Source organism: Mobula hypostoma, chromosome 7 (genome assembly GCF_963921235.1).
Source record: "Mobula hypostoma chromosome 7, sMobHyp1.1, whole genome shotgun sequence".
Taxonomy (NCBI): Eukaryota; Metazoa; Chordata; class Chondrichthyes; order Myliobatiformes; family Myliobatidae; genus Mobula; species Mobula hypostoma.
This window is the reverse complement of record NC_086103.1, coordinates 57,087,752-57,159,840: the sequence shown is the minus strand read 5'-3', so window position 1 is coordinate 57,159,840 and position 72,089 is coordinate 57,087,752. Positions and strand designations below refer to the sequence as shown.

Genomic DNA, 72,089 nt, shown 5'->3' with positions numbered 1-72,089 from the left:
GAAACCGGGGAATTATAGACCGGTTAGCCTAACGTCGGTGGTGGGGAAACTGCTGGAGTCAGTTATCAAGGATGTGATTACAGCACATTTGGAAAGCGGTGAAATGATTGGACAAAGTCAGCATGGATTTGTGAAAGGAAAATCATGTCTGACGAATCTCGTAGAATTTTTTGAGGATGTAACTAGTAGAGTGGATAGGGGAGAACCAGTGGATGTGGTATATTTGGATTTTCAAAAGGCTTTTGACAAGGTCCCACACAGGAGATTAGTGTGCAAACTTAAAGCACACGGTATTGGGGGTAAGGTATTGGTGTGGGTGGAGAATTGGTTAGCAGACAGGAAGCAAAGAGTGGGGATAAACGGGACCTTTTCAGAATGGCAGGCGGTGACTAGTGGGGTACCGCAAGGCTCAGTGCTGGGACCCCAGTTATTCACAATATATATTAATGACTTGGATGAGGGAATTAAATGCAGCATCTCCAAGTTTGCGGATGACACGAAGCTGGGTGGCAGTGTTAGCTGTGAGGAGGATGCTAAGAGGATGCAGGGTGACTTGGATAGGTTGGGTGAGTGGGCAAATTCATGGCAGATGAAATTTAATGTGGATAAATGTGAAGTTATCCACTTTGGTGGCAAAAATAGGAAAACAGATTATTATCTGAATGGTGGCCGATTAGGAAAAGGGGAGGTGTAACGAGACCTGGGTGTCATTATACACCAGTCATTGAAAGTGGGCATGCAGGTACAGCAGGCGGTGAAAAAGGCGAATGGTATGCTGGCATTTATAGCAAGAGGATTCGAGTACAGGAGCAGGGAGGTACTACTGCAGTTGTACAAGGCCTTGGTGAGACCACACCTGGAGTATTTTGTGCAGTTTTGGTCCCCTAATCTGAGGAAAGACATCCTTGCCATAGAGGGAGTACAAAGAAGGTTCACCAGATTGATTCCTGGGATGGCAGAACTTTCATATGAAGAAAGACTGGATGAACTGGGCTTGTACTCGTTGGAATGTAGAAGATTGAGGGGGGATCTGATTGAAACGTATAAGATCCTAAAGGGATTGGACAGGCTAGATGCAGGAAGATTGTTCCCGATGTTGGGGAAGTCCAGAACGAGGGGCCATAGTTTGAGGATAGAGGGGAAGCCTTTTAGGACCGAGATTAGGAAAAACTTCTTCACACAGAGAGTGGTGAATCTGTGGAATTTTCTGCTGCAGGAAACAGTTGAGGCCAGTTCATTGGCTATATTTAAGAGGGAGTTAGATATGGCCCTTGTGGCTACGGGGGTCAGGGGGTATGGAGGGAAGGCTGGGGCGGGGTTCTGAGTTGGATGATCAGCCATGATCACAATAAATGGCGGTGCAGGCTCGAAGGGCCGAATGGCCTACTCCTGCACCTATTTTCTATGTTTCTATGAATGACCAGCCTTTTCATTATAGTCTATTTCCAATATTAAAATATTGAACATTTCTGATAACTGGATTCCCAGTCCTTTTATTTCTGCAGCTTCAATAACTATTCTAAAAATTTAAGCCTCCAGCTGCATGATCCTTCACTGCGGTGAAATTCATCTCTACAATCTCAAATTTACTTGCTCCCTGCCGAGAAAATTAACTACCTTTTGGGGAAAAAACACAGCTCTGACAAACGTTTCCCACTATGCAATCTGTGCAACATGGAAGTTTGACATATGTGTTGTGAGGATTTACGAGCCTTTGCAAAAGACAAATAAACTGTGGATAGGGTTGTGGAAGTCTTTATTTCAGGTTGTTCTCTATTTTAAATTTATTCAAGGCAAATGCCACTTCAGAGCAAAAGCACGTATGAAGTGAAGCACCTCTTGTTGCTATCCTGATGCAATTGATTGGAGAAATGTCAGAGCCTAAGGCAAAAAAAATGGCAAGGGTGATATTTGGACACCTACAAGAGTTGTCTGTTTGTTTTGTTGCAAGAGGCTGTCGTCTATGTTTGGCTGTCTGGAAAATTTAACTTCTTGACGCGATGATCCACAGAAAACTAATATAATCTCACCCAGCATAAGGTAAGTAAAGATGCCTGGATGCTGCCTTCTGAGTGTATTTTTTATACAATGCAGCTGCCTTTGACTCTGCAAATTGCTGCAATCCCTGTGGCTTCTCCCTCCCTTATTACAGAAGTTAACAGGATGACTCACATCTTCAACCCAGCTTTTCTGTGAGCTTTAGCAGGAGAAGAAAAGAGGATGATTGAAAAGAAATCAACCCAAATAAATTGCAAACATGTCCCGAATCATTGAAGTACTTGTTAGTGAATTGTAGTTGAACTACCATGACATCATACCAGCAGTGAAAAATGACATAATCATTTTATTAATATAGTAGAATGTTACTAGTCAGGAACTAGACAGGGGAGGGATGGAATGGATAGGGAAAGGAAAGATTTAATAGTTGAGATGGAGAAGTGTTTAATTTCACACATTTCTCTTGCCAGCATCCCTCTGAACCAAGCAACATCACTCCCAACACCTTGCTGCCGCAACCTATTTTGAAGGTGAATATTGATGATAATTTGTAAAGGTTCAAATAAGATGCCATCCCATCAAAGACCACATTTTTGCATCTGAAATTCCTTTGAAACATGGGCATTTAGAAGAAGAGATTGAAACTCCATTGAAGCAGCAGCTCCCTCAACGGGATAGAGGCAACCTTGACAACACACTACTATTCTAATGAAATATCTCCAAATCCTCGACCATTATAGCTACCTTCCGTAACTCAATCTACTATTAGTCCAATACCAAAGACAGACCATAAGCCCATGAGACATAGGAGCAGAATTAGGCCATTCAGCCCATTGAGTCTGTTCCACCATTCCACCGTGGCTGATCCCGGATCCCACTCAACTCCATCCACCTGCCTTCTCACCATATCCTTTGATGCCCTGACCAATCAGGAAAATATCAACTTCCACTTTAAATATACACACGGACTTGGCCTCTGCCACATTCTGTGGCAGAGCATTCCACATATTCACTACTCTCTGGCTAAAAATATTCCTCCTTACCTCTGTTCTAAAAGGTTGCCACTCAATGTTGAAGCTGTGTCCTCTAGTTCTGGATACACCCACATAGAAAGCATCATTTCCACATCCTCCTTATCAAGTCCTTTCAACATTCAGTAGGTTTCAATGAGATCTCCTCGCATTCATCTAAATTCCTGTGAGAACAGGCCAAAAGCTGCCAATCACACTTCATAAGTTAACCTCTTCATTCCTGGAATCATCCTCATAAACCCCCTCTGGACTCTGTCCAATGACATCATATACTTTCTGGGATATGGGGCCCAAAACTGCTGACAATACTCCAAGTACAACAGCCTGACAAGTGTCTTATACAGCGGCACGCAAACATTTGAGCAACCCTGGTCAAAATTTCTGTTATCATGAATAGCTAAGCAAGTAAAAGATGAACTGATTTCCAAAAGGCATAAAGTTAAAGAAGACACATTTCTTTAATATTTTATGCAAGAAAACGTTTTGATTTCTATCTTATACATTTTCAAAATAACAAAAAAGGAAAAGGGCCCGAAGCAAAAGTTTGGGCACCCTGCATGGTCAGTACTTAGTAACACTCCCTTTGGCAAGTATCACAGCTTGTAAACACATTTTGCAGCCAGCTAAAAGTCTTTCAATTCTTGTTTGGGGGATCTTTGCTCATTCTTCCTTGCAAAAGGCTTCTAGTTCTGTGAGATTCTTGGGCCATTTTGCATGCACTGCTCTTTTGAGGTCTATCCACAGATTCTCGATTATGTTTCGGTCAGGGGACTGTGAGGGCCATGGCAAAACCTTCAGCTTGCGCCTCTTGAGGTAGTCTATTGTAGATTTTGAGGTGTGTTTAGATTCATTATGCTGTTGTAGAAGCCATCCTCTTTTCATCTTCGGCTGTTTTACAGACGGTGTGATGTTTGCTTCCAGAATTTGCTGGTATTTAATTGAATTCATTCTTCCCTCTACCAGTAGATGTTCTCCATGCCACTGGCTGCAACACAAGCCCAAAGCCTGATCGATCCACTCCTGTGAATAGTTAAGAGAGCAGAAGATGAACTGATCTTCAAAAGTCATAAAGTTAAAGATGAAACATTCCTTTCAACATTTTAAGCAAGATTAGTGTATTATTTTTGTTTTGTACAATTTTATAGTGAAAAAAAGGAAAGGAGCACCATGCAAAAATTTGGGCACCCCAAGAGATTTGAGCTCTCAGATAACTTTTTCCAAGGTCTCAGACTTTAATTAGCTTGTTAGGGCTATTGCTTGTAGACAGTTATCATTAGGAAAGGCCAGGTGATGCAAATTTCAAAGCTTTATAAATACCCTGACTCCTCAAATCTTGTCCCAACAATCAGAACCCATGGGTTCCACTAAGCAGCTGCCTAGCACTCTGAAAATTAAAATAAATGATGCCCACAAAGCAGGAGAAGGCTATAAGAAGATAGCAAAGTGTTTTCAGGTAGCTGTTTCCTCAGTTTGTAATGTAATTAAGAAATGGCAGTTAACAGGAACGGTGGAGGTTCAAGTTGAGGCCTGGAAGACCAAGAAAACTTTCCAAGGAACTGCTCATAGGATTGCTAGAAAGGCAAATCAAAACCCCCGTTTGACTGCAAAAGACCTTCAGGAAGATTTAGCAGACTCTGGAGTAGTGGTGCACTGTTCTACTGTGCAGCGACACTGAACAAATATGATCTTCATGGAAGAGTCATCAGAAGAAAACTTTTCCTGCATCGTCACCACAAAATTCAGCATTAGAAGTTTGCAATGGGACACCTAAACAAGCCTGATGCATTTTGGAAACAAGTCCTGTAGACTGTTGAAGTTAAAATAGAACTTGTTGGCTGCAATGAGCAAAGGTATGTTTGGAGAAAAAATGGTGCAGAATTTCATGAAAAGAACACCTCTCCAACTGTTAAGCACAGGGGTGGATCAATCATGCTTTGGGCTTGTGTTGCAGCCAATGGCACAGGGAACATTTCACTGGTAGAGGGAAGAATGAATTCAATTAAATACCAGCAAATTCTGGAAGCAAAGATCACACCATCTGTAAAAAAAAAACTGAAGATGAAAAGAGGATGGCTTCTACAACAGGATAATGATCCTAAACACACCTTAAAATCCACAATGGACTACCTCAAGAGGTGCAGTCTGAAGGTTTTGCCATGGCCCTCACAATCCCCTGACCTAAATATCATTGAAAATCTGTGGATAGACCTCAAAAGAGCAGTGCATGCAAGACAGCTCAAGAATCTCACAGAACTAGAAGCCTTTTGCAAGAAAGAATGAGCGAGAATCCCCCAAACAAGAATTGAAAGACTCTTAGCTGGCTACAGAAAGCATTTACAAGCTGTGATACTTGCCAAAGGGGGTGTAACGAAGTACTGACCGTGCAGGGTGCCCAAACTTTTGCTTCGGGCCCTTTTCCTTTTTTGTTATTTTGAAACTGTAAAAGATGGAAATAAAAAAGTAAACTTGCTTAAAATATTAAAGAAATGTGTCTTTAACTTTATGCCTTTTGGAAATCAGGTCATCTTTTACTCGCTTAGCTATTCACAGTAACAGAAATTTTGAGCAGGTGTGCCCAAACTTATGAATGCCACTGTAAATCCTAAGCATTATCTCCTTGCTTTTATATTCCATACCCCTTGAAATAAAGGCTAACATTGCATTTTCCTTCTTTACCATAGTCTCAATATGTAAATTGACTTTCTGGGAGTCCTGCACAACATCTCCTAAGTTCCTCTGCTCCTCTGATGCTTGAATTTTCTCTTCATTTAGATAATAGTCTGCACTATTGTTCTTTTAACAAAATGCATCATCACACATTTCCCAAAACTGCATTCCATCTGCCATTTTTTTTGCCCATTCTTCCAATCTGTCTAAGTCCTGCTGTAAAAATATTGCTTCCTCAGCACTACCTACCCCTCTACCTACTGTATCTTCATATCATCCACTAACTTTGCCACAAAGCCATCAATTCCATTCTGCAAATCATTGACAAACAATGTAAGAAGTAACAGTCTCAATACGGACCCCTGAGGAACACCTCTAGTCACTGGCAACCAACCAGATAAGGCCCCCTTTATTCCCACTTGCTACCTCCTGCCTGTCAGCCATCTATCCATGTCAGTATCTTTCCTACAACACCATAGGATTTTATCTTGTTAAGCAGCCTCATGTGTGGCACCTTTTCAAATGCCTTCTGAAAATCCAACTAAATGACATCCACTGCCTCTCCTTTGTCCACCCTGCTAGTTACTTCATCGAAGAACTCAAACAGATTTGTCAGGCAAGATTTCCCTTTACAGAGCCCATGTTGACTTTGATTTATTTTATCATTAGTGTCCAAGTAACCCAGAATCTCATCCTTAATAATAGACTCCAACACTTTCCCAACCACTGAAGGTAGGCTAACTGGCCTAGAATTTCCTTTCTTTTGCCTTCCTCCCTTCTTAAAGAGTGGAGTGACATTTGCAATCTTCCAGTCCTCTGAGACTATGCCAGAATCAAGAGTTTCTTGAAATACCATGACCAATGCATCCGTTATCTCTCCAGCAACATCTCTCAGGGATCTGGGATGTAGATGATTTGGTCCAGGTGACTTATCCACCTTAAGACCTTTCAGTTTGCCTAGTACTTTTTCCTTTGTAATAGCAACTCCTGCTCTCTGACACTCACAGTCCTCTGGCACACCACTAACGTCTTCCAGAGTGAAGACTGATGCGAAGTACTCATTAAGTTCATCTGCCATTTCTTTGTCCCCCATTACTACCTCGCTTGCATAATTTTCCAGTGGTCCAATATCAACTCTCACCTCCCTTCTACTCTTTATATAACTGACATCTGGTTTGCACTCATAATTCCTCTTTTCCCTTCTTACAACTTTTTTGTTGCCTTTTGTTGGATTTTAAAAAGCTTCCCAATCATCCAACTTCCCATTCACTTTTGCTACATTTTATGCCCTTTCATCGGCTTTTATGTAATCCTTAACTTACCTTGTCAGTCACAGTTGCCTAGCCCTGCTATGTGATAACAACTTCTTCTGTGGGACATATCTATTGTGCACCATGTGAACTATTCCCAGAAACTTCAGCCACTTCTGCTGTACCAACATCCCTGCCAGTACTCTCCAACAATCCACCTGTGCAAGCTCCTCTCTCCTGCCTCTGTAATTCCCTTCATTCCACATGTGACTTATGCTTCTGCCTCCCCAATTGCAGCATGAATTCAGTCATATTATGATCACTGCCTCCTAAGGGTTCCTTTATATTAACCTTCCTAATAAAATCTGCGTTATTATGTAACACACAATCTAAGATACCTTTCCCCGGGTAGGTGCCAGCCCAAGCTGCTCTAAAAAGCCTTCTTGCAGACATTCTACAAATTCCCTCACTTGCGATCTGACACCAACCTGATTTTCCCAATCCTCTTGCATACTGAAGCTCCCCCATTACAATTGTGACATTACCTTTATTACATGCCTTTTCCCGCTCCCTTTGCAATCTCAACCCCACATCTTGTCTATTGTTTGGAGGCCTATATATGATTCCCATAATGATGTGCTTGGAATTCTGAAAGCTAGTATTTCCTCCATAATAATAGATTATGAGGATTGTTACAATGGGGCATTGAATTTTATTTAAAAAAAATAAAATTATAGTATCAGAATCGGGGTGGGGGAGTGGTGTTGGAAAATCAACTTACAGTCTGCTTGGTTTATTACATTCACAGAGACAGAGATATAGGATCTCTCTATAATGAAGTAAATAAATAATCCTACTGACATGACATCTTTTTCTGCTGCCACAGTATGTAAGTAGTGAGCTCATAAATCTCTTTGCAAGCATCTTTTTCTAAGGTTGGAGTGATGGCAACCCTCCAATAACTGTTCTCACCATCTGCATCTGGCTATGAATCAGTGGGCGAATACACAACTGCCTAATAATTTGAGAGCACTCTGTTCAATTGTGGTTCCGTACATGGTAAGTCCCCAGTTCTTTTCCTCTTACTTATGCTTTGTATCTTCTACAGCATCAGATGAGAAAATGAACTTTGAGTGAATGAAGAGCAATTTTTCACCCAAAAATGCAGTGACTAGCAAACAAATAAGACATCACAGAACAGTTTTGATACACAAAATGCAGTTTATTCTTTCAGAAGTACTTTTAAAGGCTTTACTTATACTGATCAAAATACTTTTCTCTATGGGTGTTGTTAACTCCAAAAACAATTCATTGGCGTCTATTATTTAATGTAAATGTTAAACTGTGAGGCTAATAAAAGTAACCCCTTAAACTCAAAGGAGCACAGATGCCAGCATTACTCAAACAAAAATTATGAAAATGAAATGAGGGTTTGCACCAGTAGCTCAGTGACCTCATTAAATGTATGGGGATACTGTACAAAGTTAATACCGAGTTAGTTAACTTCAACTTCTGCCTCATTGGAGGCAATGGATTTTGATCGAGAAGGGATTAGACTTGGCTCAAAAGATGACAGATAAATAACATACTTGGACTATGAACAAAAGGGTACTTAGACCATGTGGAACTATTTCTTAGTAGTTTTCACTGAGCTTTGGGGAAAATAAAGAGTGAGTAGAGAGAAAAATAACATTGCGTTTTATATTATTAAGGAAAATTGCAACAGTGATTCATGTTGGCCGAAAACTGCTTCTATTGGAAGAAAGGTAAAAAAAAATTTAGTGAAAATGAGTGTACACTCATCTGAACCAACAAAGAACTGCTCTGGAAATGTAGGTGCAAAGAATTATTCCTACTGATATTGATTCAGCAAGAAGATGACACTGGAAAATGTCAGCTATTTGGAGATTTCAATTATTCCCCCACGCACTCTTGCGCAGACTGTAACAGCAAAATTCACTGTAGTCATCAATTTGTTTGGGATCAACTCACTGCTGGTTTGAATTTATAATTCTAGCTCCATTTCCCAAGAAATTTAGCACTTAACTGCATTATCCTCACCTTATCATCATCATGAATTATTTTCCGGCATCTAGTACAGTTCCCCTATTTTTGCAAAATCGTATGTCTAGACTGAGTTACATTTTCCAGGCTAGTCTAAAACTCCCAGAAACCCTGCAAAAATGTTAGTTCCAAATGAGCAGAATTAGTTATCCACCTCCATCCACACTTTCCATCTGTGCTGGGTTGAGCGTCAAGCTAGCAACTCGGCCTCGTAAAAATAAGAAAGACTGCTAAAAAAAAACGCCGTCATGATGGCATCCCGATGATTCCACTCGGAGTTAAGGGCTTTCTTCTGTTCTTCTTAGATGGTTGCATTGCTCAGGGAAGAAGATAGACTTGGATTTGAGTACACTGGGGAGAATTTTAAAATGCTACATAAAGTGGAAATATGTTGAACAGTAAAGTTGACAGTGGCAGACGCAAAGAGGACTGAAATACTCTGGTGAAATGTGCTGATGCATAAAATTTAATCCTGATAATCTGTCAGGAGATGTAGAGGAGGCTACAGAGCAGCGGAGAAGATTCAGCAGTAACAATATGTTACTAATAAACTGCAAGATAACAAGCCATGAGGGACCACAAAACAAGTGAGAACAGATATTTAACACAACAAGGCAACAAGGTAACTGAAAGCTAGGAGTAGTTGGTTGAGGCTGGCAGGTTCGATGGGTGAACAAAGGACGGTGGATGAGAGCTGGATTTAGGTATACTGCAGACGACGAGTGTTACAATTATGCACCCGACCGCACCAGCTTCCAGGGTATAGACACTCTGACTATCTGGAGTATGGATAGCTGGCAAAGAGCTCCTTTAAAGGCTCAGGCCTGCCTTGCTAATAGGTGGCCATGTTTTGGTGCCGGGATTCTAATACATAAAGAGTCACTTGAAATGAGGTTCAGTGCTCAATTGTCAGCTCTACTTTGATTCTCATCTAGCATCGAGTTTAGAACCGTCTTCGTTTCAGTCTTGTATCGTGTCGCTATTCTAGTCTCCAGCACTTGGGTCCTAACCATTCTTGCCTTGGTCTCTCGTCACTGTGAGGTGGAAGTGAGTGGTAGGTGGCTCCTCTCAGCTGGGTTGAGACTTGGAGGTGCCTGCCTGTGCAGGCTCGGCAGGACCCACCACCTCCTACAGTCGCTAGACGATGGCCCAAGATAAGCTAGATGGATCCAATGGAACCCCATGATGAGTGACGGATCGAAGATGAAACTCGATGGCACCCAAGACCTCTCCTCTGGGCTGTACCCTTTTCAGTTGACCAGGTACCGCACAGCCTGCCCACAACAACGTGAATCCATCAAGTATCAAACCTCGTACGCTGGACCAGCCTCCTGAGTTTTGGAGGTGCAGGCTAGGGTGGGTCCAGGGACAATAGGATTGAGGCACAGAACGTTGGTGTGACCCTAAAGGATGGTAGTAGCTGGAGGCAGTATGTGATTGGGTTGATGCAGTGGGTAATCTTGAAGGAACCAAGGGTGAGAGCTTGTGGTGGTCAGTGCACAGGGGAAAATTTTGGGTGGACAGGCAGACACGGTCTCCAAGCCAGTGTAGACTGGCTGGGCATTAAGGACAGTTAGCCTGGTGGCAATAGGGACAGTTGGCATGCTCTCTTCCAAGTATTCTGGCATTGGTGAACCAAGGCCCCAGCAGAAATGACCTCCATGGGGGACAATGGAAGCTGGTAGCCATTAAGCACTTTAAAGAGTGACATATCTGTGACAGAGGAGGTGTGCAGATTGTAGGAGAGTTCAGCCCAGAGCAGAAACTTCTTCCATGTGGAAGGGTTGTAGATGGCGAAGCAGCACAGAAACTTCCCCACTTGTTGATTGGCTCTTTCTGATTAACCATTGTTCTGCGGAAAATATCCAGAGGACAGACTCACTGAGAAGTGGGAGACAATTTGTGGGCTATAGCCCGAAACAACGTCCTGACAGAAACAGTTGAAGTGAACTAAATGTTGGACAACCAGGTCCACCATCTCAGCAGCTGATGGAAGTGCAATGGAGTGGTCCACCTTGGAGAACTGGTCCACAACTGTTATGGTCACCATGACCCCATTGGAAGGTGTCAAACCCATGATGAAATCCATGGCGATGTGGGACCATGGGTGTTGGGGGGGATTGGTATTGGCCGCAGGATCCCAGAGGGCCACTGGTCGGAGGAACTGGACTGGGCACATTGAGGACAGGCAGCAACGAACTGAGTTACATCTGGAATCATGATGGTCCATCAGAACCAGCATCACAGTAAATCCAGACTCTGTCATGCAACTGGTGTGAGCAGAGAGGGATGAAGCGCCGGTCCACCAGAGTGCCTCAGAGTGCATGGCCACCGGCAAGTACACGCAGTTGTCAGGTGTGTCAGCCGGAACAGGCCCTTGCTGTAGGACCTGGCGGATCTGGTTCTCAGCAACACTCACAATACGCTGGAGGAACTCAGCAGGTCGGGCAGCATCTGTGGAAAAGATCGTCAACGTTTCGGGCTGGAACCCTTCGTCAGGACTGTAGAGGGAAGGGGCAGAGGCCCTATAAAGAAGGTGGGGGGAGGGTGGGAAGGAGAAGGCTGGTAGGTTCCAGGTGAAAAACCAGTAAGGGGAAAGATAAAGGGGCGGGGGAAGGCAGGCAGGGAAGTGATAGACAGGAAAGTTGAAGAAAGAATAACACAATGGGTAGTAGAAGGAGGCGGAACCAAGAGGGAGGAAGTAGGCAGCTGGGGGAGGGGGCAGAGTGCCATAGGGATAGGGGAAGGGAGGGGGGGGGAATTACCGGAAATTGGAGAATTCTATGTTCATACCAAGGGGCTGGAGACTACCTAGACGGTGTATGAGGTGTTGCCCCTCCAACCTGAGATTAGCCTCATCATGGCAGTAGAGGAGGCCATGTATGGACATATCTGAATGGGAGTGGGAAGCAGAGTTGAAGTGGGTGGCTACTGGGAGATCCTGTCTGTTTTGGTGGACGGAGCGGAGGTGCTGAACCAAGTGGTCCCCCAGTCTGCGTCGGGTTTCACCGATGTAGAGGAGGCCGCGCCGGGAGCATCGGATGCAATAGATGACCCCAACAGACTGACAAGTGAAGTGTTGCCTCACTTGGAAGTACTGTTTGGGGCCTGAATGGTGGCAAGAGAGGAGGTGTAGGGACAGGTGTAGCACTTGCGCTTATAGGGATAAGTGCCAGGTGGGAGATCCATGGGGAGGGACGTGTAGACCAGGGAGTTGCGGAGGGACCGATCTCTGCGGAAGGTGGAGAGGGGTGGAGAGGGAAAAATATGCTTAGTGGTGGGGTCCTGTTGAAGGTGGCGGAAGTTGTGGAGGATAATGTGCTAGATCTGGAGGCTAGTGGGGTGGTAGGTGAGGACAAGGGGAACTCTGTCCTTGTTGTGGTGGCGGGAGGATGGGGTGAGAGCCGAAGTGCGGGAAATGGAGGAGATGTGGGTGAGGGATTCATTGATGACAGCAGAAGGGAAACCACGATCCTTAACGAGGGAACACACATCAAAGTTGCTGCCTGGCCTGCTGCGTTCACCGGCAACTTTGATGTGTGTTGCTTGAATTTCCAGCATCTGCAGAATTCCTGTTGTTTGCGTCCTTAACGAAGGAGGACATTTGAGACGTCCTGGAATGGAAAACCTCATCCTCGGAGCAGATGCGGCGGAGACGGAGGAATTGGGAATAGGGAATGGCGTTTTTGCATGTGGCAGGGTGGGAAGAGGTATAGTTGAGGTAGTTATGAGAGTCAGTGGGCTTGTAGAAAATGTCAGTGGACAGTCTGTCTCCAGAGATGGAGACGGAGAGATCGAGAAAGGGGAGAGAAGTGTCTGAGATAGACCAAGTGAATTTGAGGGCTGGGTGGAAGTTAGAAGTAAAGTCGATGAAATTGATGAGCTCAGCATGGGTGCAGGAAACAGCACCAATGTAGTCATCAATGTACCGAAGGAAAAGTTGGGGAGCAGTACCAGAATAGGTTTGGAGTACAGACTGTTCCACATAACCAACGAAGAGGCACAAGATTCCCTACTGATGACCCCTTCTCCTGTCTTCAACCCTCCTCCTCCTCCTGGACATCCCGCCCGGGCCTTCTACCTGCACTCGATCTTTTTATCTCCAACTGTCGCCGAGACATCAACCGTCTCAACTTCACCACTCCTCTCTCCTGTTCCAACCTCACTCCCTCTGAACGCACTGCCCTCCACTCTCTCTGCACTAATCCTAACCTCACCATCAAACCTGCTGACAAAGGTGGTGCTGTAGTAGTCTGGCGGACGGACCTCTACCTCACTGAGGCCAAACAGCAGCTCTCTGTCTTTCCCCTTACTGGTTCTTTACCTGGAACCTACCAGCCTTCTCCTTTCCACCCTCCCCCCACCTTCTTTATAGGGCCTCTGCCCCTTCCTTCTACAGTCCTGACGAAGGGTTCTGGCCCGAAACATCGACCGATCTTTTCCACGGATGCTGCCCGACCTGCTGAGTTCCTCCAGTGTGTTGTGAGTGTTGCTTTGACCCCAGCATCTGCAGATTATTTTGTGGATCTGGTTCTCAGCATCCCAGGTGATCGGAGCGAGGATGGAATGATGGATTGAAGGTTGATATTCATTTCAGCACGGTCGAACTGTCATTACAGGGCATCTGCCTAAGTGTTCACGGGTCTGGGTGGATAGGAGACAGTGAAGTTGAATTACTCAAAGAAGAGAGCTCAGTGACTCTGATGTGGGTTGAGCTGGCGGGTCTGTTTTATGGGTATGAGGTTCTGATAGTCAGTCCAGATCAGGTAAGGCTCAATGTTTCTCATGAGCCAATGGCCCATTAACGGCAAGTAGCTCCTTGTTTCCTACTCCATAACAGAGCTTTGTAGATTTGAACTTACACTTGAAAAAGGTACAAGGGTGTGTCTTCCAGTACTGTCCTCGCTGGGAGAGGATGGCCCTGGCGCCCACTTCAGCTGCGTCCACCTCTACCAAAAAAGGTCCTGAGGGGTTCAACTGGTGGAGACTGGGAGCGGTGGTGAAGCATCTCTTGAGCTCCTTGAAAGTGTAGCCCGCAGCAGCAGACGAGTTTTTCCGAGTGGTAGGTAAGGGAGTTGAGAGGAGTTGTGATTTGGCTGTAGTTCCTGATGAAATGGTGGTAGAAGTTCGAGAAGCCCAAGAAGCGCTGTAGCTGGTTGAGGGAACATGGTTGGGGCCATTCAGTGACAGCACGCAGTTTCTCTGGGTTCGTGGTTATGCCTTGAGGTGAAAGGACACAATCCAGGAAGGAAACAACTGTAGTGTGGAACTGGCACTTTCGTAATTTGCTATACAGTAGCTTTTCGAGGTGAATGGACGTGACAGACTGGTCTTGGGGGTCCTTAGAGAAGGTGAGGATGTTGTCAAGGTAAACAAATACAGTTTGTATGTGCCTGTGTAGCATGTCTTGGAAGAGCTTGTTGCAGAAGGCTTGGAAAATGTTTGAAGCCCAAAAGGTATCATGGTGGCCAATGGTGTTATGAACTCCATCTTCACTTATCTCCCTGAAGGATGTGGATCAAGTTGTACATGCTGCTTAGATCCAGTATGGTGAAAACGTGGGCCCATGGAGTGGTTTGATTGTGCTCTCCATCAAGGAAAGAAGTTAGCATCGATTATGGTGATTTTGTTGAGTCAACGGTAGTCAATTCAGTGACAAAGACCCCCATATTTCTTTTTGACAAAGAAGACTCCTGCACTAGCTGGGGACTGGAATGTTTGGATGAAGCCATGCTGTAGTGCACTGGCGATGGCTTGGGTCTCAGAAGGGACGAGGTTGCTGCATCGAGACAGAGAGTTGGCTGAGAGTGGTCAGCAGATGGTCAATGATTTTCTGCTACTTCAGGATCATGTGTTCCTGTGTCGACAGATGACTTCCTTTAGACGAGCATACTCCGCTGGGTAAATCACTGGTTCACCCGTACTGTCAGGAGATGCAGAGGAGGCTTGACGCAAAAGTAGAGCAGTGGAGATGATTCAGAAGTAACAATATTTTATGAATAAATTGCAAAACAGCAAGCCACGAGGGGCCACATACCAAGAGAGAACAGATATTTAACATGACAAGGCAACTAGGTAACTGAAAGCTAGGAGCAACTGGTTGAGGCTGGCTGGTTCAATGTGTGAACAAAGTACTGTGGATGAGAGCTGGGTTTGAATAGGCTGCAGGTGATAAGTTGAAAATGAATGGCAGTTCAATCCTGTTAGCTGAGTGGAAACTGGGAGGTGACTGCATGTACAGGCCTGACAAAGTCTGAACTAACATATTGTGAGCATTTGGTGCATAATGACAGACAAGGAAGCTCATTAACTCAACAACAGTTTTTATTGTGATAGATGCAAAACAGACCTCTGACCTCTCCGGCCGTCGTACCATAGTCAGCCATCCCCTTACCTGGGCCAGCACAGAATCGCTCACTATGGACTACGCTCGTGGTCCATAGTGGTTTGGTCATTACTGGCTGTCACCCAAAGCGCGGTCAGTGTCGCTTGCCCGTGGTTCAACGGTGTTGCACTGGGCCGCTGCCGGGTGTGCTGTACTGCCGTGGGCCGCTGTGAAACCAGTGGTGGTGGCTGCTGCTCCCACTGGGACCACTTCGTGGAGCTGCCCTGCTGGAGAACCACAGCTTTGGCACCAAGGTAGAATGTTGCCCCAGACATATTCACACTGGCCCCCCAGCAGGACAGCAGGTCCAGGCCAACGAAACAGGACTCTTAGATGTCAACGAGCCACACCTTGTACTCCATTGTGCTTCTCCCCACTGCGATGTGCAACTTCCTCTTCCCTTGCATTGCCGTACAGATGCCAGTGACCGTAACCAACTGGACTGCTGTCATTGTCCACCCTGGTGGGGATGGCTGGTCCTTGTTGGGGAGGAGCCTGGACGGATGATAGTGATGTTGACCCCGTATCCACCAACGCACAGCATCTGATGCCCTCCACCACGCGGTCCACATATAAGCCTTGCTCTTCACCCAAACAGCCCACCCGGAAAGGTGACAACAGAGGGATACTGCTGGAGGATTCGGACGGCACTGCTCGCTTGGCATTTCCCAATGGCTGCTCTGAGCTGTGGTGTGGTGCTGGTGCGGGGCAATCCCAGGCCAAATGACCTGCCTCACCACACCGGTGGCAGAGATCATTTCGTGGCCCGCAGCAGGGCCAGCACAGCAGTAGTCGAACCTGTCTCATGGGCTCCTCCTCCGCCTTGGTGACACAAGCCCAGGCTCACGCCGTGTGGGGTGACACTGGAACACCTTGCGGGGGTAAGATTGATTCTGCCCTCTCCGCCTTGTCCAGCAATGACGGTGATGACAGGCAAACATGCTGTCAGAGGCACTCTGGTGTCAGTGCCTTTACAAAGGCGTGAAGAGAAAGCTCTTCCTGGGCCACGGGAGGGAACTGGGGATAGCCATGCTGAGCGCAGTGGCGAAGGTCAGCTGCCAACACCCCCAGACTTACTCCCATACGGCGTCGTCTGCTGCAGTTCCTCCATCATTGCTTCCACTAATGGCCTCTGCTCAAAACATCACTCGAGTGCCACCACGTGAGCCCTGTAGTCACGCTGCTCCATCGACATTATGTCAAGGGGGGCCCGCAGGGCATCTCCTTCCAATGCCAGGGCAAGGTGCATCACTGTCTCGGTGGAGCTCCACCCATTGTGCCATGCTGCAAGTTTGACTTGCGCCAGGCAGGGCTCCAGGCCGCTGGTACCATCGTATCTGGGGAGCTTCAGGGTAGACCTTGAGGCGCAAATCGTCAAGGCCCTTTGATCTTCCTGTTGCTCTGGCGGCGTCTGCCATGGTACTCCCATGGCTGCGGCGTCTTGAGTTCTCTGGTGCGCGTCGCTATGGAGGAGAGTGATGTGCTCCTCTCTGTCGCCCGGGTTGGGGAGCCTGGGTACGCTTGCTCCATCAAGGCTCACTGGGAAGGCACGATGCTCAGTTCCCAGGTCCTCCCTCCGAGTCTCATCTTCATGATCTCTGCCTCTGGGTGCAGGGGAGGCATACTGTTCAGTCCCTCGTCTTCCTGGGTTTTAAGGCATCTATCCGCCGTCGTAGCTCTTCAATCTCGTTGTCTTTCTCGCATCCCACTCCTGACACCAATGTGGCAAGCATTTGGTCCATAATGACAGACGAGGAAGCTCTTTAACTCAACAACAGTTTTTATTGTGATAGACACAAAACAGACTGGGCACCATGACCCGGAAAGTGAACCCAACCAATCTCACCAACGGGGGAGGTGACATTCACCCACCCTGGTTACAGTCAGGATGACCCACAAATACACAAACAAATAACTGTGTAACCCAAACTAAAATGTAACAATAAACAAACTGGAACTTCCCACCATAATCTCACAAAAGCATTCTAACACAAGAACAATAAACAGTACTGGTCATTAGAAATGCAAGGGCGGGCTGTCAACCACACCCCACCTCAGAATGTCACAATATTCTGGTAGGATTAAAAAAAAACAAGAGGTGATATGAGTGGGTACAATTCTAAAGGGGTTGTAAGAACAGGGAAACTTGTGTATAAATGTGAAAAAATATTTGGAGGTGGCAAGGTTCATTGAAAAATTAGCTTTAAAAATCCGATAGAATTCAGGAATCATAAACCCATGAAGAGATAGAATATTCTAATTAATTTTAGATTGGCCACATGTGGAGTACAGGTCGACCTTCACTAATCCAGCACTATTGGGACTTGAGAAATGCCAGATTAGTGAAAATGCTGAATTACAGAAGGATCACATTAAGCATAATCAGTGTCAGATTATCGAAGGAACCAGATTACAGGTAATCGGATTAGTGAAGGTCGACTTGTATTTTGCCCAATTCTGGAAACCAGGCATTGGGATGATGGGAATGTGCAAGATTTACTTCAAAGATTCAAGAAGCACAAGAACGATAAAGCTTAGATTGTACTCCTTCAAACAGTGAATGGTGAGAGAGACGCGATAATAGATAGAGATCGATAGATAGTTAGATACTTTATTGATCCCAAAGGAAAGTACAGTGTCACAGTAGCATTACAAGTGCACAGATATAAATATTAGACAAGAAGTAGAAAGAATAAAAAATAAGTTACCACTAACAGTCTAACAGGAGGAGGTCATAAGCTATAGGTTGACTCATTATCGGGCCTAATGGCCGAGGGTAAGAATGACTTCATATCGCGCTCTTTGGAGCAGTGCAGTTGTCTTAGTCTGTTACTAAAAGTGCTCCTCTGTTCAGCAAAGGCAGTATGCAGAGGGTGAGAAACGTTGTCCAGAATTGCTAGAATCCTTTGTTCTACCGCAGTATGCCCAGTTTAGCTCGTATAACAGAGTTAGCCTTTCCAATCAGTTTATTGAGCCTGTTGGCATTACCCTTGTTGATGCCATTGCCATTGCCCCGGCAATCCACTGCATAGAAGGTTATACTGGCGACAACAGACTGATCGAATATGGGAAGGAGCTACCTGCTACTCCAAAGGACCTCAGTCTCTTCAGGAAGTAGAGATGACTCTGGCCCTTCTTGTACACAACATCTCTGTTGGTGCTCCACTCAAGTCTGTCATCCAGCTGCACCCCCAGGTACTTCCAATGGTATTGAAAGTAATGAAGGGTTGAGACAGGGGACACAAAGAAACCACTCCATTTTGTGTAAGAATTAAAAACAGGAGGAAATACAGGAGGGCTAAAGGACTAAAGACAATATCCAAAATATATATATATTAGCAGCACTTTTATATAGATCACCTTATAGAGAGCTGTAATCAGATTTGGACCCGGCTTCCAGAAAAGAACTGGAATAGAGCTGGAAAGAAGGCATGAATTAACTATGAGAAGAATTGATTATCTGACTGAAGAGAGCTTTTATAAATCAAAGGCCTAACTAAGGTCCTTCTGTTTGCTACCATTCTATAATTATGGTATAACATATGATCGAATGGTATCTGTTACAGATAATGTAATAAATGTTTATAACATTGGTGTTATATCCTCTTTTAGCAGTGTTTCTAGTCTCAAAGGCAGAATGTCACTACAGTGGAGCAAAAACTGAGGCAGGACATAACAAGTTAAGGTCTTCTCTACCATCCTTTAGGTTAAGTGAAGTACCGATATTCTCTTGTTTCTGCTGCATTTCCCATGTGATTTCAAATACCATTTCTTTAAGACAGAAAATGAAGTAGAAGTGCCTAATGTTTGTTACCATGCAAACAAATCCATTTTTCAGGGCGAGTTTTCAATAGTTTTAGAGTAGATTTGATCACTAGAATATATGTACACCTGTCTTATTCACCATCCTCCATGGATGCCAATCAGATTCTCATCAATGAAACCCAATGTAGCTGAGAAGAATTTGATACCTGGCTGAACACGATCAGACTTCATCAACTTTCATAAACAATGTGTGTTTCAATATTCTGGAATATTGAAAGACATAAAAATCAAAAAGGGTTAAGGAAATATTTTAAGAAATACAAAAAAATCTGAAACACTGAAACTTTTTGAACAATGAAGCAATAAAGGTAAAGGTACAAAGATAAAGGTAACTTAATAATTTAACCCTTATCGCCATTCATTTTCATTGATCCACCCCTTCACTAGCTTCAACCTGCTGCAGATAGTGTTAAGTCATTGAATTAGTAGCAGGCAACTGCCTGAAAGCTCACACCATTCAAGATCAAGTACACAAAATAATGCAACCCCATACCTGCTGGCACTTATGCAGGGGAATAAAATAACAGTTACACTTGGAACATGCCTCTGTGTCATTTCTTTTTAGACATTGCCTGTCTCTCAGGAAAAAAATATATTTAATGCCAAGTTCATAATCAAAATTGCTATTGTACCATTTGAGAATAATTTATGATATTTGACATTCTGAATGTCCATATGTAGCTGTTCATTTTGATTTGCTAAGCCATCCACTGTGTTTTGAATATCCTCCCCATCAGAATATCCATTAGCAGTTTGGATGCATTTCAGCTGAAAAGGTCACTCTGGTTGAAGCAGTTACATGTTCTCCTGGGACTGTGGGAAAGTTATAATTTATTTTGCCTGCTGAGATTTTCTCAGGTTGCAATCTGGAAGGTCTTTTCTAATGTAAAGTTCACCAATTCGTGATACTTTTTGAAAGAATGAGAGAAACCTGTAAATGTGTTAAGCCCTACTCTTAATACAATTGGACATTGAAAACACTTTATCTTCAGAAGGGATCATTTTAGGAATTAATTTTCGGCTTCTTATTTATTAGCAAAGGCGGAGAATAACTTTGAATTGAAATGCCTTATAAATTATGTTCAAAATTTAATTGATTCCAATGCCTTAACTTCTGAGGAACTATGCAAGATGATTTAACAAAAATCCATTTCCAAACAAGTGATCTATATATGAGACAATGAAGAAGTCTGCAGTGACGAGGACTGACTATGAATCAGAGCAGATCCCCTTGCACATTGCTTAATAAAAAGATCTCTTTCCATAAATCCAATATTATATCTGTGTCATTTCTGTTTTCATAAAATCTACCCCTATTCTATATTCCCCTCATAATGTGAGTATACGACACATTGGTTTGCTGATATTAACTGGCTCTTCATCTATTTCTCTGAAAGGTGCTGAAGGATTTTTAATACTCAGGCATTAATAAAATGTTCACTCACTTTCAAAACAACATCATTAAAAATATGATTGCATTGTGTTTGCATTCAGCATGTCATAAAACATTAAAGGCAATTCTAATCAATGTTTCCCTTTCTGAATGTTTACAACATTTTCAAAAAATTAACAGTTTGGCAAATAATGCTGCAAAGAACTCAGAGTTCTTTTAAGACACAACTGGTTTTCATTGAATTAGCAACTAGTGAAATGTGGACAAGGCTGTTCAAGATCTAAAAGCTTAGCAAATAACTGTATGCACTTCAGCAACAAAACCATTACTCACGTTATTGCTTGTGATGAACCTACGCCCATTAATTTAGCTCTACATTGACATGCTGGTCAGATTGCTAAATATTCCTTAGGAAAAAATATATGAAATCATTAGGAAATCAATTTCTCCTGACTACATAAGATAAAAATTAATTGAAAAAAGATATGTTGATTTTTCTATCTGAGCATTGTTCCTTTCAAACCGGAGTGAATTCTACGGAAAGGACACCTCTCTCTGTAGCTGTGAGGAGCTGTAAGGAGCAAGGTGACTCATTCTGAGAGATTAGTATCTGAGAACCTTATTGATTGAAAAGGGTTTTCGTGAAAGATTTATACTTTGAAGAAATGTTTTGTGCAGTTTATTATTACCTGATTCTTTAACTGACTGATTATTCCATTGGACTGAAAAAAATAGCTTTTCATGGATAGGCATAAGTTAAAATATATCTTATACTTACTGTACATTAACGTAGCGGAATATAAGAACATATACAAGACATACAGCAAGTTTTCATTTCATCTAATTCAAATTCATTATGCTGCAGTGCAAAATAAGCTGAAATATATTCATTTGAAAGCTAGATAGGTTACTTTATCATCAAAATTCCATTTGCCTCCTCTACCCCACATTTAATGCAAGTACTTTCTGTTGATGCCTGTCAAATATAGACATGTGCCACAATTTTTAGACCAATATAATTATACCAAAATACAAGGGAGGCTTAAGACATTATCCTCATTCTTCAATAATCATTCAAATTATATATAGAAATAATGAGAGTAACTATTATTTATCAATAAGGGTTCACCAACCTGCTTTCCCTGTGTCTATTTGGCATTGTTTGACATTGTTATTGTTACTCTCCATCCTCCATAAGTAGAGGTAGAGCTAAATCTTTCTTTCATGGGGAAAGGGGAAGAGCGAGAAGGAAAAATACAGGACCAATTGTCTTTGGTCTGGCAATAGCAAAGTTTATTTGTATTATTTTTAAATATCTATGATAGTTATCTATTTACTTTCATTTTTTATTTGAGAATGCTAACCTTGTTTGAATGAATGAGGCTGCTCTTTTTTATGATAGAATTAAGGGACTGTGTGTAAAGCAACCAGCTACCTCAACAAATTCCTCCTGAATCCAGTGGTAGAATGGGAGTTTGGATATGCCCACCTCTGACTTCTGTTTTTTCTTTGACTTGTGTGCTATAATGCTCAGGCATAGAAGTCACTGACATACTGATCTGCAAACAGGATGCAGCCAACAGCACTATGAGCAATTGCTAGTCACAACTAAGCAACATCCAGCACAATCTAATGGATCAGATGCTGCTTTAATTGAATCCTAAGCAACACACATCAAAGTTGCTGGTGAACGCAGCAGGCCAGGCAGCATCTCTAGGAAGAGGTACAGTTGACATTTCGGGCCGAGACCCTTCGTCAGGACTAACTGAAGGAAGAGCTAGTAAGAGATTTGAAAGTGGGAGGGGGAGGGGGAGATCCAAAATGATAGGAGAAGACAGGAGGGGGAGGGATGGAACCAAGAGCTGGACAGGTGATTGGCAAAAGGGATATGAGAGGATCATGGGACAGGAGGCCCAGGGAGAAGGAAAAGGGGGAGGGAGGAAAAAACCCAGAGGATGGGCAAGGGGTATAGTCAGAGGGACAGAGGGAGAAAAAGCAGAGAGAGAGATAGAATGTGTGTATATAAATAAATAACAGAAGGGGTAAGAGGGGGAAGTGGGGCATTAGCGGAAGTTAGAGCAGTCAATGTTCATGCCATCAGGTTGGAGGCTACCCAGATGGAATATAAGGTGTTATTCCTCCAACCTGAGTGTGGCTTCATCTTTACAGTAGAGGAGGCCGTGGATAGACATATCAGAATGGGAATGGGATGTGGAATTAAAATGTGTGGCAAGTGGGAGATCCTGCTTTCTCTGGCGGACAGATCATTTTGCTGAACACGTATGCTCTGTCTGCCAGAGAAAGCAGAATCTCCCAGTGGCTACGCATTTTAATTCCACATCCCATTCCCATTCTGATATGTCTATCCACGGCCTCCTCTACTGTAAAGATGAAGCCACACTCAGGTTGGAGGAACAACACCTTATATTCCGTCTGGGTAGCCTCCAACCTGATGGCATGAACATTGACTGCTCTAACTTCCGCTAATGCCCCACCTCCCCCTCTTACCCTATCCATCATTTATTTATATACACACATTCTTTCTCTCTCTCTCCTTTTTCTCCCTCTGTCCCTCTGACTATACCCCTTGCCCATCCTCTAGGTTTTTTCTCCCCCTCCCCCTTTTCCTTCTCCCTGGGCCTCCTGTCCCATGATCCTCTCATATCCCTTTTGCCAATCACCCGTCCAGCTCTTGGCTCCACCGCCCCCTCCTGTCTTCTCCTATCATTTTGGATCTCCCCCTCCCCCTCCCACTTTCAAATCTCTTACTAGCTCTTCCTTCAGTTAGTCCTGACGAAGGGTCTCGACCCGAAACATCGACTGTACCTCTTGCTAGAGATGCTGCCTGGCCTGCTGCATTCACCAGCAACTTTGATGTGTATTGCTTGAATTTCCAGCATCTGCAGAATTCCTCGTGTTTATGTTAATTGAAACCTACCCTGCTTTGAATGGCACTTTCAATAGGGATCTGGATGTTTCAAATTGGCGAGTAGTATGTGTAATTCCTTAACTTTAAATGAATCAGGCATGATTAATTTGTATCTCTAGCTAATGATTTTTGAAAGGATTTGTATAGAATATACAAGTATCTCAAGAAGATATAAATGTTGATAAGCATGAAAGCTATTGCTTCTTATATATGTGCTTTGACAAAGAGAAATGGAAAAGTAAGGCATAATATTAGTTTTAAAGACTGGGAATACCAAATCAGTTTTCAGATCTTTCCTTCCGATCTTGAGGCATCACTTTGGGATCTTGGGGACGTGGTTATTCGGGCCATGCCTCGTAGCTCCAGCAAACTGGGTTCAGTCCTGACCTCCACTGCTGTCTGTGTGGGGAGGCATATTCCCTCCCTAACTGAACGGGTTACCTGCTTGTGCTTTTGTGTGTTCCCACATCCCAGAAAGGTGCAGGTTGGCCATTGAAATAGGCCACTATAAAATTGTCGCTGATATATAAGTGAATGATAAAATCTGGATGGAGCTGTAGGAAGAATAAAATATGTCAGTGTAGGATTAGCATTAATAGGTTCTTACTTGTCACCTATTGCACGCTCCTTTACACTAACACTCAGTGGGTCAAAGGGCATGTTTTTATATTGTATGATTTGCCTTCTCCCTTAGAATATGTTACTGTGCTACACTTAAGTACAAATAAAAATTAATTAATGCTCTGCGATCACAAATATTAAAATAATGTTACCTGGCAGCTTTAGGAAAATACTCCCTAGGGACTTAAATCAATCACTTTCAATTTTTCCAATCAAATGGACCTGGATGTAATGGTATCAATAGGTTTTATATAATGTACATACATTAATTATTAAAATTTATTTCATTAGCAGTAGGAAATTCTGACATGTTATTTATGGCATTTATAAAAAGTTGATAAATATTTCCGTCTAGATTTTGTTGACTTAAAAGCCATTGTTGTTATTGAATTTTCTAACCTGTGAAGTTACAGGACGATTCTTCATGGAATGACTTAAAACTTCAAACTGGTTTTCAAAAGACAACCAAGAAATAGAACAACTTGATTTAAAATCAGTCAACCAAAGGTTCTAAAATGAACACATTTGCACTGGATCATTAATTGAATGTCCATTTGCAGAGTATTATTTAGCATATTCAGGTTATATTATAGTCTGTGAGGTTTGCAGCATTTGTTTCTGGTCCAATAATAATGTACATCTTAACCACTGAAGAGTGATTTTTGACTTAAACTGCAATTTTTTGATTCATAGTTTATTAGTTTAAATAGTAAACTATCCTTCATTGCATAGAAATTCTTTAATAGAAAAGCAATGTCTTTTTTTCATTATTATGTGATAGGTGATTAGTTAATCGGAAGTGGATTGCAATGGCACAACTCATCCGAGCAAAACTTACTAGATTGAAAATTAGACCTGCCAGTGTCAGTTCTAGAAAATACTTGCACACGTCATGTACATGTTCTGTGGAACATTCATAGCCACTTGCTGCAAAGCGATGGTGAGGTTGGGTAATTTGAAGAGTGACTCATGTCTTTCATACAATCTTGCAGTCTGTTTCACAATATTCTGGAGACCAACCACTGATTCCGAATCCATGATTTTCCTGATCTGTAGTGTCTTTGCAGAATGTGTAATGATAAAGACACCAAAGTGTGAAAACCCATGGTGAGCAGTTCCAGGTGGACATCAGGAAGGATCAATGAGTGAAGCATTAATAGATCATTGTTTATCAGTTGCTCACAGCACCTTCCCAGGATCACAATTAGGTTATACTTGGATTGCGTCAGTACCCATCAGGAGAAGGACTCTCTTTTCTGACCTGGTTAAACTCTGAATGAAGGAATATTAACCCCCTGTCTTCTAGGCCAGTCACCTGTGTCTTGTCATGCCAACCTAGAAGACAAAGAGGATAAATTATTCTGAAGTGTAACGAGCCACTATATGTCTTGTTTGGTTTATCTGCATCTGTGAAAAACACAAAGGCGAATTTCCAAATTCTAATTTGTCATTTTCACGGTGAAATCATGAAATTTCTTCCAACATCTGTTCTAGTTGAGTCACTTGTAAAGATTAGCTCAGTGGCAGCCTTAGGCTAGATCTTTAGTGTATTCTATGTAACCTCATGTAATCATCTCCCCACCCTACTGCCACAACAAAATATCCTCCTGCACTCATCTTTACAAGGATCCAGTGGTCACAGCATGAGAAATGGAGGCATACTCCCTCTGCTCTCCTGCTCTTCTCAACCTCCCTGTCTGTCAGCATATGAACTGTGGTGTAACCTACTCCAGAGTGTCCTTTAAATGCTGGATAATTCAACACCAAACAATGCTGCAGACTGCTGGTGTTGCCCTATTGTCATGACCTGTTGCTTAACAGTTGATTATAAGCTTTTAAAATGAAATCCCCACTTGTTCACGCACTGAATTATAAACCTCCGACTCTCAAGGCAGCTCCAGGTATTCTTAACAACTGCCTGCAGACTTGAAGACAGGACAACTGGCAAATAATATTTTTTTGTGAAATTTGTAGTTAAAATAACATGAATGTCATTAAAGCCTCTCAGACACCTGTCCTCACCCCAATGATGGAGTTACACATGCCAGTTTGGGAACAACTAATCTTATGTATATGGTAATATTGGCCTTCAATAATCTTCCTACACTTTTACACAAGCACTATAATCTAATGCTGCTGCAGTAAAATGAATCATTGCTCAAAAGGTGTAGTTCTTACACTTACAGACCTGGGCCATCATACAGAAGAAGCAGTCTGTTATCCACCTATTCATAAATTACCCATAGGGCAGCACAGTAGCATCGTGGCTAGTACAATGCTTTACAGTTCAGGTGACCCGGGTTCAATTCCCAATGCTGCCTGTAAGGAGTTGGTACATTTACCCCATGACCACGTGTGGTTTCCTCCCACAGTCCAAAGACATACGGGTTGGTAGGTTAATTGGTCATTATTAAATTGTCCTGTGATTAGGGTAGGATTAAATTGGAGGATTGCAGGTGGTGAGGCTCAAAGTTCCAAGCTGAATCTCAATAAATAAATAAATTTAACAAAAAAAACCCTTAACATGCCATGACAGAACTGAGGGCTCTGTGAATGTTCAAGATGTGAGAAGAGACTAAGTCATGTATTTGCTAACATATAATCACATCTTTCCTTCTCTAACCCCCTAGTGTTTTTGTCAGGGATATTCACAGTACGTACACAAATAGGTTCCATTTGTCTGAGTTCTATAATCAGAAAGCATTGAGATTGAACCAGACGTCAGCCGAACACTTCAGCTCTCCAAACAAAGGAAAAGGTACTGATTGGAATTCAAGTGAGTTTCTGTAGCAATTGTTGGTATTCAATTGTGATTTCATGTCAATATGCTGTAAGTTCATACTGTGAAAAAGCAGCAGCAGTTTTTGCATTTCTATAAAGCCCTGGTTAGATTACACTTAGAATATTGTGTTCAACTCTGATTGCCTCATTATAGGAATGACGCAGAAGCTTTATAGAGGGCTGAGGAGATTTACCAGGAAGCTGCCTAGATTGGACAGCATGTTTAATGAGTGAAGTTTGAGTGAGCTAAGGCTTTTCTCTTTGGAGAAGGAGGATGAGAGAAATGTAGAGAAGTATAAGAGGCGTTAATAGTGGACAGCCTACACATTTTTTTCCCAGGGCAGAAATAGCCAATAAGAGTGGGCATAATTTTAAAGTAATTGGAGAAAAGTATGGGGGGCGGGATGTCAGAGGTAGATTTTTACATAGAAAGAGGTAGGTGTGTGGAATGCACAGAGGTGATGGTAGAGGTAGGTACATTAGAGACATTTAAGAGATTCTTAGATAGACTCAAGATGCATGAAAATATGGAGGGCTATGCGTGAAGAAAGCATGAGATTGATCTTGGAGTGGTTAAAAAATTGGTCCAACATTGTGGGCTGAAGGGCCTGTACAGTGCTGTACAGTTCTTTGCTCTAGATTCTAAGTCCTATGTTCATTTTCCCATCTAAAATGTAACCCCCATTATAACTATGTAGATCTTTTGAAAGAATCTTCCTCCTGGAAGAGAAACTCCATTATAAATGTAATATTTACATTTGTAGTCCATAAAGATTTGAAGTTCACTAGTGTTCTCTATAGCTGCCAAAACCCAAAGAAAGTAGTTTGCTGAATAAGTTTGCCTTGATTGTGGAGATTGGGAATAAACATTTTCAGATCATCATTAGTCAAGATCTCAGCAATGGCTACTCTAGTCATAACAAGCATCATGCCCTCTTTGAAGATAACTATGGATGTTACCAACTGTAAGTGTTCGTTCCTGCAATATATGTCATATTGTTATGCAAAAAGGAGGGAAATTTATTTATTTATTGAAATACAACATGGAATAGGTCCTTCCAGCACTTCGAGCTACGCCACCCGGCAACTCCTGATTTAACCCTAGCCTAATCATTGGGACAATTTACAATGACCGATTAACATACTAACCAGTACGTCTTTGGACTGCGGGTAGAAAGCAAAGCACCCCGAGGAAGCCCACGCAGTCGCAGAAAGAATGTACATACGCCTTATGGACAACAGCGGGAATTGAACCTGGGTTGGTGGTAACGTAAAGCGTTCTGCTAACCACTATGCTACCATGCTGCTAAATGCATCATTAAATATCTGATAATGTATTTAGAATGTCTTGTTGAATAGTTAATCTTACAAATTGTAAGATGTAGGCATGAGGCTTGAGCATTAGACATGTAAGGATCTGGTGGAACGTAAGACTGTTATATTCTAGTCCTGTTTGTTCAACAATGATGAAAGATAAATGAAGGAGGTGTCATGCATTTGACGCTGTCTAAGGTAGTGGTTCTTTTCATGGGATTCTGGCATTTGAAGATGTGTTCACTGGCTTTGGCAATGCATATGAGTTAATTGAATGTTTTAATATCTTTAAACTTTAAATCACTGCCTTTTCTCTCTGCTTTAGAACCATAAGACTGGAGGGCTGGCTGTTCCACTGGAGAGATGGGTAATGGTCAGTCTTGACACTATATCCACCAAGGTCTCTATGCATTACTTAAATCCATATAGCCTACTTCTCTCTTGCTATGCTATTCTTGAATATCTCCAAATCAGAATAAATTCCAAAATGATTACCAAAATGATGGTGCTTTTCCCCTTTAAAAGGGAGCAGGTTGGCCTGAATTAGCACCAGCTAGATTTAACCAGTCCTAGCTATTCATAAAATTGGGCTGCCTCTCGAGATAATAAGCCCGTGAATAGCACGATTAGCTCAGGCAGCACCTAGCAAATTGTGCAAATGAATAGGAAGCACAACGTTGGCTTGCTGTCTGCATCAGAAACTATGAGTGTAAGTTGATCTCTAAATTTTGCATGAGTATCTCTGGGCTATTCAGCTTAACCTTTGTATAATCTCCATCAGAATGTGGCCTTAATTGTGACTGGAAAGAGTGGTAACAGTATTTAATTGACATACTGAGAATTGGTATAATGATTGCTAGTTTATTTTCTCTTCATTTTTTCCATGGTTGATGTAAGTCTTAAAAAAAGTGGAACAAGGTATAATATTAACAGATTTTTAAAATAATGTTAGAATTAGGGCTGATTTAAAAAAAATATATTTTCTGGAGTCCTGGCAAGGACACCACTTATAACTCATCCTTAGTTGTGGGTGTGAAGCTTGAGCAGTGAGAGAGTAAAAATGTGGTGGAATATATAACTGCTATGCTCTAGTACTGGTCAAGGGGAGTTGGTAAAGGAGTATTTTCCTTATTGTTGTTAGGATAGGAGTTCTAGAATTTTGTGTCATCAATAACAGAGGAGTATTTCCAAAGGAGGATTGTGTATGATATGGAGCAGACGGACATGCTGAAGGCACCCTCTAATGATTGTCATTTAGAACACTCCTGTACAGAAGCCACGACCATGCATTCTGTAGGAGTGTCGACAAAAATCGATACGAGTGTAATTACTTCCAACATACACTTTATCCCGACCGCAAACAAATGGTGACATTATATATAAGAAAAAGCCCCACCCCCAATACATAATAACATACAACACATAACATACATGGTGAACTTAACCCTTAACAGTCTGGGTAAATTCTGCCTAATGAAATTAGGGCGTCCCTACAATTCCATCGAACTTTGTAACCATGCTTTACTGGTAATAGATAGAGTGAGTGCCCAAGATAGTGAACAGAATGCTAATCCACCTGGATAATACAATATGTTTTGTGTGTTATACACTCACAGTTATCCTGGCAAATGGAGTGTGCTCCATTGGTGCCTGACTTTGCCTTGAAGATGAAACGGCCTAAGGAACTTTGGATCTGAGTCAGTCATTGTAACAAACCAAATTTCTGACCTGCCTTATAGCCATTTTATTTTTGTGGTTGGTACAGTTATATTTCTGGTCAACGACAAAAACATTTCAATAATGTTCCATTGATGTGACCATTAACATTTGCATCTTGGCTTGATTTGTTTTAGTTTGTCTAAATATTCCTGATGTGCCTCAGAAACACATCCGTTAGGTAATGCTAATGAAAAATTTCTTGGGATGTTTAACTACATTAAACAAATGTTATCAATCCAAGTTGCTTGTTTAGAGAAAGCTGAATGAAGGAGGGGCAATTCAAAACTAAACAAAGATGTTTGCAAAAGTGCTCTCCGAGCATTGGGACTGCCAACAGGATTGCTATGAACTTGTGTAATGTTCATTCCCTGATTTGGATGGTAGTGGATGAACCACCTGCATAATCACAAGATTTCCTTCATGTTAAGCATGGTGAGCTTCAACTAATCATTGATCTGGTATTGATAGACTATTGCTTGTTGTGAGTTTACCCACTATAAGGTGAACACAATATTGAGAGAACTGTCTTCTGTATTAATTTGGTTGATTTACTCTGCATTGATCTCATTGATTGGACAGATAGTCAATAACGAAATGCAATATTTGGTTTTATGATTAAATCTTGGGATAAAAATTTCTTGGCAAGAAACAACATTAGGAATAAACACTCAGCAGATCAGACAACATATGAGGATAGAGTGATAGCTGGACTGCATGTTAATGATTCTTCTTTACATTGATTCTGTCTGGCCTGCTGAATGTCTGTAACATTACCTGTTTTTATTAAAGATTGCCAGATCTGCAGTTTTAGAAAAATTCCATATTTTTGAAACATAAATCTTGTCAGAATTGGAAGTAGTCTGACAATGCTTGGGTGAAATTTAAAAAAAAATAAAATCACTTTTAAGGATTACCTATGCTTCAAGAATTCGAATTCCCATGGCATTGGAATGGCAGGGTTTTATGAGATATTTGGATGGCAGATGAAAAAGGAATCTCCTGGAACTAAAAGAAAGTTGGGAAAGTTTGTAATATAGCTAACTTAAGTGTCATACAAATTAGAAAGTGATCTTGGGAAAATAGGCCAGTACTGCAGGTGGCTTAAAGGTCACTTAGAAAGAATGTAGTGCTACTTAGATTATGGGAGTGTTTAGATTGCAGAACATAGCTACCTCGAACAAAGGGAAACAAAAATGGAGGTTGTGAAATACGAGTAATTGGAGGAAAACTGACTGTTAGGCGGACCCAGTTGCAACAGAAGAACAAGACCATCAATCAGAGACACAGTTGCAGGGAGAATGAGGGCAATTCTTGTCTGGCAAGGGAAGCAAATCCCATTTGTCAGGCAGTTGGAGGCAACCCTTACAGAGTTAAAACAATGATCCACTACGAAGTGGGTTATTGATGAAGCAGTGGAATTCACATGTAGCTATTGTGATCTGAACACTATAAATTGCTGCAAGTGTTTCGGGCCACTAGATTATCTTTGTGGTCTCACTTGAATTGCTCCCCAGTGTGCACTGTAACAGGACCTGAATAAATCAACTTATTTGAGAAACCCGCCTCTGCGGGGAAAAGGAAATTTCCTTTGTGTGCTATCCTAATCAGAGGCATAATTAAGAGGGAGACTGTGCCCACATAAATGCCAGATTCAGGATGCAAGCTTGACATAAACTAGACAACCTGGTGACCCGTTGGGGAACCCTTTGACGGAAAGGTAGAATAGTCTGATGTGATGTGCTTTGGAAATTAAAGAAGAAAAAAATCAGTTTATTAAAGAAGAAAGACACGTAGCAAGACAAATATAGCTCCTCCTCGTTTAATGAAGGACACTTTTGATGACAACATTTCTGGCTGATCCGCCACCCTTCAAAAATATTCTAACGTTTTCATTTCTTTTTCCCTGGCTTAAAGCCACAAACAGCTGACCATGCTGGAATACCGATTTCTCCAAATAAACCAACACATTCTCCAAAGTTTGGCCTTGCACCTTATGTATAGTCATAGTAAAGCATGACTGTATTGGGAACTGGCTCCACTGAAGAGGAACATCTTCCCCTTCCGATAAATTGAGGGTAATTCTTGGGGTTATGACAATGTCATTTCTGAATGCACCAATGTTTATCTTTGCTACGATGAGATCGTTGTGCAGTTCTTCCACCATCATTCGCATTCCATTGCAAAGCCTTGGTGGATCCAAGTTCCTCTTTGAAATGATGGGAGATCCCCTCTTCAATTCCAGTTTATGTGGTAGCAATCTAGAGAGTTCGACCGAATCAAGGAATTCTATTGGAAAATGAGTGGGGTTAGCTCATTCAGTTACGGCATTGAAGGAACAGTATTCTTTCATGATTCCAGGGAAGCGTCTAATGCATGTGAAGTTCATTTTTCACATCATGTCATTGAGAGGAACCAAGATAGAATTCCTTGAGAACAGTTCTGCAGGATTGTCGAATGTCGGGTAGATGATATCAATGCATTCTTCTATTGTTTTTGCTAGCAGAATCATATCTTCAGGTAATTCAATTTCATCATTTTCATTTTTCTCAATCTTGTCTTCCCCAACATCCAATAAGAACTCAGAATATCATCCTTCTCCCTCACTCAATTGCATGTTTCTCTTCAATTAAAACTTGATGAAGCTTCTCTACAAGTAGGATTTTTTTAATGCATGAATTCTCCACATCAGCATCATTTCCACATTTCACAACTGCTAGAAGCTGATAGAAATCACCATAGCAAATGGTTAAAATACCCCCGAAGGCCTCATTCTTGCCGCATACATCATGAAGAGCCCGGTCCATGGCTTTGAAGCTCTCCCTCCTAATCATAGGGCACTCATCCCAGACAATAAGCCTCACATTTTGGAGTACATTTGCAGTATTGGTGTTTTTATTGATGTTACAAAGGGCATCTTCATTGACTTTGAGGGGTATTTGGAATATTGAATGTGCTGTCCTACCACCAGGCATCAATATTGCTGCAATACCTGATGATGCTGCTACAATACCTGATAATGCTACAGCAGTAGCAACACCTCCATCTCCCCTAACTTTAGCAAGAATCAAGTTGATGATAAATGCCTTGCCCGTTCCTCCTGGTGCATCAATGAAAATCATTGAAGAGAAATTCCTTTCCATGCAGTCGTACACATATTCATATACTTCTCTTTGCTCATTTTTCAATAGGGTACTCTTTGCCGCATATTATCAAGTTGATCTTTCCTTTTCTCCTCTGTCTCTTCCTCTCTCCTCCTTCTCTGCCAGTTTTGGTCATTCTGGAGACACGCACCCTTTCATCCTTCATCTCTTCACCTTGTTGCAAGGATGTGGCTGGGGGTGAACCCAAGTGCAGGACACAGATGCTGAGGCAGAGTCGTAGGCGTTAGCACTACCGTGAACAGGGAGCCGTATCCAGGAGATGATGCGAAGCTTAGAACTAACAGTTCTCAGGAATAGGAGACAAGGTTTACTCTCACAAGAGTCAACCAACAAACTGGCAGCTTATTGCTGTGGTCACAGGGCTTTTATCCTGCCGTTTGATGGGAAGCAGGTGCGTGTAGTTAGTGGAACCTGGGAATGATTGGAATCTAAATGAGGTGATTGAGGCCCAATCCTTGAGGCAAATGGTAAGGTGGGGGATTGCCAGAAAGGACCATGACAGTAGCCCACCTCCCCCCCCCCGCAATGGGAGCCTCCAGGCGATCCTCCAGGCCTGTCTGGATGGTCCCGATGAAAATCCTGGATGAGGGAAGGGCCTAGGATGAAGGAACGGGGGACCCAGGAACGCTCTTCTGGACCGTACCCTTCCCAGTCCACCAGGTATTGGAGACCCCTGCCCCGATGGTGCACATTTAGTAGTCGTCGGACGGTGTATGCTGGATGGTTGATGATACGGGCAGGTGGGGGAGTCTCGGCTGGGGGACACAACGGGCTGATGGAAACTGGCTTTAACTGAGACACATGAAAGGTTGGGTGGATGCACATGGATCTAGGCAGCTTTAGGCGGACCACTGTGAGATTGATTACCCTTTCAACCTTGAATGGTCCCAGGAAGCGAGGGGCGAGTTTTCTATGTTCGTTCTTGAGCGGGATGTCCTTGGAGGCCAGCCACACCATCTGCCCAGGGTGGTAATTCGGCACCAGAATGTGGTGTCAGTCGGCTGTCTTCTTATTTCGATTTGTTGATTTGAGTAGGGCGGTGTGTGTCTCCTCCCAAATCTTAAGGCACCGATTAATATGGTCCTGAACCAACAGTACTGTGATCTCTTCTTGCGCAGGGAACAGAGGGGGTTGGTACCCAAGAGAGCACTGGAACGGAGACCTCCCAATGGCTGAGCTCACCAGAGAGTTGTGGGCATACTCAACCCACGGGAGGTGGTCGCTCCAGGTCGATGGGTTGTTTGCTGTTACGCAATGAAGCGTCGCCTCCAGGGGGGTGGTTAGCAGTTCGCGAGGTAGTCCAGCCTGGGTGGCTATCTCTTTGTCCAGCAGATTGCCCTCAGCACCAGAATCCACCAAGGCGGATAGGGTCAGGGACTGTTGCTGGTAATGCACGGTTGCTGGGATCTGCATCCGAGCCTGGGTTGCTGAAGGGAGTATCATTCAGCTCACCAGAGCTCCCTTTCTCGCTGTTGAGCACCGCCCCCCCCACTGCGCTTTTGGCTGCTGAGGGCAGGTATCCCGGAAATGTCCTGGCTGGCCACAATAGTAGCAATCCCCAGCTCTCCTCCTCCGAATTAGTTTGGCCGGGGAGAGACGGTTCCATCCCAGCTGCATTGGTTCCTCCCTTAAGGGAGTGGGGACAGCCGGAGCAGGAGCCACCCTGGGAGTGGCTGGGGAAGGAGACCTGGCTGAGACTAGTAAGGTGGGCTGTGGGCTTTATCCTTTATCTTGTCCGAGAGGCCCTGTTGGAACACCTCCCGGAGGGCCTCGTCATTCCACCCGGAGTCTACGGCTAAGGTCTGGAACTCAATGGCATACTTGGCCAGACTTCGCAAAGCTTGACGAAGAGTAAGCAACCACTTCGCAGCGTCCTTACCCGGAATGGATTGCTCAAATAATTTGCTCATTTCTGCGAGGAATAGGAGGAATAGGAGGAACAAATCTCTGGTCGGTTGTCCCATATCGCGTTTGCCCAAGCCAAGGCATCCCCTCGTAGCAGCCCAATGATGTATGCAATCTTTGACTTATCGGAAGTGTACGTACGTGGCTGCAGTTCAAAGACTAGGGAGCATTGTGATAGGAAAGCCCGGCACCTAGCTAGGTCCCCAGCATAGGGTTTGGGCTTAGGTACATACCGCTCTCGAGGGGATAGTGTTGCTGATTCTAAGGGGCAAAGCCATCCCAAGCAGTGTGGTTTAGGTAGCCGGGGTTCTTGGAGGGGATGGAGGAAAAGAAGCAGAGAGTCAGTCCACTTGTGCACTGACCTTCTGCACAGTCGTGGATAGTGTCCAAAGGGTTTCCGTGATCTCCTGAAGTAGTCGGTCGTGGGCACCCAATAGGTAGCCCTGGCTGGCCAGGGCCTGTTGCACAGGGTCCGTGTCCACTGGGTTCATGCTTGGCCAGTTCTCATGAAAGGTGGAATCGGCTCTGTGAGCATCGTGAGGCACTGCTGAGGCCGGCCGTGTGCATGTGTCGTGGTGTCGCATCGCGGTTTCCATGGAAGGTGGAATCCGCTCAGGTCGTGGAAAGCGGGGCCTGTAGATTGATGAGTGAGCAATTTTATACGAATATGTAACCCTGAACTTTCATGCATTCTGTAAGTTAGCACATGTAAAGTCGATTTAGTCAAAAAAAGTGCCGCTGTAATGCATCTTGTGCTAATTGGAGGTCAAAAACAGACAAACAGACAAACAGAGCATGAGAATTTTAGTAGTATATAGATAATCCTTCGACATCAACCGCAGCACAAATAAAATGCTGGAGGCACTTACCATTTCAGGCAGCATCTCTGGAGTCCAGCCCTGATAAGGGTCTTGGCCCAAAACATAGTCTGTGTATTTTCTTCCATAGAGGCTATCTGAGCTGCCGAGTTTCTCCAGCATTTTGTGTGTTTTGCTCAAGCACCTGCAGAATCTCCTGAGCCTTCTTCACAACAGTATTGGCAATATGATCAATACAAGCTGATGGAATAGTGAGGTGTGAGAGATGGCTTGGAGAATAGCATACAAACTCTCATTGGCCCAGTGAGCAGGATCACATCTCAAAGTTGGTTGCAGTTCCATCCAGCATCCTTGTCTACTGGCTATTACAGACCTTAGTCAGTCTGGATTGGCACAACATTTCCTCCATGATCTCCATCAGCACAGCTGCACCACAAGGCTGCGTGTTTAGTCCCCTGCTCTATTTGCATTACTCTAATGACTGTGGCTCAGCACAGCTCCAAATCCATATTCAAGCTCGCTGATGACACCGCTGTTATAGGCTGAATCAAAATCAAAAGTGGTGATGAATCAGCATATAGGAGGGAAATTGAAAATCTGGCTGAGAGTTTGCCTAACAACAACCTCTGACGCAACGTCAGCAAGACCAAGGAGCTGATTATAGACTACAGGAGAAGGAAACCCGAGGTCCATGAGCCAGTCCTTGTTATGGTTATTATTCTATAGATTTATTGATATACCCACAAGAAAATGAATCTTAGAGTTGTATATGGAGACATTTATGTGCTTTGATAAGAAAATTTACTTTGAACGTTTTATTACTGGCCATTTGCAGTCACTTCTCTGCTTTCCCTAAGGCAATTTCAGCTGTTATCTTTTGCCATGATGCACTTATCATACTGTTGAAATCTATTCTCATCAATGTAATAAATATATCCACATCAATGAAATTATTCAATCATGCAAAAAGTTGTTCATACATTCCTATTTTTTTAAAACTCCTAATGCTTAATCATTGGTTTTGGCTGAATGCATGCAGCGCCACATTTTAGATGTTTCGCAATTCAATTCAAAGAAAAGTGGAATTAATAAGATCATCCAAATTCCACAATGTTTAAGATTTTATTTCTGTGAACTTCATACAGTGCACATGTTAAGATTCTCAGTCCATAATTTTCCATCAGAGTGTGTAGCTCTTTTTAACTTTGAGTCATTCATGCCTTAACAGTGTCTGTATGACCTGTGCTAAGTCCTAGTTGCTTGCTGAGAAGTTGCCTTGGTTGGGTCCTATTTGAGGGAGATACATACTTGCTCTCTTTTGGACCCCATCATAAACTGAACCCGTCTCACAAATTCCCAAGCCAAACACACCCAAGCTTTGAGCCTCTGCAACAATTAAATTCCCATCACGACTTCACAATACTCGCCCTCCACCACAACCATTAGCTTCCCCAGCCCGATCCTCCATCACCATCCTTATGCCAGGTGTCCCAAAACTATTAAACCTGATTATCAATCCTCTAGCTATCAGTCCCTCCAAAATCAATTGCACATTCTGCAAATGATTTATAACAGATGATGAATATTAAAAATTGTAAAGGCCTTATCTATTTTACTATACGTTAATATTTTGTATGAGGCCTTCCTTTTGCTTTGAAAATTTAATGTGCTGTCCGTTGAAAATTTAATGTGCTGTTGTTGAAGTCCATCATAGAAAGGAGAAAAAATAAATCCCTCAAAAGATAAGAGATTCCTCTTTAACTTTTCAAATTACGTGGCTGCACAGATTAGATGCTGCAAATGTCTGCAACCCACGCTCAAAGACTTTGTGCAGCCTCACCGCAGAGAACATTTCAGAAGCTTCGTTAAGGATGTGCTTGATGTAAAAAATTTAGATGAAAAATTAAGCAGAATTAACGGAAAAAATCTATTATTAATAAGTCTCCTTCCCCAGTCCTATTATAACAGTTGAAAATTGTTCTCTATTAGGACTTCATAATTATGTAAATAAAAGGCACAATGAGGTATTGATGTGGGATATGTTTTGGAATGTTTGTGTGTTTCCACAGCTGTTTTTTAATAAATGTACAATTTACCAACTACCTCTGAGGCATCCTGTAGTATTAAACATTATGGAAAGATAATGAGAATCATTCATAAATTTTCAGGATATTAGTTTTATAGACATGCCATGAAACAATTTTTCAGAAATACTTCTTCAGTCAAGTCAAGTCAAGTCAAGTCACTTTATTGTCATTTCAACCATAACTGCTGGTACAGAACATAGTAAAAATGAGACAATGTTTTCCAGGACCATGGTGCTACATGAAACAATACAAAAACTACACTGAACTACGTAAAACAACACAAAAACTACACTAGACTACAGACCTATCCAGGACTGCATAAAGTGCACAAAACAGTGCAGGCACTACGATAAATGATAATAAGTAATAAACAAGACAGTAGGCACAGTAGAGGGCAGTAGGTTGGTGTCAAGCCAGGCTCTGGGTATTGAGGAGTCTGATGGCTTGGGGGAAGAAACTGTTACATAGTCTGGTCGTGAGAGCCCGAATGCTTCGGTGCCGTTTTTCAGATGGCAGGAGGGAGAAGAGTTTATATGAGGGGTGGGTGGGGTCCTTCATAATGCTGTTTGCTTTACGGATGCAGCATATGGTATAAATGTCTGTAATGTCGGGAAGAGAGACCCCGATGATCTTCTCAGCTGACCTCACTATCCGCTATAGGCCATTGCAATTTACGTGGACACTGTCAACAAAGTGCAAATCTCAGAAACTGCTTTCAGTAAATGTATTTTCGGGCCCAAAGGCATCCTGTGGGATACTAGTGATCAATAGTTAGGTCCCTCCCATTCTCTTTCCCCAGGACAGCACCATCCAAGTTTTGTTGTTGGTGAAGCAGGATGCCAAAGTTTGACCCAACATAAAGATTGGGATGGTATCTGCTTATTCTGAATATTCATGAGTCACAAAATGAACTGGATAGAACAGGGCAGCAAGAACCGTAGTGGTTACCACAATGCTTTACAGTACTGGTGACATGGGTTCAATTCCCACCACTCCCTGTAAGGAGTTTCTATGTTGTCCCTGTGACCGCGTGGCTTTCCTCCCACATTCCAAAGACGTACCGATTGATTGGTCATTGTAACTAGGCTAGGATTAAACTGGGAGATTGCTGGGCAGTGTGGCTGGAAGAGCTTACTCAGCCCTATTATGTCAATAATTAAATAAACAAATGAAGTGGGCTCTTGATCACTGGAAAAGCACAAAGAAATCTCAACTAACCCAACTCTCTCCCCAGAGGAAATAATTTAAAGATGTTAATGAGGCAAACACTGAAGATTCTGATGCAAAGTTTAGCAGAAGGCTGACCTAAGCTTTGGATTGACCAGGTATAAAACTATACACTCAGTGTGTTTTTTATAGAAACATAGAAACATAGAAAATAGGTGCAGGAGTAGGCCATTCGGCCCTTTGAACCTGCACCGCTATTTATTATGATCATGGCTGATCATCCAACTCAGAACCCCGCCCCAGCCTTCCCTCCATACCCCCTGATCCCCGTAGGCACAAGGGCCATATCTAATTCCCTCTTAAATATAGCCAATGAACTGGCCTCAACTGTTTCCTGTGGCAGAGAATTCCACAGATTCAGCACTCTCTGTGTGAAGAAGTTTTTCCTAATCTCGGTCCTAAAGGGCTTCCCCTTTATCCTCAAACTGTGACCCCTTGTTCTGGACTTCCCCAACATTGGGAACAATCTTCCTGCACCTAGCCTGTCCAATCCCTTTAGGATTTTATACGTTTCAATAAGATCCCCCCTCAATCTTCTAAATTCCAACGAGTACAAGCCCAGTTCATCCAGTCTTTCTTCATATGAAAGTCCTGCCATCCCAGGAATCAATCTGGTGAACCTTCTTTGTACTCCCTCTATGGCAAAGATGTCTTTCCTCAGATTAGGGGACCAAAACTGCACACAATACTCCAGGTGTGGTCTCACCAAGGCCTTGTACAACTGCAGTAGTACCTCCCTGCTCCTGTACTCGAATCCTCTCACTATAAATGCCAGCATACCATTCGCCTTTTTCACCGCCTGCTGCACCTGCATGCCCACTTTCAATGACTGGTGTATAATGACACCCAGGTCTCGTTGCACCTCCTCTTTTCCTAATCGGCCACCATTCAGATAATAATCTGTTTTCCCATTTTTGCCACCAAGGTGGATAACTTCACATTTATCCACATTAAATTGCATCTGCCATGAATTTGCCCACTCACCCAACCTATCCAAGTCACCCTGCATCCTCTTAGCATCCTCCTCACAGCTAACACTGCCGCCCAGCTTTGTGTCATCCGCAAACTTGGAGATGCTGCATTTAATTCCCTCATCCAAGTCATTAATATATATTGTAAATAACTGGGGTCCCAGCACTGAGCCTTGCGGTACCCCACTAGTCACCGCCTGCCATTCTGAAAAGGTCCCGTTTATTCCCACTCTTTGCTTCCTGTCTGCTAACCAATTCTCCACCCACACCAATACCTTACCCCCAATACCGTGTGCTTTAAGTTAGCACACTAATCTCCTGTGTGGGACCTTGTCAAAAGCCTTTTGAAAATCCAAATATACCACATCCACTGGTTCTCCCCTATCCACTCTACTAGTTACATCCTCAAAAACACAGATTTCAGATCAAAAACATGTATTATGTACTGTCTGTTCTCTAGGCCATCAGACTACTGAATTCCCTGCCACCACACAGGTATCATCAAGTATGAAGTGACGGTATCATTATACTGCTTACATTTTTATTTGTGTCATAAACACACCTGATTATTTTATTAATGCATTTGTGGTAATATTACTTAGTGTTGTGTGTGTGTGAGTTATATGTACTGTGTTGTGCACCTTGGTCCGGAGAAATGTCGTTTGGTGGGAAATGTGTGTAAGGTTGAATGACAATAAATTGAACTTGAACCTAATGTTCATACTCTTCTGCAGCCAAAACTCATCCATTGCAAGTTTCAACATGATGGGTATTCAGAGGTGCTCTTCTGCACACCACTATTCTAATGTGTGGTTATTTGAGTTACTGTTCCCTTCCCGTCAGCCTCAACCAGTCTGACCATTTTTCTCACTCTCGCTCTCTCATTAACAAGGCTTTTTTGCCCACTGAACCTGTGGTCACGAGATTTTCTTTTGTTTTTTCACCATTCCCTGTAGACAGTAGAGTCTGTTTTGTGTGAAAATCCCAGGAGTTCAGCAGTTTCAGAGGTACTCAACCTACCCCATCTGGCACTGATAATCATTCCTCAGTCAGCCACTTCAATCACACTCCTTCCCCATTCTGATGTTTGGACTGAGCAAAAACTGAACCTCTTGACCATGCCCATGCACTTTTATGCTTTGAGTTGTTGCCACATGATTGGCTGATTAGGTCTTTTCGTTAATGAGCAGGTGTACAGGTGTACCTAATAAAGTGCCTACTAGGTGTATATTGAAAACATACTATCTGACTTATAAATGGACATGGAGTATAAAGAATAAAATAGTAATGGAATAGAACAGGGGCTCTATCTATTGTCAAGCATTAAATACAAGCCAATCAGGTTACCGTTGAACATCTGAGACAGTATAAACACATAACTGCTCAACCAGTTGGTTCTATGTCATCATTTTTCAGAGCTCTCTGATGAGTCCCTTTCCTAGTCTCTTCATCAGTATTGCTGTGTTTTACCCCCTTTTAATTTAATTTTCATTTCAGAGTTACTGGGAAATATTTTTCTTTCATGTATCAGATTTCAGATCAAAAACATGTATTAAAAAAAGTCTCCCATCTCCTAGTGTTGCCATAATAAACTCAATCCACAAGGTTCCCATCTATTTTCTGCATTCAAGCAGCTCAGGGAAACTGTACTGCTCAATAGAAGGAGAAACAAGAAATTTAGTGGATACACAGGAGAACAAAAAGCACCAAAATGGCCCATAGAGGCCACAATCCACAGAGAAACAGGCACTATCCCATCAGAGAATCATTATCTTGCATTTTTTTTAAATTTTATTCAAGGGAAACACTGAGTGCATGCTTCCTCCAACAACTGGCGTTGCCAAACTCTGAAATCCCACAACGTATTGAATGAATGATTCTAAGTCGATGTTTGTTTACGATTATAAAAAAGTAGCTTACTCCATTTATCTTGCTTGCATGTACTGTGATGGCCTGAACATTGGTTTCCCCATTGGGTATTTTTTTCCTTCCTTTTTCTTTTCTCCTCCCCATTTCCTCCTCTTCGATTCTCACTCTGACCTCTTACCTCTTCACTTCACCTGCCTTCCTGTCACTTACCCCTGGGTTCCCTCCTCCTTCCTTTTCTCCTATGATCCACTCTCCTCTCATATCAGATTCCTTCTTCTCTAGCCCTTTACCTGTCCCACCCAACTGGCTTCACCTATCACCTTCCAGATTATCCTCTATTCCCTCCCCTCTCCTTTTTATGCTAGCACCATCCCCCTTCTTTTCCAATTCTGAAAAAGGGTCTCAGCCAACACACGACTCTTAATTAATTTCCATAAATGTTGCCTGACCTGCTGAGTTCCTCCAGTATTTTCTGTGTGTTGCTCTGGAATTCCATCACCTGCAGAATCTCTTGTGTTTATGTTCGTTGATAAAAATTAAGGGAAATAATAATCATATTATTATTATAATCATATGATAATAATAGTCATTATTATCCCTGCTTGTCAGCCAATTACAATGAAGGAAAATACTGCATGAAACAGAAAGCTCATTGCAATAATATGAAAAGTTTAAGTGGTACATTAAGCGGTTGATATTGCTAATTGGCTTTGGACAAGAGAAGATTAGATAGATACTTTATAGATCCCAAAGGAAGTTACAGTATCACAGTAGCATTACAAGTACACAGATATACAAATATTAGAGGAGAAGTAAGAAAGAATTAAAAAAATATTTTACCTCAAACAGTCTAATAGGAGAGGGTCATCACTTCCCTAGCTATACGTTGACTCACTATAGAGCCTAATAGCCCAGAGTAAGAATAACCTCATATAGTGTTCTTTGGAGCAGTGCAGTTGTCTTAGTCTATTAATAAAAGTGCTTCTCTGTTTAGTCAAGATGGCATGCAGAGGGTGACAAACACTCTTAGGAATTTCTGTAGGGTCTGTTGTTCTGCCACAGCTTCCAGTGTGTCCAGTTTGACTCCTATAACAGAGCAGAGTCAGATAATGGGGTTGTAAGATATACAAGTATTTTATAATGCACCACACGCAATAGTCCATTAGTTATATCCTGGAGATTCTAGAGTGCTTTGTTCTTGTTTAGGAACTGTATTTATACAAATATTGTTGGTGTGGAAGTTAAGAAAACCAGTAAACTCCAGTATCATTTACTGTGGCTTGTAATGGCTTGATAGCCTTGTATCAGCCACCATGCTATACTGTGTTATGTAAAACCCTCTGTCTTGTAGGTTATAGAGTCACAGAACACTGCAGCACAGAAAGTTGTGCTTATCATTGATCCTCCTCTCCTTTTCTTGCCCCACTATAGCAAAGCTTAAATTAAGTCCACTGAAAAACCTCTCTGACCAGTACTTTGTACACTTTTGAGATATTACTTTCTTGTGAGGATTAAGGGGCAAGAAGCTTTAACAAGGTAGTTGGGAAAAAAAAGTTATTTTCCCTACCTGGTGACTTGATTATCGAGCATAACATCAAATCATAAAGGAAGAGCTGAAGAAATTATGCCAATTAGACCATGACGTTTGCTCCACTATTTGATCATGGCTGATTTATGATTCCCTCTCAACCCCATTGTCCTGCCTTCTCCCTGTATCCTTTGACAACCTTTCAACCTCCGCTTCAACTATACCCAATGACTTGGCTGCCATAGCTATTTGTGGTAATGAATTCCACAGATTCACACCCTTCGGCTAAAGAAATTCTGACTCATCTTTGTTCTAAAGTAACAACATTTTACTTTGAGTCCGAGACTCTCCCACTGTTGGAAACATCTCCCACATGTCCATTCCATGCAGCCTTTTGATTTTCAGTAGTTTTCAATGAGATCCCTGCTCCTCCTACTAAACTCTGCCAAGTACAGGCCCAATCTTGTGTTCACCATTCCTCATCTCAACTTTGTTGTTGCCACAATTTAAATTCATAACCTTTCCTAAACTTTGTCTATTTTTTTTATTCTGGAGAATCCAATAACCTCTCCTTCCCTTTTCCTTTTACTTCATGTATATTTTTCCTATAGATTAAGCCTACTCCCTGCTATTTAGCTGGAGATTTTAGAATGGAGCTGATAGATGAAGGAAACTCATTAACTTAGCTTGCAGGCATTCAAATCTGGCACTGCAGTGATCATATCCCGTTGTTTTCAGAGTTAGGTTTCCCAGAATCAAAGGACATGAAAGATGACCCTAAATGAGAAGGCATTGGGAATGTCCAAAACCCCATGAGTTCCAACACAGAAACAACATTTGAGTACAACGCTCTTTCACCCAGAATTTCCTTTAAACTTTTGAAGTGAGCGAAGAAAACCATGAAGAACCTGTTAAAATGTTCCATTTGTTCATTTAAAAAAAATTGTTTAACAATGAAAACTTGAACATCATGCAGTTGATTTTCCAGGCAGTCTCTCTCATTATTTAATTTTGCATCAGTGCTTTCAGCAGTCTTTGAATATCTTAAGAGGTTATTAAATGTATTTATTGTTCTTTGAGTTTGTATTTGTGGCCTCCTGAGCTGCCATTTTCTTTTCCTGTTTTTCTATTTATCATCCCATTCTTACTTTGATCTTTTGCATTGTTACACTTCATCATCCATGAACAGTGCCTTGTAAAAGTGTTCAGACCCCAACTCTTTGTTCACATAAATGAGCATTATTACCAGGGATTTTAATCCATTTGACTGAGAATTTGTGAATCACATGCTCTTTTTTTCACAGTAAAGCTAAAAAAACAAGGAAAATTGTGAAGTATGAAATACTGATATATCAGTAGTTCAAAAGTATTCATTGCCCTTTGCTCAGTACTGAGTTGAACCTCCACTTGCAGCTATTCTTTCTGGAAAAGCAATGTGATGGAGTGAGATTTGCCCATTTTTCTTGCAAAATTGCTCAAGCTGTGCCAGGTTAGTTGGTGAGCAACCTTGAGGTCATGCCAGAGATGTTCGATTGGGTTAAGGTCAGAACTCTGACTGGGACACTCAGTGACATCCATTTTCTTCATTTGACATCACTCCATGGTAGCTCTGGCAGTGTGCTTTGGGTCATTGTGCTGCTGAAAGTCAAACTTCCTCCCTAGTTTAAGCTTTGTGGCAGAAGCTAGCAAGTTTTTATGGAGGATCTCTCTGTATTTAGCTGTATTTGTCTTCCCATCAATCCTGACCAGATTCCCAGTCCCTACTACTGAACAGGATTCCCATAGCATGATGCTATCTCCACTATCTCCACACCATCCAGTGGGGATGGTGTTACCTAGCTGATGTGCAGTATTAGATTTATACCATACGTACTGCTTTAGTGTTGAGGCTAAGAAGTTCCACTTTATTCTCATCTGACCACAAGACCACCTTCTACATGGTTACAGTATATGCAAAGTGATGCTTTGCAAAGTCTTTACGGGGTTCTTCCTTGCCACTCTTCCATGAATACCCTTTTTGTGCAAGGCCTTAGAGATTGTGGACCCATGAACTTCATCTCCAGTTGCAGCTACTGACTTCTGTAGCTCATTCAGACTGAGTGTTGACATCACAGTCGCCTCCCTTGTGTTGGTCTTCTTTGGTGACTAAGTTTAGAGGGGCAGCCTGGCCTAGGCAGTGTGGCTGTGATTTGTGACAGAGAATTAAAAATATGAAATCACAGCCACATTGCCTAGATCAGGCTGCCTTTCATCACTGGAGAAGAATGACACTTGTGAGAGAGGTATATTCAGTGCCTTTGAGATAGTCTTATACCTTTTTGCAGATTTGTGTTTCTCTATCATCATTTCCCTGACTTTCCTTGAATGTTCTTTTATCTTCATTTTGGCTTAGTCTGTTGAAAATTTACTGTACTGTTGGACCTTACAGAAAGAGAAGTACTTATTCTTATGAATTCGTTGAGAACAAGTGATTCTCCAGTTTTCTACATCAACAAATTGGGTGAGTTAGTAAGGTAATATACAGTATTGCACCTGGGGAAAGTTAGCGTGGTAATTAAAATGGGGAATAATACTTCTTCAGCCTCAGTTTTGGTTTTTAATTCTTAGTAAATTGTTCAGAGATTTTGGAATTTTTGATTTGACAAATCCTTTTTCAATATATTCCAAATTTAGAAAATGGGACAGTAAAAGGTGAAAATAGCTGTGGAGGCTAAGTACTTTTTCAAGACACTAAATACACAGGGCAGGACTCTCCAGATCTCCAATAGAGACATGAGAGTCTGAAGATATTGGAATTTGAAGCAAGAAACAATCAGCTGGAGAACCTCACTGAATTCCTGTGTCCCCATTCTCCTTTTCTTCTTTATGCTGTCCATTTGCCCTCACACTCTCTGTCCTGATGCAGGGTTTCATCACAAAAAATTGACAGCTGTTTTGTGCTCACAGTGCTGTTCGACTAGCTGAGTTCCTCCACCAGATTGTTCATTGCAGCAAGTTCCCCGGTCTTGGGTAACCTGCTCTTTCTTACACTTAGCATTTTGTTGTTTTTTCAGTTCAGTCAATACAACACTCCCCTGACTATAAATACCTCATACAACCAAAAAAAAACTTAATGTCATCTTAATTGCCCCAATATTTTACCTATTGCCTTCTCTGACCTTCTGAGCTACCTAGACTATCTTGTTTCATTTTCTTAATAAAGTTCAAAGTAAATTTATTATCAAAGTGTAAATGCCACCATATGCAAACCTGAAATTCATCTTCTTGCAGGCATTCATAGTAAATGCAAGAAACACAATAGAATCAATGAAAGACCATTCCCAATGGGAAAGACAAACAATGAATATGCAAAAGACAAACTGTGCAAATACAAAAATAAATAGAAAGTAGAAATAACAATAATAAATAGACAATAAATCTCAGGAACAGGAGGCAGTCCTTGAAAGTGAATCTATAGGTTGTGAGGACAGTTCAGTGATGAGGTGAGTGAAGTTTTCTCCTCTGATTCAAGAGCCTGATAGTTGAGGAGTAATAACTGTTCTTGGACTTGGTGGTACAAATACTCAAGCTCCTATACTTCCTTCCTGATGTCAGCAGTGAGATAAGAGCATGACCTGGATGGTGGGGGTCCTTGAAAATGGATGCTGCTTTCTTGCAACAACAGTCCATGTAGATGTACTCAATGGAGGATCAGGCTTTACCCATGATGGACAGGGCTGCATCCAGTACTTTTTGTAGGACTTTCCATTTAAGGTTTTTGGTGTTTCCATGCCAGATTGTGATTCAGCCTTTCAATATACTCTCCACCACACAATTATGGAAGTTTGTCAAAGGTATAGATGACATGCCAAATCTTCGCAAACTCCTAAAGTAGAGGCACTACCTTTCTTTCTTCGTAATGGCATCTGCGTGCTGGACCCGGGTCGTATCATCTGAAATGAAGGTGAATGGACCAGAACCTGAAACATTAACTGTTTCCCTTTCCACAGAACTTGCCTAATCTGCTGGATGTTTCCAGCATTTACTGCTTTTCGTTATGTGATTACTTCTTTATACCCCAAAGGCAGTCATTATTTACAGATGTAGCTTTATCCAGGTTGGCAAACAAAACAAAATCTATGGAAAATTGTGGCAACATACAAATAGTTACTCAGTGAATTTGTTCGTATCTCCAATGTAACATGAATGGAAGAAAATGAATAATTTCTGTAGGAGTATAAAAATGCACTTAATGTTTCAAATATAACGAGAAAAGCAAATTAAGCAATTTGTTTTTCAAGCTATTAAAATACAAGTTTTTGATATATGCCAGATATATTCCTTAGACAATTACCTTTTGCCAAAGTAATACCATGAGGCCAAAGGGGAATATATATTTTATTTCAATAGAAAATTAAAAAGCAGTCTATTGCATTTGCTTGAAGAACTTACTGAGTTATTACGCAGTTATTGTTTTAGTATGAGAAAGTGAAAAAGTTGTCATCAAGCCATGAAAGGAAAATGACATATAGTGTAAAACTCTCACTGAAGTGTTTTCTCATTTACATAGATGCAGTATATAAGAGAAATTGCTGAAATATTTTCTTCAAGTTGAAAATTCTCAGCCAATCATCTCAGGCACACTTGACTGTTATCCAGCTAGAATCTTATTTAAAAATTATTCACTATATTACATGTACTATAAATAAAATACACATTTATATAATTTGACAAAGAATCATGAACAATTACCATAAATCATGTAGGCTATTTATTCTATCCAACTGGTGGAAATGTTTTTTCTCCATATTTTCCACAATAGCCTCTCTCAGGAACTTCTGGAGCATCTTTTAATGTACATCTTTTTCAAGTTCAGTGTCTAAGAAAACAAAATAGTAAAGCGAAAAGATCAAACGGAGATCTTAGCCACAGTCCTGGCTCAAAATCTACTTTAACTCCCGGACTTCATTAATGTTTGAAGGACAAGCTAGCTTCTCCATCAGCTGCAAAATTGGGCAGCCAGCCCATCTGACAATCTGATTTTGAAAAGCTCTGACCATACCACCCTGAGGCAGATGCTGTGGGACTTAGAGATGCTATCAAAATAAACGCTGATATTTCAACTTTGTTTCATAATTCCCCAAATTAATGAATAATCTACTAACTCTTACATCTCAAATCAATGTTCCTCACATGTAACAATTAAACCTTTTGTGTTAGACAGAGAATCAGATTATCGTGACAGAGTTTTGTGCCTAAAAATTAGTTTTCACACCCTACAATGTCATTGTTCTTCACTCCAATTCTCCAAAGGGCCATATATTAAAAAAGTAAAAATAGGATAAGATTCAACATAAAATATCATTAAGATGACTTGTACTCCAATAATGTGTAAGTTTTGATAGAATCAAATTTTGCATCGTGAGGTAAACAAGGAAGTGAATCAGCCCAATCTCTACGGGACATACGTCTCAGAATGATGTATTTTATCTGGAGTGAGTGTTACTTATATGGTAATAAAGGGTCATTTTATCAAGTTATTTAAATATTGTAATCAGGATTGGTTCACTATAAAAGATGAAATGCAGGTGAACCTACATAATTAGAGTATGAGGCAATTTTGACTTATCTGGGCTCCCCTAGCTGATTATTGATAAAGCATGTGGGCATATAGGGTGGAAAAAGTCTTGCTTTGGGAAATATAATCTTACACACCCCTTATTAATTTTTTTTGTCTTTTAGAGAATCACTTAAATCTTGTACTAAGAGTGCCGGTCTCCTCAACTCAGCTTGGGATGAGCAGAGACATCCCCTGGGTTGATTCCAACTTCCTCCCGCTCATGGTTTGTATACAATCACTGCACAAGTTTAATTTTATAACATTTGGCATGAGTGAAAGATTAGATCCTCAAAAATAGATCACACCACTTATCCATGCCTGAGAATTCCATACATGGCTTAAGAGATGGAGATTTCTGGACTTTATTTTCTGGGTACCTCCATGCATGACGCACAGTTTCATAGAGGATTCTAAAATAAAAATCAGGGCCATTTTAATCTTTGTTCTAAGTTATTGTTTTATTTTTCTTGTTATACACTTCCATATTGTACATGTACAAAAATCCATATTGTATTTTTTTGGTAGAAGTTATTTCAATTTTCATCACAGGCTTACAATGCTATGCTTCTTGTGATACTTCCAGCTCTGTATCCTCTCAAAAGTTCCAGTCAAATTTTGCTTCAAGTCAAAGAAAAGAATCTATGGAATTCCCTCTAATAACATATTGTAACATACTACTTTAAGTGTTACACTATATAATTAAATTAGGGGACAATGAGGTGAGAAAATACATGAGCATTAGATACTCAGGCCTTAACGTAGACTTGGGCCCAATAACATTCTTTACGACAGTGATAAAGACATATCATTGAGTCATTTCTTGAGGCAACCCGTTCTATGACAGCAATTGTACATTTCTGGCAGCTACCCAACAGTCAAGGTGAAATTTCATCCTATGAAAAAAGTCCACCTTAATCTAATGATCCCCTCCTAAGGACTGATAATAGAAAAATATCAAATGTTCAACAATAACACAATAAATGATCTTCACGGGCTATAATTCTCACCTATTCTTTGTTTTGTTTTCTGCCGGATCCATTCAGCTCCTGTCAAAAACACAACCTTGATCTGGACACGCCTGCAAACACTGACTGGCTGAGAAGCTGAATTCAACTTCAAGACAGCATTGAACTGAGTATGAATCAAAGACCTCTCTCAAACAGGTCAATGAGGGTTGATGGTTGCAGTCAGGCATGCTACCAGTGAATACAGTGGGCTCTGCTATTTGCTTTTCACAATGTTTCTTGTAACATTCTCCTGTTCCTTCTGGAAAGCAGCTATTTTATATAACAATAAAAACCTAAATGGAAAGAGAAACTAATATTGAAAACATGGGATTAGCCTGAATAGGTTATTTTTTGTCAACGTGGCCAAGAAGGATTAAATAGCTTGCTTTTTCTCTGTAGCAAATGTCAGCAATTTAGTAATTCCATGAAATCAATTTATAAGTTGCATTTGAAATGTTTTTAATGTACAGTTTAAAACCAAGTTACAAGTTCACAAATAAAATAAGATTCAGGTAATGAAACCTACATCAATCTGTTTCCCTTTTTTAAAAAAAATGCTAATCAGCATTTCCTGCGGGGTATGCCACCAGTACTCACATCGCAGTGGGATAGCACGGCAGGAAGCTCACCCACATGGAGCTCATTGCTTTTATCACCTGCACAGTGTGAAGTGTACTGTACTTTCCTGAACAGCAAGTCAAAGAATCCAACCGGTGTCATGAAAACAAAATAATCTTCTTCCTGTTTTCAACGTTCTAGTGGGATGGGCAGTCTTAGCAAGGTATTTAGCAAAGCTGCCTAATACTTATAGAGAAGATGGTGGTGAAATACTGCCATCCATGTGGTAGAGCTAGTTCTGCAGTGTTTTGTGGAAAGGACATTCAGAAGTTAATTCCAACATCAGTAAAGCAATGATAATATATATCTCGGTTAGAATGGTGTGTGACTTGGAGAGGCGCCTGCAAGTGGTGGTACTTTTCTGTCCTTTAGCTTCTATGAGGATCAGTGCCTGAGAGATCCTTATACAGAAGAGTCATAGAATAATGCAACACAGGAACAGGCCCTTCAGTCCTAAATAACTGTGCTGTGCAATATGCCAAAATAAACTAACCCCTCCTGATTGCAGAGGATCCAAATCCCTGGGAACACATTCTAGGTACCTACCAGTCAGTGATTTAAAAAAAAAATTCCCTTCAAACTGACCTTCCTCATCTTAAAACTATAACCTCTAGTAGTTGATATTTCTACCCTGGGAAAAAATAATTCTGACTGTTTATTCCTCTCAGAATTTTATAAACTTCTATCAGGTCTTCCCCTCAGCTCTTGACGCTCTAGAGAAAACAATCTAAATTTGTCCAAAATAACTAATACTCTCTAATCCAGGAAGCAAAGGTGGGAAAACATTTCTGATAACCCACAAAGGTTCCACATCCTTCTATAACAGGGTGACCAGGCCGCAAACAATAATCCAAATGCAGACTAATCAAAAACATGAGAAAAGCTCCTAATGAAGGGTCTCATACACTGGAACTAGACACTAGACACTAGTCTTGGCCCATAACAACCGTTTACTCTTTTCCATAGATGCTGCCTGGCCTGCTGAGTTCCTCCAGCATTTTCTGGGTATAGCTGCAGACCAATCAAAGTTTTATACAACTGCAACATGATTTCCTATTAGAAACAGGCCCTTCGGCCTATCTAATCCATGCCAAACTTTTCTGCCTAGTTCCATCGGCCTGCACCTGGACGATATCCCTCCATACTCCTTCTATCCGTGTACTTATCAAAATTTCTCTTAAACGTTGAACCAAACCTGGAAACAACGCTTCCACTGGCAGCGTATTCCACACTCTCAGCACCCTCTGAGTGAAGAAATTTTCCCTCATATTCTCCTTAAACATTTAGGATAATAGATGGCATGCCCCGACGAGACCTGCTTTGTTGTAGATGGTGTCAAGGTGTTTGAATATTGTTGAAGGTCCACTTATTCAGGCTGTAGATATCAAGATGTGAATTGCTTGCCTGAGGACACCCAGCCTCTGAGCAGCTCTTGTAACCACGGTTTTTATATGGTTGGTCCATTTTACATTATTGAACATAATCTCCTCAGTGGTCAAGTTGGGAGAATGAGTGATTGCAATACCATGAATATTGAAGGAAGATAACTAGATACTCTCCTGTTGAAGACAATTCTCACTCAATTATCCATGCTTGGGTGTTGAGTAAATCTTGCTGTTTGCAGGAGGAGACCACTTTGTTTAATGAGTTATGAATAGTAATAGGCATTCATCAACAAATATGCCCACTTGTGACATAGTGGAGTGAAAGTCATGAAGCAACTGAGGTTAGGTAGATCAAACACATGGATCTGAGGCAGCTGTGAGTGATCTATTCGTGTTGGGACTTTGCAGCAGTGAATATTTTGAGTTATCTGTAAAGGAAGATTGATAAACAGGTATCACAGTTTGGAACAGTTGGACATTTAAGCATATTTTTTCAGTATAATTGCCAAAAATGATTAAACTGTCCTAATTCAAAGTGAACGGCTGTTTAACTGTAACCCTCAGGTTCTGTTGGCTATGTAAGTCTAGGGAAGACAATCTCTGGCCCTGCCAAATAGGGGAGATTGAGATGCAAGTCCACCCCTAAACCCCCTGTTTGTGTGGATTCTCTGTGATGTGTTACCCTGTTACAAATCAGTACCACAAAATAACAGACGGTGCACCGCATACAAGTAAATGATTTAGCTTTATGATTTTTAATCTGACTACAGGGTTAGTGAAGAAAAAGCAAAAATAGAAAAGGGCCCATTTTAATGAAACAGTCTAATGTGCACAAGTTGGTTTTGGAGCTCATGGCTTCCCCTTCATCGATCCTCCTTCGATCTCCTCGGCCTTGGTCGGGTCATGGCTCCACTCAGGCATCTTCTCTCTTCATTTCCCGCCGAACAGAAGACCCAGATCACCCTGTTGTCAGGCACACAACACAAAAACACCCTCCTGTCCTTGGACGGCTCACATTCCAAAGCACCTGTTATCTCTAACCATAACCCAAACACTGCTTCTACAGAAAGACCATTCCATTAGCACTGAAACCTTTCCCAGGGTGTTACATAACATAAATTGCACAATATATCATTTATCACTATGTAAGATGTAAATAAAGAGAGAACTGTTGGATGTCCTATTACTTTCCTTAAACTACCATGTTTTGAAACCTCTTCAGAATGGTGAGATTTTCTTTGATAAATACTGTTTCAGGCTATGAGTTGTTAATATTTTTTCACAAGAAAAGCTTGAATTTACTCCCACTTAGTGATTTTTAATGATTGCCTTATTTATCACATGTACATCGAAATGTAAGAGTGAAATGCATAGCTTTGCACCAAAGAGCAACACAGACAAAGGATGTGCTGGGGGCAGCCCGCAAGTGTTGCCATGCTTCCAGCACCAACATTGCAAGTCAATTTACTAACGCGTATGCTTTTGGAATATGGGAAGAGACCGGACCACCGAGGGGAGGTTCATGCAATTATGGGGAGAAAGTTTAACGCCTATTTATTATCAAAGTACATACAGTATATGTCACTATATATAGCACTATAAAGTGGGCAATCACAATAAGTACAAGAAACACAATAGAATCAATGAAAGACCACACCCAAGAGGCGGAGGACAGCCAATGGGCAGAAAAACTATGCAAATACAAAAAGAAAATGAAAAAACAAATAACAATAATAATATATAAACAATAAATATCAAGAATCTGTGATGAAGAGTCCTTGAAAGTGAGTTCATTTCAGTGATGGAGCAAGTGAAGTTATCCCATCTGGTTCAAGAGCCTGATGCCCTTTGAGGGGTAATCCCTGTTCCTGAACGTGGTGGTGCAAGCTCTTTACAGACAGTGGCAAGAACAGAACCCCAGTTGTTAGCTGAACCCCATTGTAAAACATTATGCTGGCTACCAAGTTACCACGCCAGCAAGCTATAAAATTCAAGGTAAAGACAAGTAAAGGTGTTAGGGTACTCTTTCCAACAGGCAAATTGTGATGTGAAAATGTCACCGGGCACTAATCTTGACCCTAGACATGTAATAAGCCCATGCCAGGTTAGCAGTTAATGGATCTAGGGCCCAAGCAAGTCTAGAGAAACTTGTCTTTGAATATGCACAAAATCCTGATTCCTAAAAGCAAATCTCAGGTTTATGGTGTTCCTGGTTTCTAAATCTTTGTTTATCATTTTTACGTTTTTGACAGCCCAGCTTGATGAAGGATGATCCAAAAGCCAAATATTTCATGTGCTTGAAATCTGAAAAGTAATGGATAACCCTGGAAACACTCAGGATGTCAAGCAGCGTCAGTGGAGGATGAAAAGTCAACAACCAGAGTTTTTTTCCTCTCTCTGAGCAGGTTTTGTTTGATTTACGGAGTAGTAGAAGAAGAAGAAGAAGAAGAAGAAAGCCCTTAACTACAAGTGGAATCATCGGGACGCTGTCATGACGGCATTTTTTTTAGCAGGCTTTCTTATTTTTACAAGGCCGAGTTGCTAGCTCGACACTCAACCCAGCATGGATGGAAAGCGTGCAAGGGAGCCGGCTGGATTCAGACTCGGGAGCCTTCGCTCCGAAGTCCGGCGCTGATGCCAGGATGCCACCAACCGGAGTACTTCAGAGATTTTCTGTTTTTTTATTACAACCAAGACTGGTTCCAGTGTTATAACATGTCAGGAATCCAGCCTGCTTGTTTCAATAGATGAATCTTTGTTTGTCTTTTGTTTTAACAATGGGAAATGTCTATTTAATTTCAAGACAGTCCTATTGGTATGTCATTCTTTTTATACTTAGAGAAAAAACTGGATCATGTAAGAAGATATTAAGTAAGTCATTTGTTTTTTAATTCTCTCTCTCTCTCTGGCTATCCATCCCATAGGATGATGATGGTTCATTTCAGTCAGTTAGTTAGGTGGTACCCCACACCTCAGAAAGGAACTGCGTGTGCGTGAGTGGATTTTAGGTGAGTAGGGGGTTGCACAGGTCCAGACCCACCCTCTCGACATCACCTACTGGATCCAGCGGCATGGTGGGGTTCAAGATGGCTGGGGGAAGTTCTGTTGTAGTGAATGGCCAGACCAAGCTTCGATGAAAGGGATGCCCTTCCCGCGCTTCACAGCACGTGTTTGCTAGATGGCCGTTGACCCTACGAGAGGGTTTATCCGCCCCTTGACAGATCTTGTTTTTTGTCCTGCAGGGTATCTAGCCGCCTTCCTCACCAGGCAAGCCTGGTGGGGGAGCTGGTTTAGTCGCCGACCACCCGACCATGCGACAGGTAGTACTGGGTTACATGGTACCAGTAGCACTCAGACCAGTGACCTGACCTGAATTCTAGTGATTTATTTTGAGTATTAAAAACCTTGGTGATTCAGAACAAATAATACTTTAGCATTGTGGCTCAATCATGGAATGTTATTCTTTTCAAATATAATAAATTAATTCAATAACTTGTAAATTGATCTCTCACCTCCTTTCTTTCTCTTTCTCTGCCCTTACTTTGTCTTTACTTCCCTTCAACCCTTATTCCTTCTTCAGTTATATTGTTTTTTCTTTACCTCAGCTACTCAAATTGGATTACAGTGATGATCATTTCCTACAGAAACTGCATCCAGCTGAGAAACTGCTCAGGCAGTACTGTGCACAATTTATTTGTGCATGGCTGATGTTTTTCTGGCATCCCTCATACACCCAACAATATCACAGATCATACACTGAACATTTCTCCATCGCTGACATAAATTGGAGCTTTAACATGCAACCTATGAGCTTCAATGATTGCTCAAAAAAATCTGGGAGCCTATCATGCAGGAACTGGAAATCACATCTCATTTCTTTTTGAAGTCTCTATTATGAAATCAATGGGGAAACAGCATCAGTATCTTCAGTTTTCAGTGCTTGGGATTATGGAAAATCATTTAAAGTGCTCCCCGCACTATTAGAAACCTTTTAGTTCAAACCATACCTGAGATGCATACTGGGCCCCTGATCAATTAACACTCTCCATTACTATATTGATCCAGGTAAAACATCGAGTTTACCAAAGGCCCAGGAGGTCAAAGTGCATCCCCTATTCTGATCTCCCTTATCAGCATGTTGTCCTTCATTGCAGTAGCTCTATGACTGCATGTAGACAGAACTCAACTCTCGTTCATAGAACATTGAACATGTTATAGCATAGGAAGCGGCTTTTTGATGTGTGTGCCAACCATGACACCAATTTAAACTACACACTTGCCTTTATATTATCTCTAACCATCCATTTCTTGGCTGTTCACTTGCCTGCCTAAATGTCTCTTAATCATTATTATCACCTCCTCTGGCAGAATGTTCCAGGCAACAAACACTGTAAAAACAAAAACTTACTACATAAACAAGAGAAAATCTGCAGATGCTGGAAATCCAAGCAACACACACAAATGCTGGTGGAACTCAGCAGACCAGGCAGCCTCTAGGAAAAGAGTACAGTCGACATTTCGGGCCGAAACCCTGCAGTAGCACCAGAACTTACTACATAACTCTCTTTTAAGCTTTTCCCCATCTTAAATTAAAGCTACGTCCTCTAGCATTTGGCATGTTCATCTTGGGAGAAAAAGACTTTGACTATCCTGATATGAAAATGTTATTCTGCTGTCACCACGACCCTATTAATCATTCTCATGACCTCCCTCAAAAAAAGTCAATCAAATTTGTAAGACATGATTTCTCCTTACAAAAAGCCATGCTGATTATCCCTAATAAGCCTACAATTTTCAAGATGTGAAAATGTTCTGATGAAAAGTTTTGGTTCAAAACATTGACTTATTTCCCTTCATATATGCAGTCTGACTTATTGAGTTCTGTCAGCATTTTATGTGTGTTAGCTATCTACCCTATCTGTACGTCTCATAATTTTATATACTTATATCAAATCACCCCACAGCCTCTAATGTTCCAGAGGGAACAACCCAAGTTTGTCCAAAATCCCCTTATAGCTAATACTCTCTAATCCAGGCAAGATCCTGGTCAACCTCTTCTGAACACTCTCCAGATCTTCCACATCCTTCCACAAATGCACACAATGCTCTAAGTATGGCCTAAACAAATTTTTATACAGCCGGAGCATGACTTCTTGACTTTTATACTGAATGCCCTCTGCAGTATACAGTATTAATGGTCCTGAGAGTCCTGCTACTTAACGTACACTTTCCTCTTCTATATGACCTCCCAAGGTGCAACATCTCACTCTTGTCCCAGCTAACCTCCTGTTATTTCTGCCATATTTCCATCTCGTCTACATCCATCTATGCCCTTTGACAAAATTTTTTAATAGCCACAACTCCACAATGTTTTGCCATAACACAAACTGATCTACTGTCGTTCATCATTCTTGTAACTTCACTCAAAAAATTCAGTCAAATTTGTAAAAGATGACTACTTCCCAAACAAGGCTATGCTGTCTAACTTTTTAATCTCTTATAAGTCTATGCTTTTCCAAATGAGATTTGATCCTTTCCCTAAGAATCTTTCCCAGTAATTTCCCTACTATTGATGACTCATTGTCTTGTGATTTCCTAGTTTGTCCATATTGCCCTTCTTAAACAGAAGAACAGCATACTCTTTGATCCAGTCATCTTGACACCTTGTCTGTGGCTAGATAGGTCTCATTTCCAGTGCTATAGTGTTACAATCATGCAATGGTTAGAGGTATTCATCCAGCTCCTAATGGGGTCTGCCCAGAATCAAATGTAACATGTCATAGTGCCAAGGAGCAAAATGGATGAGAGCTCTCAAGGCAGCAAGTTTAGCTCATCGAGCAGATGAAACCCAATTTCAAGGCACCATTGTTAAATCCTTGCTCAACATAATTAATCACGCGTTTATAAACTGAAATGGTCAAAGTTTACAAAGTAGTTATACAAATTTTGTTGATGGTACTCATTGCAGCCTGTCTGCACTATTAGTTAGGGAATGGTAAAGGTGGAGGATAAGCACACAATCATGTAGGTAGCTTTGCCCTGGAAGGACCTAAGATTGCTGTTGAGAGGGTATTCATCCAGGAAAACAAAGAGTATCCGCGCACTACTGACTTTTCTCGCACAGGTGATGGAGAGGCTTGGGTGAGGCAGAAATTGAATCAATTGCTGCATGATTAAATAAGTTATGATTTGGTCACTGACAAGAATCTATGCAATGATGTGAAGGATAAAATTCTTTCAGCTTGGCAGTAGCTATGTGGTGTGCACATAGTTACTGTCAAAACACTCTTCACGCCCACACAAAGCACAATTCAGCCCATGAATGTTAATAGCTTGTGCTGCAGCAATGGGATTTTGAGGTTATTTTTCTGCAGCTGCTGCCATTTCATTTTTAATTTAAAAACCTTTCTGCAGGCTGTCTTAAGGTGACCTTTGGCATGGAAGTAAATAGACATAATGCAGGCATTCATATTTAGTTATAACAAAGGACGTTTAACAATTTGTAATAGGCTAATCTTTTCTGCAGGCTGTTTTTCTTTTCATACTGCAGCATTGACTGCTTAATGGCTGCAGAAAGCGATAATGAACATTACTGCAGTACCAACTGCCACTGTATACAATAACAACATATATTTTTTTGGTAAGAGTACAGTAATGGAAGCTAATAAATATATTTCAGTCAATGATAAGTAAGTAGTTCAATTCAGCAACTTTAAAAAAAGATTGCTCACATTTCTACAAGTAATTCAACCACTTAGATGAATGTTTTTCACTATTTTTTAAGGGTTCAGGAAGCTGATTTTAATTTCTGACCTAAAGTACACCTGAAGGTACTCAAGATTTCATTCCTAAGTTCAAAGTTTAAACACCTGTCCGCTAACTTGCTATCATCTCACTAGCAGGTGGTTATTCAGCATGTAACTATGCTCAGTTATAAGTTCTTTGCCTATGTTATCAAGATCATGGATGGACTGAATCAAGCAAAGTCTTTTAACTTCAGAACAACCTAGCCAGCATTTCCCTTCCATCCATTGAAGTACAAGTCATAGAAACATAGAAACATAGAAAATAGGTGCAGGAGTAGGCCATTCGGCCCTTCGAGCCTGCACCGCCATTTATTATGATCATGGCTAATCATCCAACTCAGAAGCCCGCCCCAGCCTTTCCTCCAATTTTTGCCTTCCTTTCATGCCAATTCCAAGGGTCTTCATCCTGAATTATTTTGTTTACCTTTCCTTGACCAGTTGAGTTTTCCCAGGCCAGGCAGCATCTATGGAAAAGAGTAAACAGTTGATGTTTCAAGCTGAGACCCTTCATCAGGACTGGGGAAAAAAGAAAGATTAAAAGCTACAGCAAGAATGTTGGGGGGAGGGGTAGGGGAGGAGGCAGTACCAGGTGATTGGTGAAACCAGGAGAGAGGGAGGGGATGAAGCAAAGAGCTGGAAAGTTGGTTGGTAGAAGAGATGAAGGGCTGGAGGACGAGGAATCTGATAGAAGAGGATAGAGGACCATGGATGAAAGGGAAGAAGGAAGAGCACCAGAGGGATGTGATGGGCAGGTAAGAATATAAAGTGAGAGAGGGTAACAGGAATGGGGAATGATGAGGGGGGGGGTGCAATTACCAGGAGTTCAAGAAATCGATTTTAATGCCATCAAGTTGGAGGCTACCCAGACGGAATATAAGGTATTGCTTCTCCAACCTGAGTGTGGCCTCATCGTGGTAGCAGAGGATGCCATGGACTGACATGTTGGAATGGGAATGGGAAGTGGAATTAAAATGGGTACTGGCTACTGGGAGATACTGCTTTTTTTGGTGGATGGAGCATAGGTGCTTGGCGATCTGATCTCCCAATCTAATTCCGGTCTCACTGATGTACAGAAGGCCACACTGGGAGCACCAGATACAGTAGATGACCCCAACATACTCACAGGTGAGTTGTCACTTCACCTGTAAGGACAGTTTTGGGCCCTGACTGGTAGTAAAGAGAAGGTGTAGGAGCAGGTGTGGCACTTGTTCCGCATTCAAGGGTAATAACTAGGAGGGAGATCAGTGGGGAGGGATGAGTGGACAAGGGAGTTGCATAAGGAGTGATCCCTGCAGCAAGTTCAGGGGGAGGAAAAGATCTGCTTGCTGGTAGGATCTGTTGGAAAAGGTGGAAGTTACGGAGAATTATGTGCTGGATGCGAAGGCTAGAGGGATGGTAGGTGAGGACAAGGGGAACCCCATCCCTGGTGTGATGGCATGACGGTGGGTTGAGGGTGGACATGTGCAAAGTGGAAGTGATGTGAGTGAGGGCAGCGTTGATGGTAGAGGAAGAGAAGCCCCCTTTGTTTTAGAAGAAGGACTTTGTCTGCTACATTTTGTACCTTTACAATCTCTTATTAAAAATATTCCATTTATGTTATTGCTTGAAACTCTGCTTCCTTCCACTTATTAGTTGCCACTTAATTATCTTTTCATAATGGCTTCTAATCTATTTTGGTATTCCTGGTCTGACACTGAATGATTGCCATTAAATTTTAAACTATATTGCTTTTCAACCAATGTTCCCAAGTGGGGCTCAGCTATATTGGAGAGGGAGGAAAGAGTCCAATTGATTAATAAAAAATTGAAAACTCAGGAAGCACTCTTCAAGTTGGCAAGCATCTGTGGAAAGAGGAAGAATGTTAATACTTCAGGTCTGAAACCTACCAGAGCTTGTTGTTTTGGTCCATTTTATGGGCAACATCATAGGAAAGAATAAGCAAGAGGTTCTGATCAGAGATTACCAGGGATCAGGATCTGATGTTAATACTGCTGCCTCGTAGAGAAGACCAAAGACTCAGGGTCATGAACGATTCCATTTTGAAGCGTTGAGGAAGATTGAAGCATCACAGAGAATGCAGAGAAGGTTATCAGTCATTCTCCACAGATGTAGTGGGGTGGCCGGTGGCTGGGTCACTGGCATTCAGACCCAGCATGGCGGTCACTCTTTACGGAAGGACTGAGTTTGTGCGACCACTCTCCTCGATGTGGACGGGATGATGTTTTCAAAATTCTTAGATTTATGTGACCATTGGATTATAGTTTATATAGATCTCCTTCACTTTTCGGTATTTTCTTTCTTGTTTCCGATTGGCGGGTAAGGATATGTTACTTTTTATGTGAGGGAGGCATTGGGGATTTGGGGTCTGATGTTCTTCTTGGTGTTTTTCTGTGTGGCCAATCTGTTAGTTTGTGTGTGAGATGTGAGAAAGGGGATTGGGATTTGATGCTATTGTCATTATTCTTTTCTGTAAGGGAGGGAGTGTGGCAGGTTTGATATTATTGTCACTGTTTTTTGGTGAAGGAGGAGGTTGAGGGTTTGGGGTTTGGCATTCCCAGCTACCATTTTCTATGTGGCTGATCTGTTAGTTTTTGTGCAAGGGAGGGGGTGGGGGTTTGAGGTTTGTGAGTTTTGTTTCTTTTTCTTTTTCCTGTGTTGGGGGTGTTTGATGTCTGTTCTTTCATCAAATTCCATGTTTTTTCAATATTTCGTGGCTATCTGGAGAAGACGAATATCAGAGTTGTATTGTACATCCGCACTTTGACAATATAATGAGCCACTGAGGCTTTGAACTTTTAATATTACAGAGGTGTAGTTTTGAAGGAACAATAGAACTGGGATAGAAATAAACTATTTCATTGGAAAACATTTCACTGACATAGACATTTACCAGGATCATACCCGAAAATAAGTGATAAAGAAAGAGGGAAGTGAATCTTAGTGGAAAACTTAGAATACATTATTTTAAAACAGATGTTGAGAACGAGAGTTAGAATAATCAGAAATCTTGCGCTTCAGACTAAGGGGAATCTAGAATGCCTTATGTAATTGAAAGTGAGAAATTCTGACAGTTGATCATGTCGCTACGCATTGCTGAAGTGTTGTTTATTACAAAAGCATGGGGGATAAGGAAAAAATTCTGTCTGAGTGAAACTTGGTAATGATTACTGAATTATAATTTGGAAGTGAATTGGACTGAATCATAAAATCAATAAGCAGGATTGCACTCTGTTATTTCTCCCATTTAGCAATGAATTTTAAAATGAAACTACTAAATGATAATGATTGTATAATAAAAGATAAGTGATCAGTGGAGAATTTATGGGTTAGAAATTTGTCCCTGGTAAGGTCAATGGCAATTCAGAAGAATTCCAATATGCACTTGTTTCTACATTGAATATTAAACTCAAGTGACAGGGGACATAGTTCAAAGGATAGAATCATTCAGTCAGAAAGAAGGCAAGACTATAATGTAGTTGCAATTCCTGTAGTGGAGGTGTAATTCCTACAGTAGAGGCTGTGTATAATCTTAGTGTTCAGACAAGCATTCAGTAAATTCAGAATTGTTTAGTAAGAGCTTTTTATTAGTACGTAGATTGAAAAATATAATTCATCATTGGCTTCCTGCTATTCTTGCACTGCTTGGCAAGGTTGCAGTCCTGAGTGTCTGCATTGAAAATGGAACAAGGGTAAGGTTGTATTACTGGAGGAGGCAAGTGTGGAGTGATGGGTACATCAGCCCAGTTGCAAATGAGAAGAATGTGTGGGCTGAGGAGAAGGTGGGATGTGAGCAAATGCATTAGGTATGAGCATCATCCATATCAGATTTGAACCCACACTCTCGTTACAACACTGCTAGTAAAATGACAAAGCTGGAAAAGCTGACAAAATACTTCTCCTGAAAGCTATAAAAAGCAGGTAGGCCCTCCATTAGTTGGGTCAACCGTGGATGTTGTGTGATATCTGGCTACTTGCAATTTATATGCAAGCCAGGCCACTATGATATGGAGAGTAAGCTATTGCCAATGCAGCAATCTCCCCCTCTCCACACAGCTGGTGAACGGCAGAAATCGATTCATTTTGGCACCAATGACATTGTAGGAGTTGCCATTCAGTGTTAAACTCAATGTCAGGGACTCCTTCTTTGGATTTGAGCTGACTCCCAAAGCCTTGTCCACATGAGTGGGTATAACCCTAGAGGAGAGAGGTTTCAGATCAGAGTTTTCCTTCTCCTAGGTGAACTGCCAACTGTGGTGAACTAGCCACATCTGCCCGGAATGACTGGTTTTAAGATGCCAGTAACCTGTCTTTGCACTTTTTTCTGTCAGTAGAAACAGTTCCATTGGACTTAGTAGCTGAGCCACACGTGAAGACCAGGAACTGGACTTGGGTATCAGAGGCTATTTGAAATGCAACTATTGGGAGCATTTAATTGGTAGTGAAAGCTCATCCTCACTACTCACCACCGACCTCCCCCTCCCCAAGCCTAAGATAATCTTAAGAAACCATGAAAAACAACTATGTGTTAAAACTCATGATAGATTTGAAATCTGCAGGCAGGCCTTCTCAAATCATACTTACTTACCACATCTTCAATATTAGCACTGTGTCAGAGTGTTTAATCAAATCAATTATATATACTCCTCAGAATATCCTATACATTCTTTATTTATGAAACATTATTTGAATATTCTGTGACTAGATTTTAATATGATGTATTTACTCTTGACTTTTTCAATTTACCACTTTATTTTTAATCTGGAACTCCATTCTGCACCGAGATCCCATTTTTTCAACAACCATGGATAATGTTGTTGGAGGTTAGGTTATCCAAAAAAGAAGTCATCCATCCACAAGCGAATGCCATTACAGTTCCTTGCCACAAGATGCTACCTCTGAATATTGATATAAATGATTTTGTGAGGAAATTTTGGTTATTCCAAAAGCATAACTAATGCATCTCATACACTGCAAAATTAGTTTTGACAGTATACCTATCATCACACATAATCTTGTTAGGAGAATGGATAATCAGTGAGGTCTTGTGATATACAGTATCATGGATGGGATAAACAAGAGAAAATCAGCAGATGCTGGGCAGCAATAATGGAAAAGAGTAAACAGTCAAAGTTTCAGGCCGATACCCTTCATCAGGACTGGATAAAAAGGATGAGAAGTCGGATAAAGAAGGTGGGGGGGACAGGAGGAAGAAATAGGAGGTAATAGGTGATGGGGAAATCAGGAGGAGGGAGGAGTGAAGTAAAGAGCTGGGAAGTCGATTGGTAAAAAAGATTAAGGGCTGGAGAAGGGACAATCTGATAGGACAGGACAGAAGGCCATGGATAAAAGGGAAGGAGGAGGAGGAGCGCCAGAGGGAGGTGATGGGCAGGTACTGAGATAAGGTGAGAGAGGGAAGTGGGAATGGGGAATGGTGAAGGGAGTGGGGGCATTACTGGAAGTTTGAGAAATCGATGTTCATGCCATCAGGCTGGAGGCCACCCAGACAGAAAATATGGTGTTGCTCCTCCAACCTGAGTGTGGTCTCATGGCGACAGTAGAGGAGGACATGGACTGACATGTCAGAATGGGAATGGGAAGTAGAATTAAAATGGGTGGCCACTAGGAGATCCCATTTTTCCTGGTGGATGGAACGTAGGTGCTCAGTGAAGCGGTCTCCTAATCTATACCAGGTCTCACTGATATTCAGGAGGCCACACCGGGAGACCCGGATACAGTAGATGAGCACAACAGACTCACAGGTGAAGTGTCGCCTCACCTGGTAGGATTGTCTGGGGCCCTGAATGGTAGTGAGGGAGGAGGTGTAGCATTTGTTCCGCTTGCAAGGATAAGTACCAGGAGGATCAGTGGGGAGAGATGAATGGACAAAGGAGTCAAGTAAGAAGCAATCCCTGTGGAAAGTGGGAGGGAGAGAAAGATGTACTTAGTGGTAGGATCAGTATGTATGCTGAATAATTGCAGTTCAATGTACTTCAAGACACCTTTCTGGTGATATGCTAAGCAGACTGGAATTCTGTAAGTGAAATTGAATAATATTTATCCCACAATGTAATAAACACAAAGTGCTGGTAACAAGGAGGAGTAAAAGAGTTAAAATTTCAATTATGTGACCTTTATTTCAGATTTTCAGAACCTACAGTATTTCACTTTTGAAATATCCTCATAAGGCACATCATAAATTATGAGGTCAATTCTTCAGAAAATTGGGAAAAGAATGACCTTTCAAGTTCTTTGCTTCAGACATAGGTGTGTAGGGAATAGCACACAGCATGCATCTATTCACATGAAATTAGTTCAGCAAACTCTGCTCCTGCAATTTTTGCACTTGTGCATTTTTTTTATATTTACAGGAATGGCAGGAGATGGAGGGAAATGGGATTTGGATGATTCCCTTTGAAGCCAGCAGCATCTGCTGGTCGGGAGATGCTTTTTGCTTATAAATCGCATGATATTCCAACAAGGGGAATTGCTGCAGAATCCAGAGGGAATTTTCTGATATTGCATTACTATCCTCTAGCACAAGTTTTTAATAGGAAGAAGGTGATCTTATTCTCCAGATGGTGAACAGATTTTTGAAGCAAAGATCCCCCAAAAAGTTGCTGCATTAAGAGATACTGGGTGAATTAATTGACACAAAGTCACTAGGGTGCGGTTTTAACTCTGCTGAAACACTTGCCCTCCACTTTCATTTCAGTCAAATTGTACATAGGTCGTGTTGGGGATAGTGGCAAAGTAATATGTGCTATAACAAAATGCAGGCTTTAAACCTGCACACATGGTTACCAATATGAAAATGACAGAATTTAACTAAATGGATAAGCAAAACACACTTGTAAATTTAAAATTCAAACTGACCTACAGCTGTGAGAGTTGAGTCAATATTGTCCGTTTTATCTTTAATTAAATATTCCTTATAATAAATATGCATCACAGGATTCTGCATTATTGTGCATATAAAAACAACCCAAAGTAATGACTCTTCCAAAAAAAATGCCAATATCATTGAAGGAGTCAGGAGTGCAGAATAAAAACATGTACTGCAGTAGGAGTGACTATAAAGCCATCAGACATCTGACATAAAACTGCTAACAGACTTTACACAACAGTTGTCTCCAAATACAGAATGATATAGCTCTGCAGAGTACAGCAAAATAGGATAGCCTGAGGTCTACAGTTTCTGATTGAGTCTCTGATAGCTTTTAATACAACCTATTTACCAAAGCAACAGAAGTGGCAGAGAATCCAATATGAAATCCAATTGGTTTAAGCAGCCTGAAGCTCATTTTTGCCATGGAACAAGTAATCTTTACCAGGAAATGGGCACTGTCACTGACGCGGTCGATCGCTTGTGCTAATATTGTACTTTCAGCTCATTTCCATTACTGAAATCTCTTAAAATTTAACCTTTTAAACTTGCTGAAGGCAAGTTTCACCAAAAGCTGTTCACTGCTACATCTTTGATGAAGTACAGGATTACAATTACCTAAAGCTAAGACGATATCTTGCTAGTCCCTTAAATTATCCAGTACAACTCAAAAAGTATTCTAGCTTGAACATCTACTAAGTTTTAGTGCTTATGACTTAAAGTTTTTTTTAACCTTTAGTCTATCATTATTTACCTTGAAATTACTTGTAAAATCTTTGCCAGGCTCTTGTAAAATATTCTATTTTAGTCAGATGTTTTCTGTGCCAGAAGGTCTCAGATTTTCTAGCTATTTCCCATGGTTCGACCTGTCAGAGTGCTTCATCTGAGCTTGAATATGTCCTCTGTGCCTTAGTCACCACCAGCTACACAGGTGCTGGTCAATTAGAATGACATACAGTATATTTTTAGTAAAACCACAGCCTCACAATTCAAGCCACCGGGTGTTAATTTGCCACCGTGTTATTTTAAATACTGATCCTGTTGAATCCAAAGTTGTGTCCCAAGCCAACAACACACTTATTCAGGTGCCATTTCTTCAGCACATGGAGTGGACTTAAAGATTTCCTGTTGACAGAAATGTTATGGTTTCTTTTTAGTAGCAATGCTTGATCCACCTCCCTGCTCCCACTTTAATGATCTTGTGCAGACCTAACAATGGGTGGTCAGTGATCTATACTGACTATGACATTTGATTTTTAAAATGAAATGTATTTTAAAAGAAACTAAATCCCTAAGTTTTACATATTAAGGGATATGAGAATAGTGCAAGGAAGTAGCACTGGTGCTTAAGAAAAGAGCAATATTCTTACTGATTTTATTTCATAAGACATTAAGACAAACGAGCAGAATTAGGCCATTCAGCCCATCAAAGTCTGCTCCACCATTCCATCACAGCTAGTTTATTATCCTTCTCAACCCTATTCTCCTGCCTGCTCCCCATAACCTTTGCACCCGACTAATCTACCTCCTCTTTAAATATACCGAATAACTTGACCTCCACAGCAGACTGCAGCAATGAATTCCACAGATTCACTACCCTCTAGCTAAAGAAATTCCTCCACCATTTTGTTCTAAACAGACTTCCTTATTATGAGGCTGTGCCCTTTGGTCCTAGACTCCCCCACCATAGGAAACATCCTTTCTATATGCACTCTATCTTGGCCTTTCAATATTTGATTCATTTCAATGAGAGCCCCTGTCATTGTTCTAAACTCCAGTGAGTAAAGCCCAGAGCCATCAAATGCTCCTCCTATATTAACCCTTTCATTCCTGGTATCATTCTCGTGAACCTCCTCTGGACTCATCTTATTGAAAGGTGGAGCTGGCATGAGACCAAAAGACCATATGACATAGAAGCAATAGTTGGTCATTCATCCCATCACATCTGCTCTGCCATTTCATTATGGCTGATTTATTATCCTTCTGAAACCTATTTTCCTGCCGTCTCCCCGTAACCTTTGGCAGCCTTGCTAAAAGAGGACTGAATAATCTTCTTTTATTGTTTTTATTGCAAATGATCTACGTTCCTATCATATCATGTTACCAAAGAATCAACATAAGCCACTAAACTGTTCATCTCCTTCTCTATAAATGGATAATAAAAGCGCTATCTGTTGACATTCTGCAGAAAGGTCTGGAGATGCGGACAACAATATATCTATGAGCAATATTTATGTAAACAGAAACCTAAATGTCAAGTATATATTGACAGAGCTGCAGTTACTCAGCAAAAACAATGAGCAAGCAATTAATGTCTGCTTCTTCCCAAAAACAGGTGATCATTTATGTGCCATAGGAATACAGACTAAAAAGAAATGGACAGATTAATTAATAATTGGACAGAAGGTGTCACAATCACCTGATTTATGACAAGCATATACAAGGGGTCACTGCGGTAGAACTAATCTTTGTACTAATTTTTTTTTTGATTCAGAGTATCCACAACATTTAGAGACACACGAGTCATGTGAAAGCTACATTGTTGAGTTCATTACTGAGTATATTCGGATTACTCACTGGAAGCATGCAGAATGGTAACAACCTCCAAGATGTCTTGAATCAGTGCCGCCATTTTGGAGTTCAACATTCTAACTGAAATATTCAGCACCATAAAGAATTCCAAGTTAGCATTTTTGAGAAGAGGGAGCAAGTTAATTGGGGATTGAAAATTGTCTACTGCTACTACTCAGTAAATATTTTGTTGTTCCTATAGGTGCCTCAATTTGAAGAAATCTGTGAGAAAATGCCTACAAAAGATACAGGACTCCAGATATCTTGTTGAACTTTGCGGCTCTGAATATGCTATCTGACCATCTTTACATGTGTAGTATTAAGGCAAGAACATAAAAATTAGCAGGAATAGGCAATCCAGACCTTAGAGCCTGTGCATCATTCATCAATCATCAAGAACTTGAATAATCTGCCACCTCACCTCAACTCTGTCTTTCTGCATTATCCCTATGTTCTTTGACTCCCCTACAATCAAAAGATCTGTCAACCTGTTTAGAATGAATTTAAACATTGAACCTCATAGCTTTAACTGGTTTATTCACAATGCAGTGAGAGCGAGAGAACAGCGCACATGCATAGACAACAGCGCATGCGTAGACAGCAGATCAATATGTAGTGTTAAGGGGAGGGGGTCCATACAGTACAATCATATTCCCTCTTCTTTGGCTCTTGTGAAGAGCTACTAAGTTCAACACTAAAAGCAATGTCAAAACAAGCTTTTCAAGTCAGTTTTATCAATGAGATTTTATTTCAACTGTACATCCCCTAGAAGCCTCTTTTCAACGTGGCTTTGTCTTCACCAGTGCTTCTGTTCAATGTTAGCCTGGTTGTTGCCACATGCCACATGCCGGTGATAATAAACCTGATTCTGATTCTGATGTTAACAGGAAAGTCCCTGAACTGTAGTAGCAGAGATAGCACATGGTTTTGGAGAATGACGTTGAGCAGTCCAAGTCAGATATTTGGCTGCAGTCTGCAGCATCTCATTATGGTTAACACTAGTCCAGGTTGGGTCATTGACTGAAAGGCAACAGCAAAATTACTAGCAGAGGGCCAGACGTCTCAAAACCGAACTCAGGTTTTTTTTGATTCCTCTCAAGTGGCAGAGTCAGCAATGAAAAACATAACTCCACAAATAGTTTGATTAAGTAATTTTATTTAAATCTTAACTAAAAGGCAAATAAATTATTAAAGGAATTAATTTGTTTAACTTATAATTACAACTCTTTCAACTTCTAAGTACAATGACAAACCTAGTGTAATTCAACTAAAAGATCAAAACTTAGATTTTGTCTATTTGATCCTTCATTAATAAATCAAGTTCAAGGCTGTATGCAATTCATAGTAATACTCATCAGCAATTAACTGTGAGCAGCATTACTTGTATATTCTTAACCACTCAATCCTCAACTGCTGGGGAATCCCAACACTGACGAGACGTAAAGGGGCATCAAGATCCAGCCCATGGAGAAGCTCCAGGTATCCCTTAAAGAAACCTTACTATTGGACTGTTCAGAGTCTCCCTTAGCTCCCCTATAAATGAATAACAAGATCCCTGGTGTGCAATTTACTGGAAGCTACCACATGATTTCCATAAATCACCTCAGACAGGCCTATCTGCATAACTAGAGCCTAAAACAAAACTTGAATCTGTCATCTTGTCAACATATTCAACCTGCTGCAACAGGAAAATCACGAATTCTGCTTCATTTTATCACAGCAGGAGAGGAGGATAAATGTGTCTTCCGAAGAGCGGACAACATTCCGATGGTCTTTGAATTCACTGTTTCTATGCAGAGCATCACTTCAGTTATCCTGATGATTGTTAGATGGTGGACTGATGGAATACAATAATACTCTATATGTCCCTTTCATGTCATGATGGCAGCAGCATTGAGATCTTACTGCACTGTGCATCTGAGTGACTCTTTCATGTTTTGCAAGGAAGCTACAACACAACATGAACAAATATTGAGGCCCACACCAAGCTCTTTGAAACTTTGACATTGGACCTTTTCTGTATCTTTAGAGTGCACACCGATCTTCTGGCAATTTTACCAATTACTGAATATCTGGAATGAAATATGCTAAAGGTCAATGGTACAAGAAGTCAGATAATTGAGTGGATTCTCACATCAAAGAGCACTTTTAAATCAGAAGAGGGTGTTGCTGCAGAATTAAGAGTTGTGAAAAATATGGTATAATGAAATTGTCATGTTTGATATTTTCAGGCACACCAGTGGTCACGGCCTTCACAAAGTCCCACAACCCACCAGCTCTCTCTTTTCAACAGGCAGTAGGATGTGAATTTTGATTAGTTCTTGTAGCCTCCAACTGTGATCCACCCTACAAGATATTCAGTTATCCATGCATTTTTCTTCTATCAGATATGAAAGTACGTGAGTCAGTGATATGTCTGCCATTGTTAAACAGCCTACAGCTGCTGTAGGCTGAGAAACATAGAGAAATTTGCAGCAAAGATAACTATGTGCAGTGGTATATAGGGGCATCTAAATGATGGAGATCATTGGTTATTGGGAGAAAGTGAATTGAGCTGGTGGTGCAACTGGTAAGATAGGGGAACTGGAGAAATATTCATTAGCTTTGACCACTTGCTATTCTTCTAATTACAACCATTTTATTTTTTTTAATATTATTATACAGATAAACAGGTTACATTCATAAATTTGATATTAAATGTTTTTCTTTATGTACATTTTTGTCAGTACCTCCAGTTCAACTCTGTCTTTATGTGAGTTTCCCTCTAGCTGTCAGTCTGTGGTTTTGTATTGCCATGTGCTCCTATCCCCGGTCCTGCTCTACTCCAGCCCCTGTATTACTGAGTACTCTGTCTCTCATCAGTTTCTCATTATTACCTGTATTGCTGCCACCTGTGTCTCATTGTGCTCCACCTATCACCTGCCTCTCTGTTTATTGCTTTGTGTACTTCAGTCCTGTGTTTTCACCTGTTTGTTGTTAGATTGTGCCAGTGAATTTTCCTGAGTCTCTCCAGTATTTGTATCTGTACTCTGTCTGTCTGCATACTGACTGCCTGTTTCCCGATTCTGGTTTTTGGATTTCTCTGGATGTTTTGATATCTGCCTGAACTTTGACGCTGACTTTGTTTGCACCTCAGGATTTGTAACTCAATTAATATTACTGTGGGCAGGTGGCCAAGTGGTTAAAGCATTCAACTAGCGACCTGAAGGTTGTGAGTTCGAGCCCCAGCCCAGGCAGCATGTTGTGTCCTTGAGCAAGGCACTAAACCACACAGTGCTCTGCGACGACACCAGTGCCAAGCTGTATCGGCCCTTGCCCTTCCCTTGGACAACATTGGTGTTGTGGAGAGGGGAGGCTTGCAGCATAGGCAACTGCCAGTCCTCCATACAACCTTGCCCAGGCCTGCACCCTGCAGAGTGAAGAATTTCCAGGCGCAGATTCATGGTCTCGCAAGACTAACGGATGCCTTTTTATAATATCACCATGTGCACAGTACTGGGTCTGCGATTGGATGCCTGTTCCAGCGTCCCGACAATTTTGTGAAATAAAACAGTTCAATGATTTATGACCTTCCAAGATGAAAAGTAATGGCCCAAAGCATTGACTGTTTGTTCCTCTCCATGGATGCTGTTAGGGTACTGAGTTCCTCCAGAATTTTGTGTGTATTAATCTGGATT

At 41.5% G+C, this 72,089-nt stretch overlaps 1 long non-coding RNA gene across 1 annotated transcript; it reads left to right on the top strand.

Moving 5' to 3' along the window:
* The first annotated feature begins 28,864 nt into the window (after nt 1-28,864).
* On the top strand, nt 28,865-50,499 carry LOC134348921 (uncharacterized). Its single transcript, XR_010018522.1, has 3 exons — nt 28,865-28,967; nt 49,265-49,365; nt 50,186-50,499. It is a non-coding gene; the product is annotated as an uncharacterized LOC134348921 (long non-coding RNA).
* The last annotated feature ends 21,590 nt before the right edge of the window (nt 50,500-72,089 follow it).